This window comes from Anolis carolinensis, chromosome 2 (genome assembly GCF_035594765.1).
Source record: "Anolis carolinensis isolate JA03-04 chromosome 2, rAnoCar3.1.pri, whole genome shotgun sequence".
Lineage (NCBI taxonomy): Eukaryota > Metazoa > Chordata > Lepidosauria > Squamata > Dactyloidae > Anolis > Anolis carolinensis.
This window is the reverse complement of record NC_085842.1, coordinates 274,187,896-274,259,984: the sequence shown is the minus strand read 5'-3', so window position 1 is coordinate 274,259,984 and position 72,089 is coordinate 274,187,896.

Genomic DNA, 72,089 nt, shown 5'->3' with positions numbered 1-72,089 from the left:
GCAGCAGTTTGAAGCTAAATGGTAAGTGTAGATGTAGCCATAGTGATAAAGGAACCAAAGTTATTATTATGAATTTATGTGATAGAAACTCTGGCCTAAATCCAGTTGCTAGTCTCAACTAGCACAGACCCACTGAACCAATATTTCAATGTTAATTTACCATTCAGCAATATATTCAATGAGTGTAACCTAACTGGAATTAGCAATTGGGTTTAGGTAAAAAAAATAATACAACAGTTAAACTGCATTCAGGGAATACTAAATATGTCTGTGCTTACAAGACTGCATTTTATCATAGAAATGGATCTTTTGACATTTTTGTTAGTGGTGAAAGTAATCATGATGATAATTTTATACAAAGAATCAAAGATGGCTATTCTGTAAACCCAAAAGAAAGAACAAAATCACTCAGTAATTTCACCTTTCTGTTCAGAAGCCTGGGACAGTAATGATTTATGACATTTTATGACATTTAACATGACATTTAACAAAAAAATGAAGTGTCATTTCATGCACTACACAGTTTCCTATATGTAAATGTAAGTTTCTTAGTTATATATCAGACTACACATTTTAAAAAGATGTAATCCATTTCTAAAGCTTTCTTTCTTTGAAGCTTCACAATGTATATCTGATTTGTCCTCAGATGAAAAGGCAATCTTTGTCTCACTGTAGCCATTCAATCTGCAGATGAGGTTCATGTATTGTTCCTTTTTTATTTTAAAAATATCATGAGTCATTGGTATTCACTTGGTATTTTTTGTGGGTTTGGTTCCAGGACCTCCCTGTGGATTCTAAAATCTCTGAGTTCTCAGTTAACCATTATATACAATGGTGTAGTAAAATGTGTCTTTATATAAAATGACAACTCAAGATTTGGTTTTTGTGTTTTTTTAAAAGTATTTTCAAGTCGTGGATTGTTGAATCCATGAATGCAGAAATCATCAATGCAGAGGGGAAAGTGTATTTTTAATATATATTTTCATTAATACCAAAGACAGTATGTTTTAATATGTAGCTCTTTCAGCAATACATTTTAATATGTGTATTTGTAGTATTTTTACAATATTTATTCTGTAACTTTATTATTATTATTATTGACACAACGACGTTGTATGACACAGCAAACAAGATAGATATGCTGGATTTCGTTTCACAAAATCACAAGTCGAACACTTCCCAAGTGTCTAGGACTGTGTGATGTATTTTCGGATGATGCGTGCAGATCCCAGCAGGGTGGCCTTTTGCAGTTGGCAGATCGTAATTTTGTCAATGTCTATTGTTTCCAAATGCCGGCTGAGATCTTTTGGCACGGCACCCAGTGTGCCCATCACCACTGGGACCACCTGCACTGGTTTCTGCCAGAGTCTTTGAAGTTCAATCTTGAGGTCCTGATAGCGGCTGAGTTTTTCCTGTTGTTTTTCTTCAATGCGACTGTCACCTGGGATGGCAACATCAATGATCCAAACCTTGTTCTTTTCCACAACTGTGATGTCTGGTGTGTTGTGTTCCAGAACTTTGTCAGTCTGGATTCGGAAGTCCCACAGTATCTTTGCGTGCTCATTTTCCACAACCTTTGCAGGTTTGTGATCCCACCAGTTCTTAACTGCAGGGAGGTGATACTTGAGGCATAAGTTCCAATGAATCATTTGGGCCACATAGTTGTGCCTCTGTTTGTAGTCTGTCTGTGCAATTTTCTTACAGCAGCTGAGGATATGATCAATGGTTTCATCGGTTTCCTTGCACAGTCTGCACTTTGGGTCATCAGCTGATTTTTCGATCTTGGCCTTGATTGCATTTGTTCTGATGGCTTGCTCCTGGGCTGCAAGGATCAGGCCTTCTGTCTCCTTCTTCAGGGTCCCATTCGTGAGCCAGAGCCAGGTCTTCTCTTTATCAGCTTTTCCTTCAATTTTGTCAAGGAACTTTCCATGCAGTGTTTTGTTGTGCCAGCTGTCAGCTCTAGTTTGTAGTGCAGTTTTCTTGTACTGGTTTTTTGTCTGCTGTGCTTTGAGGAGTTTCTGATTTTTGACTTCAATCAAAGCAGGTTCTTCACTTTGCTTTACATATTCTGCCAGGGCATGTTCTTCTTCTTTGACTGCTTGTTTTACTTGTAAGAGTCCTCTGCCCCCTGATCTTCTAGGCAGATACAGCCGGTCAACATCACTGCGAGGGTGCAGTGAATGATGAATGGTCATGAGTTTTCTTGTTTTTCTGTCCAAATTGTCCAGTTCCACCTGTGTCCAATTTATAATGCCAGCAGTATATCTTATGACAGGTATGGCCCAGGTGTTTATGGCCTTGATGGTGTTGCCTCCATTGAGCTTGCTTTTGAGAATTTTTCTGACCCTTTGTGTGTATTCTTTACTGACCACAGTTTTCACATGTTCATGCTTGATGTTGTCCAGCTGTAATATGCCCAGATATTTATAGGCCTCTGGCTGGTGACACCTTATTGTTTGGCCATTGGGCATATTGATGCCCTCACTTTCAATTATTTTTCCCTTCTTCAATGCCACTGTCGAACATTTGTCCAAACCAAACTCCATGCTGATATCAGTGCTAAAAATTCGGACAGTGTTGGTCAGAGATTGGATTTCAGTTTCCGTTTTCCCATATAGCTTCAGGTCATCCATGTACATCAAATGTGAAATTTTGTGAGAATTCTTAGATGTTTGGTAGCCGAGATTTGTTTTTTGTAAGATTGTTGACAGAGGGATCATGGCAATAATGAAAAGCAGAGGGGACAATGAGTCTCCTTGGAAAATTCCTCTCCTGATGTTGACAAGTCCATAACTTTCATTTCCAACAAACAGTTCAGTTTTCCAGTGCTCCATCATGTTTTCAATGAAGGTGCCAACGTTTTTACTAATCCCGATGGCGTCCAGGCACTTGATGATCCAGCTGTGTGGGAGTGAGTCAAAGGCCTTTTTGTAGTCAATCCACGTCATGTGAAGATTAGCTTTTCGGCTCTTACAGTTCTCCAGAATCATTTTGTCAATCAATAACTGGTCTTTTGTGCCCCTGCTTTTCCGTTTGTTGCCTTTCTGTTCATCTGGCAAGATGTTTTTTTCTTCAAGATAGTCTTGAATTCTGTCAGCTATGATGCCAGTCAGTAGTTTAAACATAGTGGGCAGACACGTTATTGGCCTGTAGTTTCCTGGTGCTGCTCCTTTTGCTGGATCCTTTTGTATCAGGTATGTTCTTCCAGTTGTTAGCCATTCACTGATACTTCCTTTCTGCAGCATCTCATTGAATTGTTGGGCCATTTTTCCATGTAAACTAATCAGATGTTTGAGCCAAAATCCATGGAGTTGATCACTACCAGGCGATGTCCAGTTCTTGACTTTTTGCACTCGTTTGCTGATCATTTCAGTTGTTATTTCCATCAGTTCCATTTTGTTCTGTGAGAATTTTCCTTCAAACTCCTTTATCCACCCAGCGTTTTTGTTGTAGTTCTTATTGTTTTCCCAAAGCTCTTTCCAGAACTTCGTTGTTGCAGTTTTCTCTGGCTTTATGGTTACTGTGTCTGTTTTTTGGTTCAGGCTCTGATAGAACCGTCTTTGGTCTGATTGAAACAGTTGATTTTGTCTGTACTGGATGATTCTGGCTTCATACCTTTCAATTTTTCTGGCTGTTGCTGTAATTTGTTCTTTCACAATTTACAAAGCTTCTTCAATTTTTCTGGTGTTCAGCCAGTACTTTCGGATCAGGTATTGCTTGATTTTGTCATTCTTCAGTTTCTTCTCTTTCATATTTTTCAGGTTACTTGCATCTGATCTAAGCTTTTTGATTTTCAACTCTAGCCTGACCTTCCACTTTGGTTTTCCAGTTGATTTTCTTTGGGGCTGCCTTGGTTGTAGAAGCCCAAGCTCTTCTGTTACTATCACTGCTGCACTGTAGGCAAACTGGTTTGTTTGTTCAATTGATGTTATTTGGACAGTGGAGAGTACTGCATTCACATCTTTCATGAGAGGCGCCAGGTGTCTCTTGGGCACTGTTTTTAGAGTTGGGAGCCGCTTTCTTATTGCATTTGCTGCAGCATGAGCCACGATCTTATCCTTGAGCTCTTGTTGTCTTGCTGTCAAGGTTCCTGGTGGTTCAGCAGATGTTTCAAGTGCTGGTTCATGAAATTCTTGCAAAAGCTCCACACTTTCTTCTGGTTCAATCTGTTCCACCATTCCAAGTGTTGCTGGAGTCTCTGCTGCTGTCTGTGCTGTGGTCTGATGGTAATTTACTTTGCAAATTTTCTGGATTTCTTCAAGTTCAACTTCACTGAATACTTTGTTTCTGATTATGAATCTTCGTTGGTCAGCCAGTCGGGGTTCTGTTATCTGTGAGTCAGGATACTCTTGTTTCCACAGTTGATGCATCCTTTTTTGGTAGCCACGCCTTTGAGGTTCAGATTTGTAGTAGCATTTCATAATTGTGCGGTTTTCTGGCATTGTGTATTTCTGCCGCTTCTGTGACTGTTCATTTGGGTTTTGATGATTCCGTAGCCCACTTGTCAATGGATGTCCAGAATCAGCAGCATCCACCGCGGTCCTTTTTATCCTGGGCGACGACCGAGCCAGTATAGACTTCGTTTGGGTTTGATTCTCCATAATGCTAATGGGTTAGGTGCTCTTAGTTCTGCTCCTCAGCTGAGGCCTCTCTGGCTTGGTTGGACCTGCCGGTAGTTACACTACCACCAGCACAGCCCTCAGTCATCATTGGAGCAGCTAAGCCCCCCCACCACGTCAAGGTGGCACCTGCGGGGGGGTTATTATTATTATTATTATTATTATTATTATTATTATTATTATTAGTAGTAGTAGTAGTAATAATAGTAGTATGTACCCGTCAATTATGACCTTATCTTTTATGAATTTGATTAACTTCCTTTAAAAACCATTCTTATGGCAGCCATCACCACAAGTTGTGGCGATAAATTGCATAGCATAATTGTGTTGAAGTACATATTTTTATCTGTCCTAGCTTTCCACCACTCTGTTTCACTGGATGACCATGATTTTAGTACACTTTCTCACCACTGCATGTCATTTTATGCATCTCTATTATATTTCTCTCCTTCCTTGCTCCCTTCCTCCTTCCCTCCCTCCCTCCCTCCCTCCCTCCCGAGAAGACGCAAAGACCACTAGCATTGAAGCAATGTTTCTACATCATCGACTCTGCTGGACTAGCCACATTGTCCGAATAACCAATCACCATCTCCCAAAGCAGTTACTGTACTCCCAACTCAAGAATAGAAAATGAAATGTTGGTGGACAGGAAAAGAAATTTTAAAATGGGATTAAATTTAAAAACTGTGGCATAGACATTGAGAACTGGGAAGCCCTGAACCTTGAGCGCTCTAGCTGGAGGTCAGCTGTGACCAGCAGTGCCATTGAATTTGAAGAAGCGTAAATGGAGGGCAAAAGAGAAAAATGTTCCAAGAAGGTGCATCAAGCTAACCCTGACCGGGTTCGCCTTCCACCTGGAATGTCCTCACTATGGAAGAACATGCTGGTCAAGAATAGAGCTGTACAGTCACCTACGTATCCAACACCGAGACCCTGCACTTGAACGGCCATCATACTCAGACAATGAGGGATCGCCTAAGTAAGTAACTAAAGTACTTATGATACTGTATGTGAGTACAACTACATCTATTGCTTCAGTACTTTTCAAATTCGAAGCATACCAAGTTTTCATTAAATATTGTTTTACAATAAAATATCCCCACATAAATGAAAAACAATGTTGTCCTTGTTCTTATAAATATCTGGAAATTTTGTTTATTGACTGTACCATGTCAGATACAGTGAAGCCACACGTGACAGCAGGAAGAACTTCCTGATGGTAACAGCTGTTCAGCAGTGAAATATATAGCTTAGGAGCGTGGTGGTGGTTTCTTCCAGTTCTAGGATACTATGATACTATGATTTTATGATGATGCTTCTCTGCTAAAAGAAAACAAAGATTTTTGAACTATCAAAAAGAAAAAAAAGTTTAGAAATTAACACATCAACAGAGATCTAACATCATGCTTCCATGGTGTAAATCTACATTCACATAATTGTGTGGTTGTTCATGACACTAACCTTTCACTGAATACTGACACTGTATAACCAAATGTGCATTGGCTAATGTGCATACCTGTAGTCCCATTATGCAATGGGGAATGTCCAGTAGCTGTTTTTACAATGAATCTTAATGAATAAAGTGGTATTTTGAAGGTCTGATAATTAGTTACACACCATCCAAGAATATGCACTATTGTGCACTAGAGTAAATACATTGAATCAATAGTTGAATAGCAAGACAATACATTGGTAAATCCAATTCTTTCAGAGGTTATGCTCTAGTCAGGACTAACAGTAGGATTTAGTCAAAATGCAATGACTAGATTTGTATAATTCAGCTTACACAATTGTGAACTGAAAACATATGTTTCATGATGGTCAAAAAAGTACATCCACAACAGAATTCCAACCATGATGTCTAAACCAGGCATATCCTCCACTTTATTATATTGCATTTTTCTATATCTAAGTGTTTTATCTGATTTTTTTAAATGCTCATCAGGAAGACATATAATTCAGACTTAGGTTGGCCATCTTATGTGGGTGGGTGGCGGTTTCCATTTCTGCTTTGGGTTTTAAGTGTGATGTTTAAAGATTCTGTCCAATATGCTGATCCTTTGTGGGGGGGGGGGGGCAAATTCTGCAACTTGGGTGGCTTTTTAAAGGGTTTGGATCCTGATAGTGATAGGAAAGCCACCAGATGTCACTAGAGAGAACTAGGGCACTTTGAAATTGAAGTATCTCCCCTTGCCACAAGCCCATATGCTGCCTAGAAGGAATCCTAGAAACATTCCTAGGCTTTCTTTTCTTTTACAAATAGTCCTATGACTGGTTTTCTTAAATGCATGTAGTGATGGAAGTATAAATTAGTGCAACTGCTTTGACCTAAAGTAAAATTCATTAGTTCTCTGGCGGAAAAAATATTCATAGGCAAAAGAATACAATACCTTTATCAGAGGTTATTTCAAAGAATGGTTTATAAAATTATTTTTTTCTGTTTTTTATTTTTTTAATTATTATTTGTGATAAAGTTACAGTTATATAAACATATTCTATACATTTCCCCCTCTTTTATTTACATTCACCCCTGTGCTACAGTTTAATATCATCCTCAGTAAGATTGTATGTATCACCTTCATGTCTAAGTTTTTGCTGTGTCCCAACTGCAACGGCGCTCCATGCAGTCATGCCGGCACATGAACTTGGAGGTGTCTACAGACAACGCCGGATCTTCGGCTTAGAAATGGAGATGAGCACCAACCCCCAGAGTCAGGCATGACTGGACTTAACGTCAGGGGAAACCTTTACCTTTACTTAACTGTGAAGAACTTAAGCTTAAACCCTGAAGAGTTTGGCTCAGGTCAATTACAGCTTCATAAATTATGAAGGGCATAAGGAAATATATTCTAGCATATTATGTTGAGTGCAAGGAGCCAAGTCAAGCCCCATAATGCCAAAAGGCAGGTGCCCCCTTAATTCACTCACTCAAGCAAGTAAACTAAGGGTGCTACTATTATGTGAGGAATTCTAAAATGCCAAATTTGCCTCCCCGAAAATGGGTGTGTGATTATTATGTGATGACTACTATTATGTGATAAAATACGGTAGCTGATACGTACTAGTGTCCATCAACTCATGGAGAGCTAATGTTTTTATAGCTTCATGTTTAAATGATTTAAATATCAAGATATAAAAACTTGGTTGTGGGGCCAGGCTTTCGAATAAGAATCAGCAGCATTAATTACTATTATGTATACTGGAACTCAATTGACAGACCCAGTCTTTTAAACTTGTACACGCCTATCTATATTTTATAAATGCATTTTATGAATGTTATATGTAAGTTAATTTTTTAACTAATTTATAGTGTATTGTACTGTTTTTATATGTCTGTTTTATTGTAAGCCGCCCTGAGTCCCCTGTTGGGTGAGAAGGGCGGGATATAAATATTGTAATAAATAAATAATAATAAATATATTGTAGTAGTAGGATCACCTGAAGTAGACTAATCAAATTATTTGGGTGAATAATTAGAATGGAAAACATAACCAAAGGTTTCCCCTTCTCCATTCACATTTTATGTTTTCTTATGTTAGTTCTTTGAAGTATGGCTGGAGTTTTGCTCCTCTGAATCCCATTGCAGAAGGCATGGATGAAAATTTCCTCCAGACAGCAATGGAACCAATCTACTTTTGCTAGTCATATTGAAAGGGATTTGTGGAAATTTTAAATTCAATAGTATGTTTTGTTTTGTAATTTTCACTGAGTTATTCCTATTGTTCTTATATTACAATCTCTAATCAAACTGTTACACAGAAGGTCAACATAAATGTGTTTATTTTGTTGAGTCATTTCCATACTAGTTCTTCCTGTTTAATTTCTAGACATTAAAAGTGCATATTGCAAAATTTTACTTCACCTGCTTGGAAACATGTAGCTGGAAATCTAGTAGTATATGATTATGTTGTCTGAGGAGGTCAAGAAAGCCAAATAATATTATTTCCTTCCTTTTACAAATTGACCTTCTTCCCTGGGAAGGTGAACTGCAAAAGTCTCGGCTTGCATGGTATTTTCTTACTAAATAATAGTCCAAAAAAGAAAACACAGCTTTGGCCAATTAGCTTTGGCTTTGTTGGTGTGGACTGCTTTAGCACATGTGCACGTGTTTAAATCCCCAAACAGCTGACAAGGGCTGTAAACAAATGGAGTCAAGGACACGCAGGTGGCTAAATGGAAGCACAGTTGGAAAGCAATTCCCATGAGAACTCTCTGCAAGCATTCCTTTGTGATCCCAAAGGAAAACAGGGTTCAAGGCAGAAAACATAAAGCAGTAGGAGGGTGAGGAGAGATAATGACAAGAAATCTGCTTTTGTGTACATTCATCAGCACTTATGAGGTCCAGCACATCTCAGAGAGTTAATAAAAAAACTTCCAGCAGTTGTCCCATGTCTATCTTGTATATTTTTAAAATCTGCTACAACTTGACCTGTTAGGGCCCCAGGAATCATTTACCGGGACCTACAGCTCTGTGTCTGAACTCTCCTTAAAGTACTGCGACTTTTAAACTCACTTATTTGTCCAACATTATGATGCTGTCTGGAAGAACCCTAAGTCTTCCAATCTTTCTGTTCATCATAATTCCCCTTTCCTCTCTCAGTGCCTCCCTTTTCATTTTTTTTTCTCCCCAGCCCTACCCTCTCATTCCTTCCAATTACATAGCTGATTGTTATCAAATTCTCCTAAGCCTCAGCATTTTTGGAGACTCCCATGGTCTTCCTTCAATGTAAGAGTGGATGGTTTAGTTTCCTTAAGAGTAGTACCTTCTTTGCTCTCCACTCTGTTACATTTCCTAAGACCAGCCAATACACATTAAGATCCCTTAAATGTTAAACCTGTTTATGAGTATAGTTGATCTGCTGATTCTAAAAATGGCACTAGTTTTCCTCAAGGAGCTGTGTTGGCACAATGGATTAAACCTTTGTGCTGGCAGAACTGTTGACATAAAGGTTGGGTTGCTGATCTGAAGGTTACCAGTTGGAATCTGTGAGATGGGGTGAGCTCCCATCTGTCAGCTCTAGCTTGCAGGGATATGAGAGAAGCTTCTCAGCATCCCTTGGGCAACGTCTCTGTAGATGGCCAATTCTCTCACACCTGAAGTGACTTGCAGCATGTTCTCAAGTAACTTCTGACTTTACCCTTATTAGCTCTAGTTTTTGAGATACAACGCATATGCCATCTACCACTCTTCATCTGCTCTCTCATAGAATATCATGATAACCATATCTAAGGAACTTGAGCTCCTATCCAATGCAGTTTGATGGGATGCATAATCTTTCATTAGGTCATTTTTATTAGGTAATTAAAGCACAGTTCACTCTGATGAAATCCTGGGATTTGCAGTTTAGGAAGGGGTGTTTTGAATTTTCAGACTGAAAGAGATAGCGTCTCATCAAACTGCCAATCCCAGAAATCCATAGGATTTGAATATGCCAGTTAAAATGAAATCATAGGGCCATAAATGTGTAGTATGAAAGGGATTCAGACTGTCATCATATAAACAGTTACAATTGCTTACTATTTTTTTTACTTCACAATATATGTAATTCATATAGGGATTTCTTCATGTGCCAGCTGATTGTAAATCATGACAATTATTTTCAGACATTTTATCATAACAGCAGATTTTGTAATATAACAAAATGCAAAGAAACTAAAATATTGAAGCGAAAGTACCATAAAAATCAAGTAAGTAAATAAGTAAATATATGAAAAATAAGCTGCAACAGGGAAACTATATTCTGAAAGAAGAGTACCGCTGTTTACTCATGAAGTTACTCCAGATAAATATTTTCAGTTGAGCTGAAAAATAGTTCATGGGCAATCTGTCTCTGAAATAAATATTTTATGTCTTAGATCAGGAGATGTGCTTATTTAATCAATAGTTCTTCTTGAGCAAAGAATGAGAATTGACTTAAGAATGAATTGTAAGGTAAGCAGTTTGCCTTTTAAAATATCTTCCTGCCCAAACTAATCTTCATATTTGACTTTGCTAAATTTTTGCTTTTTGCTGACTTCAGGTGCTAGATGTTCTCTATAGAACATGGTTGCAGAATTGTTATTGTCCACCCATTATATTTTTAAGAGCTTAGTTACAGTGAATGAGTGCATGTGACAAGACTTTTGTCTACTGATACACAAGATAATATAGAATGTATAGATACTTTCGTTAATTTTTAAATATATATATATTTTCTACTGATATGGTAATTCCAAGGGCATTCCTGGATATAGCTTCTGTCTTGTTTAATGTCTAATTGGTAGGGACCAATTTGGCGCCAGCATTGGTCTCATTTTGGAGGCTCATTAAAATTGTTCATCCAAATATTTAAGGTTTCCTTGAAGATTCAAAACTTTGCAGGTATCAAGGCAGTGGAGGCAGACACTTGATATTACCACCCGCAATCTCACAGCTGTCTTGTGCTCCCAATCCTTGGGCAGCACAGGGAGATTGAATGGCAGTGCCACCCTTTCCTCCCTGCCTCTCCTACTTTATCCCAAAACAAACGGAAAGGCTCCAAGTTGTTCTATCACACTCATGATGACATGACAGAGCTCTGGAGGGGAAAGCCCCCTTCCTCTTTCCAAAGCTTCATTGCATCATCCTAGATCAAAACAAAGCAACAGGGAAGCCTCTGGCAATTATAAAGAAGCTTTTCCTTTTTTTGTGGGCAAAATGGGGGGCAGAGAGGGAAGGGTGGCACTGGCCATGCCGAGCTGTACTGATCCGATACTGGCATAGATGGCTGTCATGAGGCAGGGGTTTACACATGCATTTTCGCCAGAGTAGAAGCACCCTCTGTGGTCTACTTCTGCCCTGGAAGATGACGAGATGCCTACAGAGATCATATTAATCAAGTCCATAAATAATCAAATCTGCAAAGATTAAACCCAAAGATGTGGAGAGCCAACTGTATTTTAACCAAATAAACTTGGAATCCATGAACTGAATTCTGGCTATTCCTCTCCTCTCCATCTTTCTGGATGCAAACTACTTCTGCACGTTCAACTTAGTTTGCAGCAATTGGTGCAGGCCAAGAATGAAGAGGAAACATGCGGGGAGGAGAGGAGTGAGGAATTGAGATATTTCAAAAGCAGCTGAAACATTGAATGGGTATCCCAGGGCTTTTCTTAGCCAAACAAGGACAGTTTGATCCCTTCCATTTCTTCATTCACATAGTCGTTTCCAACTCTTTGTGACCTCATGGACCAGTCCATGCCAGAGCTCCCTGTCGGCTGTCGCTGCCCCCAGTTCCTTCAAGTTCATGCCAGTCACTTCAAGGATACCAACCATCCATCTTGCCCTTGGTCAGCCTCTCTTCCTTTTTCCTTCCATTTTCCCCAGCATCATGATCTTTTCCAAGCTTTCCTGTCTTATGACGTGGCCAAAATACTTCATCTTTGCCTCAAGTATTCTTTCCTCCAGTGAGCAGTTGGGCATTATTTCCTGGAGAATGGACTGGTTGGATCTTCTTGCGGTCCAAGGCACTCTCCGGATTTTGCTCCAGCACCAAAGTTCAAAAGCATCTATTTTTCTTCGCTCAGCCTTCCTTATGGTCCAGCTCTCGCATCTCGCATCCTTCCACACAACTGTAAAAAATCCACATTGAACTGGATTATATGGCAGTGTGGACTCAGATAATCAAATTCAAAACAAATTGTGGATTATCTGCCTTGATATTCTGGGTTATATGCCTGTGTGGAAGGGCTCTAGGTGTGCAGTGTGGCGTATAGAACAATTAACTCAATACACTAAGAGCTGTGAGTGCTGATGTGGAAAGAGAAGTAAAAAAATTATCTATTCCTATTCACAGACCTGTTTGCACATGATCACTGCATACCTTACTTACTATATTTCCATGCCACTACACTAAGGCTGTGACTAAAGCAACTCACATATCAAACAAACAGAAACAAACAGCAAAGAAAAATGGAAACAATTACAAATAGCCATCATATCAGTTTGTCAATATTTAATAAAAATATCAATCAAGTTATCCAAATTTGTATAAAATATTTCTCATCCAACAGCTAGAACTAGTTAGAACTAAACAGATTTCAGAATGAAACCTAACATCACGATTTGATTAAAGGGGATTGATTCTATAATTCTTATGCTCTGGTGCTCTGGTTCTCTTTATCTCCTATAGAGAAACATTTCAAACTTTTGAGTTCATTCTAATCAAATTTAGATGCATTTCTTCAGGCTCTGATTAGACTAGATAACTAACACAGAGAGATTCTCCCACTAGATCCATAGGGTATTTTACTGTAATTACCACCTAGTCTTATCTAGTGTAGTCTCAGTTACATAAGATTCCTTTTCCCCTTGAATGAGTGCCCTTGGTGAATTGTTATGTGTGCCTACCTTTTTCTGTCCATACTTTTAATTTAGTTCAAAGTACAATTCAAGGTTAAAAATGTGAGACAATTCATACCAATGAACACAGCAGCTGTATTGCATTCCAATGAATTACCGTATTCATTTAATAGGTATGTATTGTATTTTTCAATGGCCGTTTGGAATTCCGGGTTCACAGGAGTGTTAAAATAGCAAACAGGAGGGAGGCCAGAGGCCAAAGAAAAAGTAGTTGTTCTCCAGATGTTTTTGGCCTACAAATCCCAGAAATCCCAGCCCATTTACCAGCTGCTAGGATTTATGGGAGTTGAATGCCAAAAACATCTGGGGACCCCTGATTGAGAACCACTGCCCTAAAGAAACCCATGGTATTTGTAAGAAAGTATATATACATCAAACCTTACATTTTAACTAAGAAGGACCTTCCATATGTAGAGTATTTAGCCCCAGTGAACTTTTTGATGAAGGAATGGGATGAAGAAACAATTCTTAGGAGCAAGACTGCTTCCTTTTCTTTCCATGTTTTGTCTCAGATTACATTGGTCTTGCACAGATATATGCTTTATTTCTTAATGCAACCCACTATCAATTCCATGCATCCTTTCTATTTCTATATTGATAGAAACTAACTCATTGCTTCTAAACTCTTTCTAATGGTGCTCCATGCAGTCATGGCAGCAACATGACCTTGAAGGTGTCTACGGACAACAACGGTTCTTTGGCTTAGAAATGGAGATGAGCACCAACCTGTAGAGTCAGACACAACTGGACTTAATGTGAGGGGAAAACCTTTACCTTTACCAAAACTCTTTCTGCTCTTATTGATAACACCTCATTCCCTGAATATCATGAGAAAGAGTTTCCTGTCATGAACCTTATGTGATGAGATGCATGGAGCTGAAGAGGTGCTTACAAATCATGTGTTGTCCCAGATAAGCTATATGTTATTTTGCCAATAAGAAGCAAGAACTGCAACATCCATATCACACATTATTGCTGCTACTTTAACTGACATAACTCTATCCTATGGAGCTTTGGAATTTGTAGTTTGGGGAGGTATTTAGAATTTTCTGCAAGACAGTTTAAGTGTTATAGTTCAAGGTACTGCACAAGGAAATTCTGTGTACCTCACAAACACCATTCCCAGGTTTCCATGATAGTTAAAGTGTTATCAAATTTCTATAATTATAGGGTAGATATAGACAATTACAGTTTCAGATAAGGCATACCTATGAGTAACCTCTCTTGATGTGGATGTCTCTGGAGAAAGCCCACAATCATGGACATCCTTTCTTTCTCACCTTCACCATTGTTGCAATGTTGTTCCTTTCTTTGGTCACCCCCCACCCATCCCCTACCTTCTGGTGCATATGTTTTAAAATTATTTATAATATTCCAGTACTTGGCTGTATTGACATTATCTTTAATAGTGTTTTGCATGTATTTGAAGGGTACATAATTTTCTGCACCATTTGAAAGGTATCTCATAGTATTTGAAAAGAGGGACGGAAGTTTAGTCTCCTGGCATTTATATTATGTCTGACCAATCCAGAGATAAAGAATAATAGAATCGTGGAATCCTAGAATTCGAAGAGACCACATGGGGCATTCATTTCAATCCTTGCCATACAGGAACAAACATCAAAGCATCCCCAACAAATGGCCATCCAGCCTCTGGTTAAAAACCTCCAGAGAAGGAGACTCCACCACACTCTGAGGCAGCATATGCCACTGTTGAACAGTTCTTTGTAATGTTTAGAAGGACTCTCTTTTTCTACAATTTGAATCCATTGCTCTATGTACTAGTCTCCAGGGCAGCAGAAAGCAATCCTGAACCCTCTTCCTTATGACATGCTTTCAGATGATTAAACATGGCAATCTTCTCTTCTGCAGGCTAAACATACCTAGCTCTTTAAGCTGCTCCTCATAGGGCATGGTTTCCAGACCTTTAATCATTCTTGAATTGTGGTGCCCAGAATTGGACACAGTATTTCAGGTGAGGTCTGACCAAAGCAGAATAGAGTGGGACTATGACTTCCCTTGATCTAGACCAGTGGGTCCCAACCTTTGGTCCTCCAGTTGTTTTGGACTTCAACTCCCAGAAATCTCAGCCAACTTACCAGCTGTTACGTAGGAACTGTTGGAGCTGAAGTCCAAAACACCTGGAGGACCAACAGTTGAGAACCACTGATCTATACACAACACTCCTATTGATGCAGCCTAAAAATTGCATTGACTTTTTTAGCTGCTGCATCACACGTTGCTTCATATTCAGCTTGTGATCTACTAAGACTCCTAGATCTCTCTCACGTGGATTATTTTCAAGCCAGGTGTCACCCATTCTATATCTGTGCATTTGATTTTTATTCAAATGTACATATATAGAATATGGGATATTTGCTCGCCAACCACACAGGATCCATCTCTGTGTTATCTGTTCATGTGAGGAGTACCAGATGTAAATTCTTGAAACCATCATTCTTAAAATCATGTGGGATGAAGCCGGTTTTACTCTGATGTCCATAATTGTACTCACTACAAAAAGTTTGACGTTCACAAAAAATACACAGTAATATTTCCAAGTGTTACTAATCACTTCATCCTACTTACATAGAGCCTTAGATCAATGCCGGTAGATATGAATTAATAAGGAAAACAATGTCCTTGAGCTGCAGGACTACAGAATGATTCTGAAAATAGTAAAAATATAATAGACAGTGTGTATATATATATGTGTGTGTGTGTGTGTGTGTGTGTGTGTGTGTGCGCGTGTGTGTGTTATATACAGCCTGAGCATCCATGATCAGAAAATCAAATAGTCCAAAATCTGAAATTGTCCATATGGGTGTCTGAGGGCCTTCCACACTGCCATATAACCTAGAATATCGAGGCAGATAATCTACAATATCTACTTTGAACTGAAATATCTGAGTACACACTGCCATATAATCTAGTTCAATGTGGATTTTATACAGCTAAGTAGAAGGGGCCTGAGATAGGGACAACTTTGCTTACTGATGGTTCATTCCTTTAAGCACAAAAATATTTTTTAAAATTGTATAAAAATATTAAGTTATGTGTATAAGGCAACTATGAAACATAAATGAATTTCATGTTCAGACTTAGGCTCAATTTTCACTATATTTCATTTTTTACATATATAAAAATAGAGGTATTACAAAATATATTTTAAAAAAATCAAAATACCTCTGGTGCCAAGCAGTTCAGTTAATGGATATTCAATCTGTTTATGTATTCATGCCTTACTGCTAAGCTCATCTGCAGATCATCAAACTAACCAGAGGTGATGCAAATTTGCTCCATCTTTCTTTCTCTTTTTTTCAGCTACAAAGATTGCTTTTGTGCAATGAGGAATTCCATCTCTCACAGTTAAAACAGGCTACCCGTTGTTGTGTCAGGGTCTTAGGTTATAGCCTTCAAATTGCCTTCTGAGTGTTAGTACAGAATTAGGGCTATTCAAAAGCAATTTGTAACAAATCATATTGATTGGATTCATTTGGCGCAGAATAATTGCACCTGTTGAGGGAGGCATCATGACAGGGAAATGTTAGAGTTCCTGTCCGAACAGAATGGAAATTGTAATCATAACCTGTCAATGAGAACAGAACAACCTGTCCAAGTGAAATTCCATCACTGAATTTGTCTCTGCAGTATTATAGCCATTGTAGCATCAAGAGCAGAAACAGGCAGCAGCATATTTTAAATACGTAACTTTTTTGATGTCAAGATGAAAATAATAAAACTATATTCAAATGCATAGAGCAGTAAACCATGGAATACAATTAAAAGAGGTCTGCAGTGTGCTAAATTAGATTATGTGCCAAAGGTTCTGGTCAGGACACAATAACCTGCTTCATATCATGTCAGATCAAGTATCATCTACCGCAATGATTGGCACCACATATCAAACCATTAGACAGGCGTCTTTGCTCAGCCTGACCAGAGACCTATTCAGACATTCTACTTTGGGTGAACAAAATGCTGTCCTCTTCAACATTGCTTTGTTTCAGCAACAAGATTCGGGGGTGGGGGAAGCCTCTTCTATCCATGTTGTTTGCCCACATGTACCAAAATCCTGGGAAATCATAACCAGATGAAAATTCTTCATAGATTCAGGATGTTCTTTCTTTCAGAGCATTGTTCATATGAGCAAAGTAACAATGGTGAAGATGGGGCTAGCATGTTCTCCTCTCATGTTTAATTACATCTAAAGAGAACATCAGAAGAAAAAAAAAATCTGCCAATACAATACTGAGATGTTCTGGATGCAAATAAGGAGATTTTTTCACTGAAAATAAAGTTAACAATTTTTTGAGTTAATATTCTTCTTACTCTCATATTATTCAAACATGAAGGACACCACTTCAATCTATCAGGGTAAGTCCCACTTCCATAGAATGCAAATGTTACCAAATCCAGACAAGACAGAGGTACACCTGCTCAGTTGGAAAACAGATCAGGCTGTGGAATTACATCCTGTGTTGGATGTGGTCACAGTCCCCCTGAAGACACAGGCCTGCAGTCTGGGAGTGATCCTGGATTCATTGTTGACCTTGGAACCTCAGGTGTTAGCGGTGGCCAAGAGCGCCTTCGCACAGTTAAAACTTGTGTGCCAACTGCACCCGTCCCTTGAGACTCCTGATTTGGCCATGGTAGTCCACACTTTGGTCACATCCCATTTGGACTACTGCAACACTCTCTATATGGGGCTGCCTTTGAAGATAGTTCGGAAGCTGCAATTGGTGCAGAGATCAGTGGCCAGATTGGTAACTGAAGCACCGTATCGTGAGAGGACGACTCCCATGCTGCGATACCTCCACTGGTTGCTGGTCTGCTTCTGGGCTAAATACAAAGTACTGGTCATTACCTATAAAGCCCTAAATGGTTTGTGTCCAGGCTATTTGTCTAATTGCATCTCCCTATACAGGCCATCCCATGCACTGCGGTCAATGGAGAAAGCCCTGCTCTCGATCCCATCCCCATCACAAGCATGGTTGGTGGGAACAAGAGAGAAGGCCTTCTCCGTGATTGCTCCCCGTCTCTGAAACTCCCTTCCTAAAGGAATAAAAGTGCCCCCCACCCTCCTCTTCTTCAAAGAAACTCTTGAAAACGCACGTAGGCACTTTAGCGTATGGAGAGGAGGAGGACAAGGACATTTTTACTCCAGTCAGAACGCTGGCTAACCTATTTGTTGCTATGGTATATGAGAAAGAACAACCATGATAGTAATTTTTATGTATTTTAATTGTCTTCTCAGGGTTTATGTCTTAATTTTTAATTATGTTATTAGTATAATTATGCTTATTTGACTATTCGTATTCTGTTTTTCATTTTGATGTTAATTTCTTTTTTTGTCACAAGTTTATGGTTATTATTATTTTGAGATGTTTGTATTTGCGTGGGGGCATTAAATGTTTGCCGTGTGTGTGTGTGTGTGTGTGTGTGTGTGTGTGTGTGTGTGTGTAAACTGCCCTGAGTCCCCTTGGGGAGAGAGGGCGGTCTATAAATAAAGTATTTATTTATTTATTTATTTATTTGTTATGTCACTTTCATTAACCTTTAATTGTTCTGGATGCTTACATTCTGTAATCTCTCAGGGGCTTCTAGAATTTGGCCCACAACGGCCCTTCGTTCTTTAATTAAACAGAGACTACCACACTGGAAATATGGAGAAGGGTAAATACCTATTATATCTCATAACACTTCTGTTATGTGATATGAGATGACTATTTTCCATGCTCCATAACTCCAGTGTGCTAATCTCATGATACCTTGAAAGCTTTCAGTGTGTGTGTGTTTGTGTGTGTGAGAGTGACAGAAAGAGAGAAAGAGAAACTATGTGTATGAGAGAATTTGAATACTGCAACATTTTCAAGGTAATTTTTACACAAAAGAACTTAATGAAAATGTTTGGTTCTAAGGTTGAAGTAATTGCCCATCCGTTTTTATGGAAAGCAGCATATTGGATACAAATGCTTGAAAAACAATTGTATAGTCTGGAGACTCATAATGTACAAGCTATTCTGTTCCTTCATTTGTTTGTTTTAATTGTCCCGACACTCGTGTAATTTTCTACTGCCTGTTGCAGTCTTGGTTCTTTGCCAGCTATGGTTCATCTGAGACTACTGTTGTTGTTCCAGATGACCCTGGGCCTAAATGAATTACAGATGTTTCCATTAATTTGTCTTATATTATTTCTTATTTGAGATTATCTGTTCACTATCAGCAAGCTATATACCAGACATTAACAAACAAAATGTCCACTAAGTGATCTAGACTAGAGAAAAGTAGCCACTGTTCTCTCCTTCTCAGTTGATATCAACAGCATAGTCATAGTAAGAAACATACTCTATTGATTAATATACAAGCGGACACAGTGAATGCTATGACCATTTTTGTGGCAGAACAATGTCTTCAAGACAGCAGCAACTACAAGTTCTAATATTTGCTGGATTGATTGAGTCACCAAGCAGAATGTATTGTTTTTAATAGGTTGCTTATTCTGAAAAAATCCCAATCTTACAACAGTGGCATATACTTCTGTCTATAGCATGGAAATAATTTGTTCCCAATTAATTTGTTACTGCTAATTTAACATTAGAAATTTTAAATTAGCAGTAACAATGTTAAAATCTGTTATTTTAACTTCTACATGCCAATGACAACAATGCATGTTTGTGTTTCATTAGTTACTCGATGTTTTTAATAATCTTAATTCTGTTAATGATCTAACAATTTAATTATTGAATTAAATTTTGAATTGCAGTACGACACCCCCCCCCCCCTCCGCGATATGTTCCTGTCTGAACCATGATTACATGAAACCAAGGATGTGATCAAAAACCATTTAAATACTATGGTTTTGATTCCAGCATACCACAGAGTTGTATTGGAGGACCCAAAGATTTCCTGGGGAAGTCTACCTAGCAAGTTCTCTGAGAGACCAATTTCCCCAGAAGCTGATAAGTGGCTTTGCAGCCTCAAGTGGCAGAAAATATTTTGTTGGCTTTCCTTTTTCCTCCTGAATTGAAGGTCCACAATTGGGCATTGAGGGGGTCCATACTTTCGACTTAAAAAGTTCCAGGTTGCAGAGGGAGTCATCTGCCTGAAATGGACCCATAATTATGCCACTCTTGCAGGAATACCCATTTCAAGCCCTGGCCATCCAGCCTCTAAATTATAGAATCCTAGAGTTAGAGATATCCCAAAGGCCATCCAGTTCATCCTCATTACTTTCTTACTGTCTCGCCTGTCTTGCTTTTACCTGAGGCAAACGACCTCAGGTAAAAGTGAATTAATACAGAAAAAACTGGGTTCTCCCAGGTTACTCTTTATAATAATAATAATAATAATAATAATAATAATAATAATAATAATACTTTATTTATACCCTGCTCCATCTCCCGAAGGACTCGGGGCAGCTTACAGTGGGACAAGCCCAAAGCAGTATTACATCAATAGAAACAGTAACACAATAAAACCACAATATAATAACACATCTTACAAAAGTTAAAATAAATTAAAACATAGACAGTAATCCCAATCCATGGTCAAGCACCATAGGCCATGGGCCATTTTAAGGGGAATGAAATCTGAAAATGCATATTATTAATGAAATACCTGGAAAGATCTGGACCTTAAGCGAAGGTCCCGATGTTTCCAGGTGTGTACCCTGTGGGAATCGCCACAGCCGTCCAGGTCCTTCAGGCTCCTAGAGCCCAAAGGAGCAAGAGGGCACCCACCCCCTCCCTCCAACCCACCATTTGTCCTCCAAAACATGCTGGAAACATTAACTGGTATTAGGACCTCATCACATGGTGGTAGAGAAAAATGGGGGACAGCAGGGGACAGTGGGGGAAACTGTGGGCCAGCATAATACTATATTCTCTTATTATTGTGGGTTGTGCGATCCTTTACCACAACATTTTCCCACTGTCCCTGATTCCTCCCTGACTTCTTCTATGAGACTCCATTCTGGGCTCCGTTTCTCTGTGCTGCCAGTATGTTGCAGGCATGGAGCCTAACAGAGCCCCACCGGAAGTAGCCCTAAGTAATCTCATTGGCTCTGTGGGATGCTGTGCTGAAAGTGTACCAGCAGCACAGAGAAGTGCAGAGAGGACACTTCTCAACCTCCATGTGATGATGTCATCAGTGGCAGGAATACTGAGTTACCAGCTGCACACTCCTCCTCTTCCTCTTCCTCTGAGCACCATGGAGCCATGAGACGACAGCCACTATCAGAAAGAGCCTTTCTGCACACCCCGTCTCATGTCCAGCCTCTAGGGTTCTGTGTTCCTCCATGCCTTTTCATGCAGGTGGATTTATGTGTTCATGTTACACCTCAAGGCTGTGTGAGCACCCTGCAAACCACAGAGGAGCCAGTATCACACGCAAAGCAGTTTATTATGGAATATATATATCTATGTGCAGTTAGCATATAAAGTCAGTATAAGAAATAGTCCTTAATGTAAAGTCTTTAACAGTTCAAAAGAAGTTCAGTAATGTCCCAATTGTAATTCACCACTGAAACTCATTAGTTCCACCAAGAAATCGAAGTTAGTCCATAAACCAAAAAACAGGAACAAAACGCTGCAAATCTGCAAACTGTAATCCACCTGGAGAGTCCCGTCACAGTCAAAATGAAAGCAAGGTAAACAAAGCAAGGTCTACTCTAGGGTCACGGAACGTGGCACGGCTTGGATGGAACTGGAAACCAGGCATGGGAACAAGGCAGGAAACAAGGCTAGGAGCTGGATACTGGAACCTCTTCCAAGGAAAGTAAAGTTGACACCACAACGAGAAACACAAAGGAGGACACCTTTAAAAATATCCCAAGGTTGCAAGAATATGGGAGTGCATGATGCCCAAAACTTCACACGGGAAAGTTATTCATTATCGAGTCTGAGAGCTAGCCTTTTGCTTCTTCTCACACCCTCCCTTCTGCTTCTATCTCTCGTGAAAGATTCCCACCTATTAAAAGACACATTTTTGCCCAAAAGCAACCTTGAGGAGTCATCGGAATGCTCTCCAGTTAGTGGATCTTCTGGCACCACAACTTAAGGCAACTGCAAGAGCAATGGGCCTCGTTCCAAGTCCAGAAAGGCCCCTAAATCCGAAGTAGAATCTGTTTCCAAATCCATCTCTGGATGAAGTATAGGCCTTGATGGCTGAGCCACAACAGTGCATTTCTAATGTCCCATTGAATCTAATACACACCTCAATTTTGGCAATGTAATTCAGCATTAGACTTGAGTAACTATGTAATGCCACTACATTTTGTGAAAGTTTAAGATAGCACTGAGTAATGCTTATTATGTACAGTAGCAGAAAGGATTTTGACCCAATTTTTTCCAAGCATTTTAAGACACCAAAATGTGTATAAGTTGAAATGTTGTTTCTAAGAACTTGCTGTGATTTTTTATATTTTCTTTTTTAAAATCCATGTGTGAATAACTATAGTATTATCAAAGCCTGTTTCTGACAATGCTAATGTATTTTTCCTTTCAAAGAGCACTTTTTAAACATCTCAAATGTAATTTGATTTTTTTCACTCATCTATCCCCTGGGTATGAATGGAAATTGAAGTGTCATTTTATATCTAGGTGAAAATGACAAAGTAACTGAACGCAAGATCTCAGTATTTTTCTTAGTCTAATTTTTGTGTGAAAGTGAGCTGGGTATTTTTGAAAAGTGTCAGACAGCCCCAAAGTATGTAAACAGGTGTCATCGGAGAGAGAAAAATAACCAATAATGTTGGAAGAAAGAGAAATAAGAAATATTTGCCTTTTAATTTACATCAATAATCTTCTGTTTGAACTGACATTTTATTCTCACATGGGCTGAAATCAACCAAACATCTAATTGATTTCTAGTGAAAAAACAGAGAGTACTGCAGGAGATAAGCAAATCACCAACCCTAACTTTTCTTTTCTAATTTCAATGAACATACGCACACAGAAAAAAGAAATCAGAAAAGAAAGAGGGACAGGTCAATTGTAATTTCACACACAAAATATTAAATAACAGAAATTCCCCAAGTAAGTACTTTCCCCTAAAGTAAGACAGGGTCTTATATTAATTTTAGCTCCAAAAGATGTGTTAGGGCTTGTTTTCAGGGGCAGTCGTATTTTTCCAAATTGACGTTTTAAATGAATTATAACTAAGGCTTATTTTTGAAATAGGGCTTATATTTCGAGCATCATCAGAAATGCTGAAAAATCATGATAGGTCTTATTTTCAGGGTAGATCTTCTTTTGGGGAAAACAGGGTATGTTTCTTTCACACAGGGTAATGTACAATCTGAGCATTAGTTTACCAACATCACAAATAGGAAGGCCACATAATGAAATTCATTACAATTATATAGTTATTACATTGATTAAGGGCAACAATAGTATGGAAAAATTGGTTTCATGGAATGTTAATTTAGAGGAAAAGTGGCAATATGTGGCAAAGTAAGGTGCATGTGCAGCATCCTCTTCTAGGCATGTGCAATTGATAAAAAAAGTTTCAAAAATCATTACAAAACTGGGGGTGGTGGCATTTATTTTCTAAAGTGTTTCTAAAGTATTGTTAGTAAAAATTCCATAAGAGTAATGAAATTCCATCACTTTTTGTTATAGTAATTGTACAAGTGGGGAACTTCAGAGCTTACTGCTCCTTTATTTTTACAGCTATTAGGGTGAAATTTGCAACAATGGTAGAACATGGTTATCGCCGTTAGCCCACCAAATTTCAGAACATCTCACTAATCCACAGATTTTTGGGGAATTTCCAAACATTTTATAACTATTTTCTTTTTTAAAAAAACTACAAAAGCCTTCTCCTTGAATTTTCTATACAGTGACATAATATGCTTCCCCTATTGAGTTGGAAGGGACCCCCAAGGGCCATCGATTTAGTGATTTCTTTCCAGCCCAGCACATAGATTTACTCAGCAGAAGTATCAGTCAGACCTCCTTTTTGCATATTCAACAATTTATTGAAACTCTGGCTGGCTGCTGCTACATCTCTCCCCTATCCTGATTGGGGCTTTCTGATGTGAATAGAATTCTGGGAAATATAGTTTAGGGCAGGGCCTTTTGAATTCTCTGACATAGGGCTCCTCGCTTTCCCAAACTACATTTCCCAGAGTGCAGTGCTTTCCCAGTCTTTTTCACAGTGAACTCTGCTCCCTGCTTTCCCTCTCCTAATGGTGAGAGACCATTAATTTAAAGAGGAATGGGAGCCTTTTGGATGCTTGCCATGAAACTGACTTTGAGAGGCTACTGAGCATTACAAAATTAAAACAAAAAAGGATTGGGTAAGTTTTGATACTTAAGTTTTAGGTACGGGCCACACCTATGTGTCAAATATCACTTCAGAAGTACAGATTTAACAATTTTAATGCAATTTGGAGAACTTTCAAAAATTTTGCACAAGTCTATCCCCTTCTCAAATATTTTGATTTAAACCTTGTCTTTTTAAAGAATGGGATGAAACCTGGGCAATTTTGGTAGAGCATAAGACATTGGTGGAAAAACCATTAGTGTTTTTAGAAGTAAGTAATTTTGATAGACCATCAACCATTTCCCTCTTCACATGGTTTAAGTAATTATACAAGCATTATGTGTTCGCTCAGCAGCTCAATTTCAATTGATTCCCCCCCAACTCTCACCCAAACAAGCATTTGGAGAATTTTCCTGAAATGTTTCTCTGATCTCAAATCACTCTACAAGCAGTTTGCCTTCTAAATAGATATCTAAAAAGGAGGAACTGGGAAGACTTGGTTTGAAGGCAGACAATTAAAGAAGCTAGTGAAAGGGGATTGTGCTGGATTAGAAATATATTATTTAAAAGAGAATATATTTTTCTACTGAGTTTAATAAACTTATTATTACTGGGTTTTTTTTAAAATCATTCTCTGGCTTTCTATTAAGTCTGAATTGGAATCAGGCTACACTTCCAGAACTCCCACACATCCATAGGTTCACATTAAAGTGGCCTCTTAAATGGAAAAAATGAGGGAACAAGGGCAGGATAAGTAGCAAGATTTCTAGGAGATCTGAGTTTTGCATAGGCAAATATGTCATATTTGGAATCGTCTGTTAAGAAATAGTTTCAGGGAGTAAATTGGTGTGGGAAGATTACGTTCAAAGTGGAAAGCATTAAGACTAGATCTACACTGATATATAATGCATTTTCAGAATGAAGATTATCTGAATTAAACTGATTATATGAATCTACATTGCCATATAATGCAGTGCAATGCATTATCAAACTGCAGTATATGGCAGTGTAGATCCAGCCTCACTCATCTCTTTCATATTCCCTTATTGATTCACTGGCAGAAGGTTTGTTGTTGTTGTTGTTTTAAAGGATCTTGGGAGTAACATACATTTTGTGTATGTGTACATGAGTGGCACTGTCTAGAAGGAAGATCGTTTCAGCACTGTTTTGAGAGCAAAAACCTGATGGATTTGGGTTTTGTGTTGAAGATGGGACTGTTAGGTTTTATTGTTTTTTGAAATAGTTAGCTCAGAATCAAAATGTGGAAAGGCAAAGAAAGGCATGCCAGTGGACAGTGCTTTTGAGAGGCGGCCTTACCATTTGGCTGAGAAAGGTGGCTGAAGAACTAGATTTATGTTGCAATTCATCAGCCACTTGTTTGCAGTTATATCTTCTAAATCTTTACAAAAATGGAAGGACCATCCAAAAATACACATTTTCTGCCTCTTCTATAAAACAAGAGTGCCTGTTGTAGATGAGACTTGATATATGAACTTTAGACTGAAATTATGCAAGCATGCTTCTTAGTTAAAAAATAGTATTTTACTACACATAACTTTAACTGATTGATTAATTGATAGGCCCTTTCCAAAATTCTGCCAATCAGACACGGGCCCTTTATGAGTGAGAAGGAGTGACAAGATCTAATCTGTACTTGTTGCTTGTCTATTATGTCAATAAAAATTCACAGGATAGAAATGTTAGTGATATAAATGCAGCAAGAAAACTTGCAGAAAAAATAGCATGTTGCAGCTACACACATATATATGGCATAAAAATGTTTTTGGCTTAAGTAAACTGTCATGCCACAGATATTAGCTACAAGATTATTGCCGTAAATCAGGAGAGAAAGAAAGAGCAAAAAAAAAAAAAAAAAAAACCACATCGTAAATTCAAATACTCTAGCTCCTTCTCTTCCCCTTTTAACAAAAGAATGGTGTCATTTCAAGCTTCTCACTAAAGACAGAAATTGAATTTAATACAGCAAAGGCATCATTCTACTATTCCTGGAATATGATAAATTGTTGTGTAAAACAAATCTTTTGTTATGATCTCTGAAAAAATACAATTGATGTTTTACCATGCTGTGACTGAAAATGCACCAATTGCACACACCCCAAGTGTTTGCAAGGAGACTACTGTTTCAAAATTAGGGATGGGAAATATTTTAACATAAATATTCTTAAGTTTCTTAAGTTTCAGAAACTCTGGTGAGAAAAATGCTGGCTTCATCAGAATCTTCATAGTTTAAGACATTTTCAGCACAAAATTGCTTGTGGTGTTTATTTGTGCAGACAACAGGATTTTCTGCACAGAAAATGATATTTCAGTGCTGTTTCCTGTGCAGGAAATGCTGTTCATTGTGCAAAAAAAAAAAAAAAAAACCCAAACAAAAACCAAAAGTCTTTAGCAGAATAAATCCCCAACTATAGCAGAAAATAATGTTACTGCAGATAATTATTACTCACTGCTTTTTTGTTTCTGTGCAAATGTTTGAAAACATGTGTAAATATTGTATAACATAAGTCTCAAACTGTGAATAACTTTTGAAAAGGAGTCTAGATGGTCTAACTGAAAATTAGTCTATATATTTGCAGACAGTATTCCTTCACACAGTAATTTAGATTTATGTATGAATGATTAAATTCTGTAATTAATTATAGTGACACTGGGGAACAATGTATCTTTTAATGGTTCTTTTATTCTTATCAATTCTTTTATTTTTTTAAAATCAGTATTTGATTACCAAGTCCCACTCCTGCAGCTATTGTTTAGAAAACAGTGAAAAATTCTGAAATTAGAAACGGAAGTAATTTTTTTTACATAAATCCATCAGAGGCTGAATGTGAGGTACATTAAAGAGCTATATGAAGAGTCACACACATACAGTGCAAGATAGGAAAGAAGAAAATGTTTGAGTTTATATTCTCCATCTCTACCCCATTTGTTTTTGATTTTGTCTAAAGTTTCCTCATGAGAGTTTTTGCAAAGTTTAATTTGTGACATCTGCCACTTCACTGCTACTGCTGCAATAAAAACGTTATGCAAAGGGGAAGAAGCATTTAGGGAAAAAAATAGTCATATGTGGAATTAATTTGACATCCCTTTGTCTTAAAATGCACTGATCCAACATCATAAATCAGTTTTGGCTAATTTTTTACCCTGACCAACCAACCACTGGTTAAAAAGTCATAGAAGCATACAATCATAGAATCATAGAGATGGAAAAGATCTCGTGGGCCATCTAGTCCAACACCTTGCTGAGAAGCAGGAAAATTGCATTCAAAGCACTCCTGACAGATGGCCATCCAGCCTCTGCTGTAAGTCACTAAGAGGTTATCTTCAAAGAATGGGATAGAGGAAGTAATTTGATATCCAGGCCTGGAATCCTGTTGGTGTCCTGTGCCAATAAGAAATAAAGTGATGCTTGTAGATATAGCTTTCACTCTGCAGAAGGAGGTATCTCATATCTCCTTGTGCATCCATTCCCACTAGTACACAGCTTACTTGACAGCTCCTGGAGTCACATCCCTTGGTTATTTGAGGATGAGAGGTGTCCAAGAAAGGTCCAACTGCATTTCTTCACCTCTTGGAATGGATGTCCAGATGATGAAGAAATATAACCAGGTGCTGACTGTATTCAAGCCTTTCACATCCACTAAATGATTATGGGTGAAAATCCAACAACTGATAAGTTGGTTGTACAGAGGGAAGAGGCAAATGAAGGTATGTTCCACTGTTCCACTAAGCCAATATAGGATTGCACCTTATATGTCCTTCTGGAATGTGTAACATCAGCATCCTGTTTTGTGGACAACATTAGAAATAAAGGAAAACTGGGGGGGGGGTGTTGAAGAGTTTGCATTTGTCAGTTCTTGATGTGGAAAATGAAACAACAGCACCTCCCCATGGCCAGGTCAAGCACAGTTGGATGCTGAAGATGAAAAGAGGGAAGCCTTGCCTCTGTTTATGTACTGTCTGTATTTGTCAAGTGTATAACAGCATTAAATGTTTGCCATATATGTACCTGTAATTCACTTGGAGTCCCCTTAGGGAGATAAAGTGGAATATAAAGTATATTATTATTATTAGCCTGGGGAGGGATTGGATCTCTGAGCTATTTTTGTGGTGTAAGAATAATGATTATTCTAAGGAGTTTTAAAATTATTTATTTCAGTTCATTCAATATGGAATGAAAGAATGTACATAGAGGCTTAGTAAAACTGCAGGTGCTGTTCTCAACTTCCATGCATTTTATGTGTACTCAAGTTTACATGAATAGGAATAGCTTTCTTTCAGGATTTCTTGTTGCATGAAGAGATCCTTATAATTGTCGTACCCCTTCTTTTGATTTCAAAAATTAGCTTCCAGCCTTTATTTGCATAATTGTCATAGAAACCAAAGAATCAAAGGCAGATTTGACCAAACTAAATTTGAGGTTTAGTGATAATTGCTCTGGCTCGTAGTATCATCATTTGCTATTCCTATTGCTATTTATTATTTATTAATAATAATCACTCCCCTCTTTTGCAGTGAAGTTTTGTGGTGTCAGTAACCTTCATTAGCACAGCAGCGGTCACAACTTATATAAACAAAGAGATCTGTCATGCTTAATAGACGAAAGAAACCTTTTAAAATGAGAGATTCATAAGTACTATTAAATGATAAAACCCTAGGATCTTTTTCTTCTTCTTCCTATGGTGAGCTGAAGCTTGTAAAAATAGATTTTACACCATCATTGTCCATCTTGGGGGTTGTTTGCTTTCTTTGGTTTATAAGGGATGACTATTGTGGTGAAAGATTCCCCTGATGGCATTTAATAGCAAAGGCTTGATGCACTCTGGGAATCTAACTCTTTCTCTGATGGGAACAAGCAGGGGGTCTAATACAATAATTTCAGCTGCACAATAATTTAGAAGCCTTGGAACATATTTGTTTTCTCTCTTTCCCCAGTACTTCATGCAGAGAGAATTTTCCTTCACTAGATAATTTTAATTTTGTAGTTGATAATCTTAAATAATAAATGTTGCTTGTTGCAATTTTTGGTAACAGTTTTTCTATGCATGAATTTCATATTGTAACTGCAGGAAGAGAGATTTTCAAATTTATTGCAAATAAAATACAATTTGGGGATGTTTTCACCTAGATCTTCATTGTTCAATTAGTGAAAAATTGAATCAGGCCATAATAAAAGCTTAGAATTATTTCCTGCCTTCCTTCCACACACACATTTCTTTCACTATAAAGAGCGCAACTCAATAGGATTGTATTTTTAGATTCCACAGGCTGTAATAGCACTGGTCAAAACTGACAGAATTGGTCAAGCTACATACCTGTGGGGAATCCCTTTGCATATTGCTTTTCTTCTGAGAAATCTCTGAGCATTACTGGTGTTTTTGAGATATCCTGTCACTGCACTATTAGGGACATAGGCAGCTGCCTTTTATTGAATCAGAGCATCAGAGCACATGGCCCATCTACTTCAAGTGTGACCCCCCCCCCCAGGATATTTTGTGTCCTATGTCTTTCTGGAACTACTTTGAATTTTTTTAAAAAATATTACCACAAGATTACAGCAGCAGTGTGTTTGTGTTGGAGCTGGATCCAGGGCTTGCCAGTTTCCTTAAACCCTTCAGATGTAGGGGAGAGAAGTAGAAACAAACAAACAAAACCCTTTCTACAACACCCAGAATGCCCCATCTCCGACTTTGTATACATCTACATGAAACTTCTACTTCACCTTGGCCAAGTTGACTAGCTTTTCAAGATCTCAGGATTTGGATCTTCTTCTCCAGATCTCAGCGTGATGGTGGTGATGAGGAGGAATCCTAAGTCAAAAACAGTGCCTTAGAAATTATGTGCATTATTTATTAGTCAGGCTTGTTTATTTAATTTCCATCACATAGTCTGTGCAATTGTCATTGATACTTAGTGTAGCACATTTAAAGACATCTTCAGGAGCTGTCCTTTATGCCACCAGCAGAGTCCACCAACTGTGATATCACTGGTAGGGCAGAACTTGGGAGACCTGACCTTGGAATCCTAACGGTTACTCAAGATATTTTGTTATTGTGAGACCTTATCACATTAGGAAATACTCAATTTCAATCATTATGGCCCACGCTCTTGTTACATCTCATTTGACTATTGCAACGCACTCCACGTGGGGTTGCCTTTGAAGACTGTTCAGAAGCTAGAACTAGTCCAACGTTCCGCAGCCAGGTTACTAACTGGAGAGCCATTCAGGGAGCATGCAACTCCTCTGTTGAAGCAGCTCCACTGGCTGCCTGTTAGTTTTCGGGCACAATTCAAAGTACTGGCTTTGGCCTACAAAAACTTAAATGGCTCTGGTCCAACTTACCTCTCAGAATGTATCTCTCCTTATGGGCCATCCCACAGATTAAGATCTTCGAGTGAAGCCCTGCTCTCAGTCCCGCTGCCGTCACAGGTGCAGTTGGTGGGGACGAGAGACAGGGCTTTTTTGGTGGTGGCTCTGCAACTGTAGAACTCCTTGCCAAGGGAGATTAGGGAAGCCCCCTCACTCATGTCTTTTAGGAAGCTGCTGAAGACCTGGATGTGGGACCAAGCTTTTGACCCATCCTAGGATGTGAGGTGATAGGACCTGATGGATTCTGTGGATTAATATGAAGTCGAACACGGACTGGCTCTGACTTTGGCTCAATTCTACTGCCCCTGTTGTAATGGTCACATGGTTTTTATTGTTTTAATTTGATTTGGATACGGCTTTTAATTGTGTTTTATGTGCGGTTTTACTCTATTTGTACCATATGTGGCATTTAATTCTGCCATTGTGTAAGACCGCTCTGGGTCCCTCTGGGGGAGAAGAGCGGTATATAAAATAAATAAATAAATAAATAAATAAATATTTTTATGACTGAGTGCATATTGTATTTAGATGGGATGCATACTGACTCCATCACATCCAATTACTACGACTCTTACATTTAGAAAACACTGAGCTTTGACTAATCATGCCATAGAAGGCTGGCTCCTCCCAATCTGTTCAAAAGACTATGTCACTTTGTGATTTTTTTTTAAAAAAACTTAAGATTGTACAATGACGTGGCCTTGAAGTCCCAAACCACAATTCTCACGAGATTTGAAAAGGATATTGTATCTGCCCAGTAATAAGTTTTCCTGATCACTACTTTTTGGCATGGAACAAAAAATTGTGTGGTTTCTTCTTTTCCTTAATCTGCAAATTAACTTTTTAAAGCTAGTTATTATAGGAGATATGGCTCCATTGCTGCAATTATTGCTGATGTTGCTTTCGGTTAGTAATTCAGGTCTGTGAAGCTGAATTTGAGGCAACGCAAAAGCAAAGAAGCCTTCGGTCAGCATTGCTTCTCCTTTTGAGAAGGAATGACAGATATTACTTTGACATCTTTGCTGATTGTCTTGTTAGAACAGACTTTAGCCTTACATGGGAAGGAGCCATCCCAGAATCAAGGTGATAAATGAATTTTTGAGATTTTTGTAATAGTATAGCTAATTAAGAAAAAGAAGCCATTAAATCTTTATCAAAAATGTCTTATTATATTGCCAAGTTTTTTGTTATATAAAAAACAATTGAAATACAATGGAGGAAAGAAATTGTGCAGATTCCAGTTTTTAAAAATTAGATAAAGTAGCAATTGCCGATTTCAGTAATCCCAGAGATCTTTCCTTAAATATCCAAAACAGAAATGGTGGTTGCTTCATGAGAAGTCCAGTGTCAGGAACTCCACCCCGAGAACACTCCCCCCCCCCCCCGGCCACAAATGGCAAGTTGTGTAATTGCTGATGGGCTGCATACTGATTTTCTGATTGCATGTAAAAACATCACGTCAGCATCAGAAGAAACAGTAGTATTTCCAAAAAAACACAATGAGTTTCTGTGATGCTTCACAGATGGATTCTGATGGAATACTGACAGAATGGGGCAAATGTCATGTTCTAGGACCTGTTTGAAATCATTCTCAAACAGCCTCAGAAATGGAATATTTCCTAAGGTGACAAGCTCTAAGAAATAGAAAATCAGTCAATCAGTTAGTTAATCATGTTGTTTATACAGTCTGTCCCAAGAATGAGATTCAAGGTAGGTTTCAGCATTTTTTTTTACATGTCAGGAGCAACCTCAGAAACTGCAAGTCACTTCTAGCATGCAAGACTTAACTGTCCTTGCACACGTTGCTCAGTGGACACCTGGATGTCTGATGTTTTACCATCCTGTGGGAGGCTTCTCTCATGTCCCCACATGGGGAGCTAGAGCTGACAGATGGGAGCTCCCCAAATTCGAACCACCAATCTTTCAGTCAGCAGTCCTGCCGACACAAGGGTTTAACTTATTGCGCCACAAGGGGCTCTGAGGTTTCAGGATAAAAAAAAAACACATGTAACTTAAATACTGTATATAAAACATTCAGATTAAACTAAATTTATGTTTTTAAAATTAAATCCATTAAATAAATCAAAAGTATGGAATAAAGTAGCACCATAGGTTAAAAGAGGAATCACTTTAAAAGGAAAACAAGTTCTCACACACCTGCTGGAATAGAAAGACCTACTAATGAAAAGACAGCAAAGAGAGAATTCGCCTGGCCTCCCTAGGGAGGAAATTTCCAAATATGGCGGCAACTTTCAGATGGCTTTCTCTCACATTCCCACCCCGTCCATGTCAATGATCACCTTCTTTTCAATTCAATACAACACACAAAAGCAAACAGGGCTTGCAACTCAATTATCCTTGTGATGGGAAATTGTCCTTATCATACACAAATGCAGTAGTTTAGCTTAGGAGACTCAAGGCCGGCTATATAGAGCATGACCCTCTCCTTCAGCATCTTGCTACTGTGGCTCTGCATCTGCCACCTAAAAAAGGTGCCTCATTCTGTCTCATAACAGAGTGTGTTTCAAAAACGGGTAGAGATGATCAGGTCCATCTGTGCCCAAGGCTGTGAATTTATCAGTGAGCTGCACTGCTTGAGGGATTCTAGGAATTGTAGTGTAAACATAATTTTTCTAAGTGCTCACCCGCTTTGACAGATCTCCAACTAGATTATATGGATTTCAATTGTAAGCTTCTTTGGGAGCCTATCTTGAACAGCAGGAATAATATATAAATAAGTAAAATGTCATTTAAAATCACATTTTATACATAAAACCACAATGATATTGTCTTTTTTTAAGTCTCTCATTAAAGCCACATTGAATTTAGCAATCATTACCTTACATCCATTTACAGACTAGATTCTAATGAGTGTTATGCCAGGCAAGAATGAATAATTCATTGACAGTTTTAGCAAAGAATAAACAAGCTTTTAAATTTGCTTTTAAAAAACCCCTTTAACATAGCACACATGCTTAATCATCGGTCTTATATGTGCACTTTTTGATGCATTTAAAAATCATAGGTGAACTGTGTCCTTCACAGCACATTAATGACACCCCTGGAAGTCATTTACTGGAACTCTAAAAATTCCATTTTCTGTGCAGGAAAAGCCATTTGCAGGTATTCAAGGAAAGAGTTTTCCGCTTTACTTCCCATCAGGAAATTATGTCAAAATTTTTCATCTGTGAGCAATGACAAAAACCAGCCATGGAAGAGAGTGAGATGACACCACCAATTCCATGTATGAGAGTGACACAAGGAAGTAAAGTTTCTGTCAGCAATTCAATTTCAAACCTTCCTTCTACCAAGTATTTTAAAGTAGCAATAAACAATTCATTCCCAACTAAGCGTATCTACAATGCCTAAAGCTTGAAGTGATTTTTCCCCCAGTTTAATTTCCAGAGAAGCCCATTAGACTGTCTCTGTGTAACAGGATTTTTTAAAAAAGGTCCTTGAGGTGCTTCTTTGCCTTCATTTTACTGAGGAAAAACTTTATTTATTTACAGTGAAAAATTACAGACTGACTATCTCGCTTTTAATAGAAAGTGCACCAGTTTGTCAAGGAAACAAGAGATTATCTATGCCTTTTAGGCATCAAGTTGTCAGAACTAGGGGAGTACTTGGTGATAATGTGCATAAAACACATAAACCATGAACATGTCACTGCTATTCAAGACTTATTCAGCCCCTGGGATTTAACAGTAAGTCTGTTATTAGAATATGTAGCTACATGAAAATGAAAGGTTAGGTTTCTTAGTCACCTGACACCAACCTTTTGATATGACCATATTGGTTTAAGAAACACTAAAGTGAGATTCTTTTCCAGGCATGTGGGAAAATACCATGCTGTGGCTGTTTTCTATACAGCCTCAGTTCTCTTGGAGATTGGGACTTTATCACACAAACTTCTATTCATCTACAGTTGTGTTATCGCTGAGACATACCACATTGAGCACCCTCGATATTGCACCTCTCTTCATTAATGCTATTGGACCAATTTGCTAAACCTGCAATCATATTAACATGGATTTTGTAACTCTTCCTTTCTGCATTACTATAGTAATTTTTATTTTTAGTGCACAATTTCAAAATGTTTTTAAATAGAAAATAAAAGGAAAACAATCCTCCTGGGAATAGTGCAGGTTAATGGGAAGAGGAGGGAGAAGAAAAATCCTGTCCCCTGCATGCTGGTAAAGATGATGACAATGTTTATTTATTTATTTATTTACAGTATTTATATTCTGCCCTTCTCACCCCGAAAGGGACTCAGGGCGGATCACATTATAACACACATAGGGCAAACATTCAATGCCCATAAACACATCAAACAGAGACTGAGAGACACACGCAGAGGCAAGTTAACGTTCTTCTGAGGGGATGTTCGATTCTGGCCACAGGGGGGAGCAGCTGCTTCATCATCCACACTGACGGCACTTCCTCATTCCAGGTCGTAAATTAGTTAATCTTGCCTCCCCACTTATAAGTGGTACCTTATCTCCTACTTGATAGATGCAACTATCTTTCGGGTTGCTAGGTCAGCAACGAGCAGGGGCTATTTTTTTTATTTTTAATTGACGGGTGCTCACCCCGCCACGGGCTGGCCTCGAACTCATGACCTCATGGTCAGAGTGATTTAAGGCAGCTGCTCTACAGCTGCGCCACAGCCCGGCCCCCCTGTTGTGAGATTGGGAGCTATTGGCGGATGTTACCCATTAATAGCTGGGGTAGGAGAATTACGGGCAGTGGAGAGGAAGACCAGCAGCTGGATGAACACAGTATCATGTGATAGAAATCATCACCAATACCTGTTTACCTGCCTTGTGTAATAAAGTCCTAAGTCATTATTTGTGTTGAGAAAAAGCCACACCAAGGGACCTATGGCTTTTTGTTTTTCATTTAAGGTGCTGTAAGGTTCCCACAGTAATGCTCTTAAAGATCATATCTTAAAGATGATATGAAGAATGACAATGCAGGGAAAAAAAGATAAGGAGTCAAATTATTTCTCTCTGCCTGACATTCCAGAAAGACATCACTAATCATTGTCATCTTGAACAAACCAACAATCTAACTCAAAACTTGGCATCTTGCTATAAGAACACAAATGATGTTTGGGATTTGTTGAAATATCATCCAGTGATCATAATGGGCAGGAAATGTGTGGTTCTTCAGGTAATAGAACTTGCAGTTTTCATCAGTTTGATTTGCCATAGCTAGTGATGAAGAATGGGTGTATGCGGTAATTCATCATCAAGCTGGCTACTAGTCACCATAATTATCTCAGTGGCTGTCTACCCTGCACATACATAAAATATGGATATGGCTTAAAATTACATAAATTAAGATACAAAACCCACCATGGATACCAATGTCCAATTATATACAATGGCATAGTAAAATAGTCTCCCTTAACACAAAATGGCAAAATCATAGTTCACCTTTTGGATTTTTAAAAAAACATTTTCAAACTGTGGACAGTTGAATCTGTGGATGGAGAATCCATTGATATGGAGGGCTGACTATCATTACATAGCCAATTATTTCATAGCTGTTCTCCATTCTTCACCAGCCACTAAATAACCACACGGTAGGAGCGAAACACCATAAACAAGATATGATTTCAAGTGGAGTGGGTCATTGCCCAAATGAGAGGGAGCCTTGTGAGCTGCACAAAGATATACACACTAGCACCTACACACATCATGAATAGAATCACAGCCTGTATATTATAACAGTAATAAATAGTAGGTTACTATAATAAAGTAGATGGTAAATCTACCAATTAAAGGCTGCATCTTGTTAGAGTGATTGATAAATCTGTGAATATAAATCATAATCTCTTTCCTGCAATAGTCCCCCACACATAGCTTGAGCACAACAGCACTATGAAAATGGGAATGGTTAGATAAGTCTTTCTGCTGAAAACTGTATATGGTTTAATCAATCATTTCCCATTTCTCTGATTGCAAATCCATTGTCCTTTATTACACTGGAAATCACTAGAGAAATAAAAAAGGGACAGAGACTGCAGCTACAATCCAGCACATATTTAAGCAGGTTTAAATCCAATGGTTCCGTGGGAGTTAGCAACATCAAACTGTCTGCTGGACTGTGGCCATTCTAAAAGACTAATCTGATATCCTACAGGGCAGCCCAGCAGTGGGGAGATAATCAGAAGCTGAACAGAATGGGAAGGAAAAGAAATTGCCTGACCATTAATACTAAACAATGTACTGTGAGAAAGCTTTAATTCAATAGATAAGAAAAAATGCTAGAGGTTATGGCTTGAAAAGACTTTGCCAGCTAAATAAAAACATGCAAATCAGTAAGCCAGTGATTTTTATTTTTTTAAAAAAGAGGAATGCAACTTGACAAACAAAGGAAAATCAGAAAACACATTTGGGTGGCAAAATGTGCTATTCGGTGAGAAGGCCTACCTCTGCTGTCTGTTCCCTTTCCTCGTTCATACTGCTGTGATGTCCACTTAGTTACCTCATTTATCTGTCTCTAATCTCTCCAGACCTTAGTTGTTCTTACATGCTGCTGAACCTTTTTCTCCATACCTCCTTACCCAATGAAACTGCATCATCACCTGGCCTTCTATCTTCTGCCCCTGTTCACTCACTCACTCAATAGTTGCAGCTGCTTCTGCTCCTCCTTGCAGCTACACCTGCCTGCTGCCTTTTCCATCTCCAATTCAAAGATATGTAGAATCATAGAGACATAAGGTACTGCAAGATCCATCTAGTCCAGAGGTCCTCAACCTGTGGGTCTCCAGATGTTTTAGCCTTCAACTCCTAGAAATCCTAACAGTTGGTAAACTAGCTGGGATTTCTGGGAGTTGTAGGCCAAAACACCTGAGGACCCACAGGTTGAAACCCACTGATGTAGTTGAACCACCCGTTAAGCAGTAATACACAACTAAAGCACTCCTGAGAGAGGGACATCCAAACTTTGTTTAAATATTTTGAGAGATAAAGAGAGCCCCACACTCTCTGGCAGTCTATTACATTATTGAACGTAAAGAATTTCTTCTCAATGTTCAGGAAAGAAACTAATTTCTTGCAATTTTAATTCATTGGATTGCTTTATTATCTGAAACAGCAAAAACCAAGCTCATCCATGACATTTCTCAAGATATTTGAAGATAGCTGTCATGTCAGTGCTCAGTTTTCTCTTCTCCAATCTAAACATAATGAACTCTCTAAACTGGCACTCATATGGGTTTGGTTTCTAGACCTCCAAGGTTTTATACAGCAGTGCAAGCAAATGCCCCAATTTTAAGGTCCATCCCTTATCTCTTTACTTATGTGGCAGCTATTACTTCTTGCCACTGCTATCTGCACAGAACCGGCAGGATGAGATTGTCAAAATGGAAAAATAACAATAAAGTTTCATTACAGTGTCCTTTTTCACCAAATAACATTTCACATTTACAATCAACAACAAGGACTAGAACACACAACACTATAAATATGCGTGAAATGTGATCCCTAACACTGCCTATTTTAGCAACTTCAGGCAAAATTCAGCAGCTTAAATCTGACAAAGCAAAAGATTTAAAATTCCTTATGAAAACAAGTGAGATCCTGCCCCACACCAGTCAGAGGTCTAAAGCAGAGCTTCCCAAATGTTTCATGGTGGTGACATTATTTTTAGACATGCATCATTTCATGACACAGTACTTCAGTTTCACTAGCAAATCGGTTAAATCAACCCCTTGTAAGAGATACAGACACATACAAAATTGCAATAACGAAATGTATGTGGATCCAGCATATTTCATGAACACCTTTAATTATTATATTTTAAATATATGATTTTTTTGCTTATTTCACAGAGACCCAGAGATCTCTTATTACATACCTATGCACTGCAGCCGGAACACTAATGTATCATAGCACACAGTTTGGAAAGATCTGATCTAAAGGGAAGAGTATTCCACAGATGCTGAGTCAGGTCTTGAAAGGCTGGCAGTCTTGTGCATATTGATGGAACAGACGACAATCCTTTGCCTGAAGAACTTGGATTCTTATAAGATGCCAGGTACTTGGAGAGATTAGAGCCCAGAGCCTTAAATACAAAAGACAAAAGTTTGAGACAGGTTCTGGTCTGAACTGATAACTAGTGAAAGGATCTATGGAGAGAAGAGATACATGAATATTTAGAGAGATTTTTTAAATAGCAGGAAGGTTTGGGGGTGAGTAGGGGCAGTGGTAGCATCTCTCTTTCTGTGTCAAGAAGTGGAAGAGCTTAGACTGATGCTATAAGTTACAACTAATATCAAATAACACTTGTTAACACAAGACTGTTTTGTTGTTTTTTCTTGTAGCAGATGTGCCTGCCTATCCAAAAAGTGTTCTTTAATATAATAATGTGTATGCTTTAAAGCAAGTAACAAGGCCAAGTGGTGGATTTTGTTTTATCATTAACACTGCCATATTTTATTTCAATGTCCCAAGATAAATCCCTCCTACAACACACCCACATCATAGATGCTGTTTTGTTTCCCTGCTATGGGTCACATTATAATAGGGAATTGGGGGGGGGGGGGGACCAGCTATTGGCATATAAATCTCCAGTGCATATTGATTTTTGCTAAGACCAATTTAATATAAATCATTTGTCTGAATAAAGGGTTCAAAGGGTTATAGGTTATGTACCCAAAACAATGTAATGTGGAATTATTTTCCTCCTCTGTAAGAAGTCACCTGTGCTTTTTTCTTGAGCTTAAAGAAAAACATTTCTCCAGGAATGGATCAATTTGCTTCTCAATGACAATGTGATGCTTCACTCTTACAATAACACTGAAAGGCAATGTAAAACTCTTTCCTCATAAAACAATGGAGATGTACTCTTTGCTGTTCATCTTCCCTTCCTCAAGCTATAGACATTTACCTATTTTTAGAGTGAAAGCATTGAAATTTGAGCCATAACTGAAAAGATAGCTTCCAGGTAGAATACCAGAATTCAGATAAAATTCACCTATTATGGTCCTTATGGATCAATTTTAAAGAAATTGGTATGCCACAGCATTTGATTGTCCTGATACATAACTTGTACTCAGGACACTGTTAGGATAGAATACAGAGAAGCAGAATGCTTTCCAATTTGCAAGGTGGTCATATAAGATTGTATCATCGAATCTGAACATATTATATGTAAAGATTGATTAGATTTGGCAGAAGGATGTGTGAAAATTGGAAAGAACATCAACAATTTATAATATGCAAATAACATACTACTAGCACAAAATAGCAAATCTGAAATCATGGAGAAAAATACAAAACATTAAGAATATAGAAAATTTACATAAATTTAAAGTGGACAATTAAAACATTGAAATAATCTACACTAACTATTTAGGGCCTCAGATCAGTTCTGTGATGGCCAAACACTGCATGGAGCTGATCCAAAGTCATGCTGGGCAAGGCCTCACCTAGTGTTAACCAAAGTCAGAGGTAGTCTGAATTCTGGTCCAGAATTTGGGCTATCCCTTGACTTTGGGTCAATCTGAACAGTTGGGCTGGTTCAGAAACAATACTGGCTGCAACTATTCCCATTGTCATTCTGTGTTTCCTGGGCTTGGGTGGTCTGGGAACATGAAATGGCAGTTATTGTTTCTTCCCATCCTCCATGTTCCAGTGGTTTCCAGCCATGATATGGGCCCTACATGTTGGCTGGCACCTTCAGTCACATCAGCCAAGACAAAATGATGACCATGGAGGAGAGGAGGGGGATTCCTCCTCTCCCCAGTCATCCCAGCAACAGCTCACAGGTAGAGACCATATCACAGCAGTAGGCTGTCATTGCACAGATGATAGAAGGAGATCGTAAATGTGGCTATCAAGTTAAGCTGTGAAACAATTAGACAAGATCCTGAAGTGCAAAAATATATAATTGAATACTAAAACTAGTATTGTCCATATCATTATATTTCCCATTTCCATATATAGTTGTGAAAGTGAAGAAATCTGGTAGTAAGAATATCAACTCATTTGAAATTTGGTTATGGAGAAGAGTTCTGCTAATACCATGGACTGCTAAAGAGAGCAGTGAATATATCCTAGAGAAAATCAAGCCTGAACTCTCCCTAAAAGTCCAGATGAGTAAACTGAGGTTGCCATACTTTGGCCATATTCTGAGAAGACATGAAAAGGTAGAAGGCAGCAAGAAAAGAGGAAAGCTGCAATGCAGGTAGATAGACTCAACCAAGGAAGCCATGGCCCTGAGTCTGCAAAACCTGAACAGGGCTGTTGAAGGTAGTGTAACTTGGAAGTCTCTCATTCATGCAATTGCCATAAGTCAATACCAACTTGATGGTTATTACCAACAACAGCATTGTAGTCATATGGACTTTCTCTCCCAGTACATGTATCTCTCACACTGAATAGAGTTAAGATATAGAGATATGAGTTTATATCTGCCAATGTTTTAAATTTTTAGCCTTAGGAAAGGTGAAAGACACAAAAGCTCTTGATAGGGCAGGCCTAACCCTGAAAGTTTAAAGTTCTAGGAATCCTGGCTTCTGATTAGCCGAGTGGTCTGGTGGGGATTTCAATAAACTGCCATTGGTTGAATTGGAAATTGTCTGTTGCCTGGTGTGTTCATCTCTTGGGGTGGGGGAGGGGTGACTGGGAGTGGAATAAGGGCAAAGTTGGGAAATAATGGGTGCTTGACAGGATTATTCTGAGTTCCCAGGTTAGGGATAATGGAGTTCTTGATGAGTGCAGGGATCAGTGACAATGAGTGTTTGGGTGTCCTGCTGGGTTTTGCAAAGGTGAAAAAGGGCGAAAAATGTGGGTTGATGGGTTTCTGGTTTTTGCATAGGGGGTCCTTTGTGAGGCAGGGCAAACCAGAGAGAGGGGTGGTCCTTGCTTATTATGATGGTGCAAGTAAGAGAAAATATGTTGTGCTTTTGCAACTTGGACCAGACTCTGGAGGGATGGCTTTCGGAACTTGGGAGAGATGGCCAAAGGAGACCACATGAGGCAATTCATTCATTCCTCATTTCTGGAGTCCCCTGTTTGATAACAATGGCAGCACATTATGGAATCTTGACTCTTGTGAGTTGATGAAGTACTATATCTCTAGCTGAGTCTTCCAGGTACTCTTCCCTAAGCTGCAAATCTCAGGATTCCATAGTATGGACCCATGGTTGTTAAACCTGAACCATAGTGCTAAAATTATTACATAGTGTGAAAATAATCGTGTAACAATAGAAATTTACCTAGCTTTCTTGATCTTCTCATGTTGTATGAAGGGGACGAAGGTTATATCATAGTGAGTGTAACAAAATGTAGTCAATTTTAATGCAAACTAGAAACAAATAAATATTCCTATTGGTAAATGGTTGACAATTATGATAGATGAATGAATATGCATAATCATTGTAATGAATACCATTCTCAGCTAAAGTTTGTTAGTGCCACACTTTTGCATTAGACATGTGCCATATTCATGGAATTGTCAGTGTACGATTGTCCTGACTCATCTTTTTGGACAGCTACTATAATATATTAATCCTAAATACAAAGACTAAACATAGAACATGCATGGTAATAAGAGAGACCAACATTATTGTCAAGGAAAGAAATGATGTGTTAAGTTCAGTTGCCATTGGATAAACTGCATGAATAAGCTATAGAGTAGAGTTATTGTAAGTGCTTCCAATAACACCTTGAAAGTGCACCAGGATATATTTATTTTATAGATAGCGCAACACTTATTTTAACATGGTTTGTTGATCAAAGGAGAGGGAGACATTGAGGCACTTGAATTTTATTTTGATCCCTTTACTTTGACTTTCATAACTCCTCATTTTAAATGAAGGTCTTACAGAAAGGGAAAAAAAGAAAAGAAAATAACCCAGCAGGTACCACCTTCCTTTTAATGATTCACTTGCTGTTAAGGCTGTAGAACTGCTCATAATACTGTCAGCGTCAGTTGCTGTCCCATGGGCAATGAAACAAAATGTATCCCTGAATCAGAAAATGAGACTCTACAAATCAAATATTACAAGCATTATTCCATTACCAAATGTTATGCCGTAATTCTCGTTACATTATGAGGCAACGTCATGACCCGGCAGCAAAATGCAGTAGGGTAATCACTTTTACAGTGCCACAGCAGCCAGATATTTTTGAAATAGTAAAAGATTACCAGCTCTTCTTGAAATAAATTTATAGCTTTAAAATCCTCTAGTACTCACCCTTTCACAATCTCCCTTTTGTGATTTTGGAGACGCCTTCAGAGACCTAGCCCTGTAATGTAACAAAATCACATCCATTGGCTTTCTCTTTCTCATTTTTTGTGAAACATGCAAACAATGGCTACTTGATAAATATCAGACTACTGGAACAAGAACAGCTGACAGACATGCAATACTGTGTCATATCTTGAAAGGCTGCCCAAACCAGATGGGTTGTAGCCAGAAAAAATGGGGTGGGGTGAACAATACAATATAACAGAATATAAAAGAACAACACATCATAACACATTGAACAATACAATAGATAATAATATACATTACAACGTAAAATCAGGGGAACAATAAAAACAAGGGCGGGCCACATGAACACTAAGAAGGATCTGACATCTCCTCTAAAACACTGTAGAAAATGGCACCTCCTGTGGCAGCAAAGCAAACACCCTTTTCCAGGAAGGGCCCAACATACAGCCTAGCATGAGGTTAAAATATAGGCCTGAAGGTCACAGCCAGGATTCCCACCCCAAACCAGGCAGTTGGCCACATAATGGAGATTTATACTTCCAATAGTGTGTCCATAACTTGCTCTGAGGCCAAGAGAGCACGACTGCACAGCTTCCAGAACAGACCGGATCTGATGTCTTCTAGTTTGTTAGGCCATGTGTCTGAGCAGGCAGAACCTGGAGGGCCTCTCAGATACAGGCAAAGACCATATGGTCCCCTCCAGAATGGTCCCAGTCTGAAGCAACAACAGTCTAAAGGCATGAAGCCCAACATGAGGTCTGAACAAAATGGAGACCTCCAAATGAAGGCTTCCTAATATACTGGCAAATGCTATATGTTAAGGATTCCTCTTCTTTAGAAGAGGAAGGGGAGCAGGAACATGTTCATGAATCTGAGGGGGAGTTGGAATCTGAGGAGGAGATTTTGCAAGTACCCACATTTCAGGAGAGGCAAAAGGAAACAGAGCAGAGACATCGTTCAGCTAGAATAGCTGCCAGAAATGCAGCCGAGTAATTGGGAACCATCCTAGCAGCTGTGGGGGAACTCAGGGCTATAAATCAGAAGCAGGTGCAGTCAGTTTTGGCTGGTAACAAACTGACTCTAAAGCCTAAGCCTTCACTCCTCTTGTACCTGCTTCGAGTCTGCATCTGGGAAACTGCTCCTAAGGATTTTTTTTGCTGTTTCTTTGTCTGAAATAAGACTGCTAGTTGATTTGGAAATTGATCAGAGACTTAAGAACCGTGTTTTCCCTAAGACTTCTTTGCTTTCTTTCTTGCATTATACCATTGAGTGTGCTGTTCTTTATGTTTTGCTGAAGTAAAGCAGTTTTCATTTACTTACCACATTGTTTTAAAGTTGTTCTTGAAATACAAGAAACAACACCATAATGCTGAACATGAAGCCTAAAACAAGATGGACACCTCTCAATATAATGGCAAGATTTAAAGCCTAACATGAGGCCTGAAACAAAAGAGACCCCCCCCCCAATATAATTGCAAAAGCTTGAGGGCAAAGCTTAACTCCTAACATGAAGCATGCAATAAAATGTTGGCCTCAGTATGTGATGACATTGTTAATTAGTATATTGCCTGTACCTTCCAGGGGCTGAGAGAGGGTAACTCCCTCTAGGCAACAATACATTAAGCATTCTTTTGAAGGAATGAGTTGTCTGGAACCTTCCTCTGTGGCCTTTATTCTAAAGGGGAAGGGAGCAAACCTCCTCTACTACAGAATGTGCCTTCCTTGAGGCAGCCCAGGAGGGAGCCGATGGTGTCACGCCCAGGCAATGAGAGCACTAAGAACCGACACACGGAGGCCAAAAACTATTTAATATCTTTATTAAGGAAATATGTAAGAATAATAAAAACAAGTAGGAAATATAGTCCAATATAAGACCTTTCAGGAAAGGTCAGAAATAGTCCAAAATTATATTGTCCAATATTTTATATTAGAGTCCAAAGTTGTAAATCCAAACCGAAACATACTCTATTTACAAGCAATAGAGTGGGGAAACGTCCAAATTCTTTCCAAAGTTCAGAATAAGTCCACAGCAAAGTTAGAAACAAGGCTTGATTCTAAGAGCAAGCTCCAAGGCTGGAAACAAGGCAAGATAGTTCTTGAACAATTGGCTAGGCAAGGCAAGGCAAGGAACTGGAGTTGCGGACTTTGCGAAGTCCACACTTGGCTGGAACCACGAAATCACTCCCGAAGTAGATCTGTTGACTCCGCATGGAATTGTTCGTGTCGGGCACTTTTATCCCGGTTTCATTTCTCTGCAAAGCAGGTGTCCAGCTTCCTTTCCCAAGGGAAAGGAGAACGAAACACATCTCCCTCCAGATGCGTTCCTCCCTAGAGTTTCCCAGGGGAACATGGCTAATTAGCGTCTTGTTTAGCTGCTATTCTCAAGCTCCTCCGAACCTGCTCTTTCTTGCTCCTGCCCGCCGCATAGGACTGTCTCCTGGGAAAAGGAAGGGAGGCAGAGGGAAAGGCCTGGTCAAGGTCTTCCGTAATGGGCTCTCGGGAAGAAACATCAACATCAGGCATCTGGAAAGATTGCGGCTCTTGGTGAGCCGGCAAAAATCCTCTGTTTTCCTCCTCATCAGCCACAATGGCACTGGGATCAAGACTCCATGGCCCATGGGGCATCACAGATGGTCCCTGCCGCTGCCGCCGCTGAAGATATGTGCGGGGCCTTGGGGGGGGGGCACAATTTCGGGGGGGGGCAGCCACTAGGTTCGCCTACAAGACAAAATTACCTAGGGCCGTCTCTGGGGCTGGGCTGGAGGTTTGGGTGGCTGTACTAAAAAGAGTTAACCTCTGGAAAAGGGGAGAGTAAGGAGGGAAAGGCCTAATCCCCCAGGGATTAGGGGGGTGGAGCAACCTCAAATAGCCTGCACTTCTGCCTCTGTCAACCACCCCCACCAAGTCCGGCCTCCTTCATGAGGGCCTTCTGATCTCTCCCCATGCCTTAGGTTATGCCTGGCAGTTATGGGTGGGCCAACTTGGTTGCTTCCTCTATATCAGCTATTGCTGCAAGTAATGACAATGTGAATAAATTGTCAAAATTTGTTTGAGGTAGTGCTTGCAGTTCTGGAGGGATTCGTTTAGTTTTTGCTTCTCATAGACTTAGCATGGGGATTTGATTAATCAGTTAAAATTCATGAGTAAACCAGGTTTTTTACCCTGAAAAATGGGATGGGGGTGGGAGGTTGAACCCCTAACCTCCCCCATTGGCTACATCCCTGTGGCCAGCCATGTACTTTCTTCTTGTTACTCAAATATTAGCTGTTCCAATGTGTTGTAAACATGTTCCCAGACATTTATGTTTTACCATTTATGTAATATAAAAATATACCTTAAGAAATGTATGAGGGATATGCACTGTGACTATGCAAGGATAATAATTTTAAAAACAAGACCATGCTGTTTTGCCTTGAGCTGAAAACAGCTTTTCAATATTGAAAAGGACCTACCAAAGAAAAATACAATCTGTTATCCAACTGTACAGCACCAGTTTAGTCACTGTTATTGAGACTCAAATCCAAAGCTTTAAACTACCATGTCATGTCATAGAGACCATATTTTGGGTTCTGGATGCATGGATGCTTTTGTGTACCAAGTTAGTAATGGTAGTAGTTACAATGATTTATACTCTGCCTCTTTTCCAATCTGAGATTCAATGTGGCTTACAGGAGAAAAAAATATAGCTAATGAGTATACTAAAACAAAATTTATAAATAACATTAAACTATCCATAATATTAAAACAATTTTTCTCAATAACTTTTAAAGTAGATCCTGAAGAAGACTGAACAGCAATAACTGGTGAAACCAACAGTGTTATGCCAGTGTTTCATCATCACAACCTTGGTAGCCAAAAAGGTTTGTTTCTACTAAATAGTAGGAAGTATGTGTGGACAAGATATTTCACAAAAGAAATGACTGCTATGGAAAATGGCTGATTCTGCTCAGCTATCAAGAATGAAGTATTAATGGGTTTTCCAAATTTCAGGGAGATTGCTGGGTAGCGTGGTTATTGAAAACTGGTACCCCCAAAATTATGAAAAGTGGCTCCATTGAAACAAATAGCAAGCTTGTATTGCCTTTTCTGTTTGTCCTGTAGTGACCTCCATAAATTTTCCTTGGAATGTTCCTCCACTGCACCTAGGACTTTAGGTATAATTACCATAATCCCCTCAAAATGTCCTGGGAAGACTCAAGAAACACACAATGAGCTTGTTTCTCCCAGAAATGATCTGATTCCTAGGAGCACTTTCTTGCTTTTGTCACCAAACCAGACTTCTTCCCAGGGGCTCCATTGATAAGACCAACACTCTAAGCACCCCTTTATCTCTTTGGGCTGACACCCATTGTATTTTGTGGAGCTGAGATATCAATACCCATTCCAGTCCATTATAGCTTGCCGTACTGCATTTCTGCCTGGTTACACTCCTCTCAGGGCAGATCAATAAATGGACACAAGGTTCATATCATCAACTGACAATCATCAAAGTTTCCAGCCATAGCAGAGACCAACCAGCAATTCAAATGGAGCTTTGGATCAACCAGGAAATGTATTGTAACCAAACCATTTCTGAACCAATGAAAAGCTGGAGTGGGAGTCTTGAATAGCTGTCAAAATGTAATAAATATGCCATGTATTTGCAATTGCAGTATGTCAGTTCTTTGGAATGCTGTCTCTGCTGCCATCATCTCTGTCCATTGTGAATAAAGCCTCTGATTTTGCCTTCAACCTATCGGTGTCTCATTTGATCTTTTGAAGGCAGTCACTCTGGGCCCCGAACCTGCTATTTAGCAAAGTTGAAATCACATAACAGAGCATCTTTTATTAACAATTAATTGCAAAATATATTACTGTTGCCTCAGCTGTAATATAACAGGTACTCCTGTATGACACACACATTGAACTATTCTTCCTCTTACTTTGGGTAGAACAGTCCTTTGTGTGTGTTTGTGCATTGAGATTTGTGTACCATACGGCAACTGGGCAGTTACCATCAAGTCTTCTTGGGTCTTTTCAGCCAAAGAACAAAGGACCTGGGTATTGTTACTTTCCTTTAATTTATTTTTGTTTGTTTTTAAACTCTCCCAGTGGTGGAAATCAATTGGGGGGGGGGGGGAATGTCAAACATCACTTCCAGTGGGTAATCCCAGTGCAGAAGACTCTTCTGGAGGTGAGGGGATTTTAACTAAGCAGATCTAAAGTCATCCTGATCTACTCCAAACCTCCCTTCTGAACATCTTGTTTTGTGATCCACTACTGATGGAAAAACCACCAACAGTAGTTTTATGCTTGTGGTGCTTTCCATGGGAATCTGGAAGCCTCCAATGTAAACAAGGAACAGCTTTGGCAGCAGGGTCTTCTCTTTCATTGCAGAACCCCTTGGCCAAATTCTAGGTTTTCTCAATATTACAGATACAAAAATTGTTATATTTCATTGGGAAATGTTCAAAGCTTCTAATATTTTTGTACCATTTGATGATACTATAAGAGTGTTCACTTTGTTTGGTTATTTTGCATTTCAGGAATTTTATGCAAAACCCCACTTACATAAATAAAGCAAAACCCACTATATTTTGTGCAAATGCAGCATACAAGGGGCCCTTAGTATGTGTTGGGATTTGGTTGTAGTCTTAGTGGACAACAAGTTGAACATGAGCCAACAGCATGATACAGCAACTAAAAAAGCCAATGGGATTTTGGGCTGCATCAAAAGGAGCATAGTTTCTAGATCAAAGGAAGTCAGGGTCCCACTTTATTCTGCTTTGGTCAGACCTCAACTGGAATAATGTATGGAATTCTGGTCACCACAATTTAAGAGAGATGCTGCTAAGCTGCACTATTCTTGGACTAATAAAGATGCCCTGAATGCATTAGAAAAACACATCATCTACTTTCATCACAAGCGTAAATTTACTTTACTCTACAAGACAAGCCCAGACATTTTAAAAATACTATTAGTTATTGAGATCATATTAGCTATTATTATAGCTTTTCTGAGAACAAAGATGGTAGATGTTTTTATAACTGCTGGCTTTTTTTCTTTTAAAAAGGAGATCTTTGAATATCAACTAAAATAATTCTTCTTTGCTCTTTCTTTAGTTTACTGCCTCCCTAGAGAGCTTTTCTCTGGGGCACATCACTATGATACAGGACCATTTCATTTACTGAAAAATGGTGAATATTTTATCCTAATTGCTTGGTAATATCTAAACGTTCAGTTCCAGTCATGCTCCTAACAAACAAGGTATTTGAGAAAACAGAGTCCTATCTCTCATCTACCCATCCAGTGCACTTATATTATGAAATCTAATGGCAAATTAAGACTAAAAACTCAAATACTGGTAGTAGAGTTGTGCATAATTAGAGCAGACCACTAATAACAGTGGGAGCTTCTAAGCAGGTGTGGCCCAGACATGAAATTTAGTGCCCATTTTGCCTTCTCATGTTTTTCCATGTGATCCCAAAATTACATGAGGAGGCAGTTATGCCCAAATTAATGAAAGGAATATTCATTTTGTCACAATGCCATTCAGGAGAGCAGAAGACTTTGCCTGTCAATTTGTTGAGACATATGATGGCCAATATAAATCTAAATTATATCAGCATAAGTTTTTAAGTGGGAGATATGCATTAATTCCTTCATGAAGTAACACTCCATCCACTTAATTCACCTGTGCCCTGAACCACACAGGCCATTTGTGTCTGGGAATGGTTGGGGAGACATATGCCTATGTTTCCACAGCTGGGCATTTGACAGCAATATCATTCTCCAAATCACCTTGAAGGTTTTCCAGAGTTCCCAGAGGATGCTGTTGCTCCACTACTTTTTACCTGTGGAAGTAATTTGTCTTTAAATACCCCCAAAGATAAAGCAATGAGCAATTTTAATTACTTTCTTTCTACTCTGAGAAAGTATTTGAAAACCACAGTTTTGAAGCTTATTTATAGTTTGAGATTTATATGTACATTGGTGTTTTGCACAGAAAACAACATTTTCTATTCTGAAGTATTATGTTATGTGCATAAAATGTTGTTTTCTGTGCAAATCAATCATAAAAATCCTAAGCAATTTTCTTCTATATATGCCCATGGGGGCATTCTGAATGAGCCCTAACAAAGGGCAGACAAACCACTCTGAAATCCATTTTCTCTTTCACCCACTTCTTCCTTCCTATAGTCTTATCAAAGAAGGTACACAGATTAATCTGCTTAACAACAGAACCATGTAAGAGATTCTTTCCAATATTTCTTATTTTAGGGACAGCAGACTTTCCTGTGCTGCTGAGTATAATGAGAAGAGGGTGCACCCATACTAATAAATTCTGAAGCTTTATTTTATTAAGCATGTTTTAAATATCAGTGTTAATGAGAAAACCATAAACATAGATGAAACCACGAGGAATAAATAATTATTACCACAATAAGATGATTTATTAATATGATTTCTCTCTCTTACCCCTACAATTCTCTTTGTCACCCAAAAGCCTTTAGCTTGCTCATCCCTTTTTTAGAAAATGAATAATTTATTTACGCACCTGCATTCTGTACCCAAATCTTTGATTTTAGTTGAAATCTTCCATAAAAAATTTCTATACAGATGCCCAGAAGAGCACTACTAACATTTAGCAAGTGCACAAGGTTGGGAAAGGCTGGTACAGCAAAGATATGCATAAAGCAGGTAGAAGAAAATAACAGAATTATAACTATAAAAGTCTCAACAAGTTTACATTTTTAATGCAGTGCTTAGATAGCATATTCTCCCTCACTTACTATACAACCTTGACATATTAATTTTAACCTTTGCTTACAACTCCTTACATCCACATCTGAGAACATTTGTCACTGTGGCAACATTTATCTACCTTGAAATGATAATTCTAATTTTCATTCCCAGGTTTACAGACACAAAGAACTGAGAATCATCTGGAGGGAAACAAGGTCTTGAGAACTCTATTTTGCAATTTTATCCAATTAGCCCCTATGGAATGCTATCTCTTTTTACACCATGCCAGTCCATTAATGGCTCTGCAGACATCAAAAGAAGGTATAGTCAAGGACAACCCCCTCACTACACAGTGAGCCTGTTTCATGAACACACATTGGTGATAGATGGGGAGAAACCAGGGTATACTTATTTATTGCTATAATATTGAGAATCTAGATTTCCAGCTGTTTCACACAAAGTGAGTGCCCTATTGCACACTTGGTGAGTGTTAAACTTTTTCTTTAGCACCAGGTTAATTGAGTAATATACCAGATAACCTGGAATAATAAGCATATAAAATGTGGAAGACTGAAACATTTATCCAGTCAAAAAGGTTATAACTGCTATTAAGCAAAGGTACGTGAAAGAAGATTTGCAAATATATACTTGTACAAAGGAGAAAATAAAATTGGCTTTCTCTTCTTTGACCAAACTATTATATCAATTTGTAATTATTCAAGTTTACTTCTCTCCTTCCTTGTCATATTCCTGCAAATCTCAAATCAAGCTGCTGTGTTAGATCATGCATGCAAGTGCGCCCACACACACTGTATACAAAAATGGAACATTTTACTTTAACAAGTAGACAGGCAGATAAGAAGGTATACTTCAAATAGGCTGAGCTAGTCCATTAAGAGAATATGAGTACTAGGGATGAACATATTTTTCTTAGTCGTCATAAGTTGCATCATATTAGTTAAATTCATATTTATGATGTGCTATCAGATATGTGGGCATGGCCCGCACCAAAATATTAAAAATTGAAACTTATCTAATACTTTTTTTTGCATTTTGTAGATTGTGAAAGCCTCCTAAAGACTGTTTTATTTTCAGTGCAAGAAAGCAAAGCAATGCCAAAAAAGCTGTTTTTTCCTCTTTAAATTCATGGCCTCTTGTCATTAGGAAAGGGAAGCAGCAGAGAGAAAGCACAAAATTCTAGGAGATGTAGTTTGGGAAGGCAAGGAGTCCTATATCACAGAATTCAAAAGGCCCTGCCCTAAATTACATTTCCCAGAATTCTGCTCAGCAATAGAAAGCCCCAGTCAGGATAGGGGAGAGATTTGTTCCTCCATAGCAGCAGCCAGCCAGAGTTTCAATATATTATTGAATCTGCAAAGAGGAGGACTGACTGATACCTAGTAATTAAATCTCTGTGCTGGGCTGGGAAGAAATCCCTAAATGGACATTCTTCTTGGTTAATATGAGCTAATTCAATGATATAGCTGTTATGGCATTAAAAAGTTTTTTTCAAAACTTTAAAAAATTCCTAAAATCAGTAGATGTATGAATATTTCTGAAAGTTGAAGGGAATGATCCTCTGTTGTTGTGTGGCATTGTATAGAAAATTCAAGGGCATAGCTCTTGTAGGTTTTTAAAAATGTTGTTTATAAAAAAATTGAAAATTTCCCAAAAACCAATGGATAGGTGAAACATTCTGAAATTTGATGGATTGACAGTGGTAAATGTGTTCTACCATTGTAACAAGTTTCACCCCAATAGCCATAAAATTAGGGAGAAAAGAGCCCCTGAAGTTTCCCCACTTGCACAATTACTACAGCAAAAAAGGAACAAAATTTTGTTACTCTTGATATAGTAACAAAATTTTCACTAATTACAAGTTTAGTGCACTGAAAAATACAGCCCTGTAGTAGGGTTGTGCATTTTGGTTAAACCCTGATCGACTTTTGGTGTCCCAAATTTCAGCGCAGCCCCTGATCTGTTTTTGGGAGCTTCTAGAATTTGGCAGGGTGAGAATATGTTTTCCCTTATGGTAATTGAAAGATCTGTTTTCAATCCAGACAATTGGTGGCAATGGGGAACTTACGGAGCACCCCTTTCTGTCATTTTTAGGGCAAGGGCTTAAGAAACCCTGCTTCCTGTGATCCTTTCCCTTTTTTCTTTCAAGGAGACTTGAGTTTAAGGCAAGGGCTTAAGAAATCCCCCTTTCTGTGATCATTTCCCTTCTGTATTTAGAGGAGACCTGAGTTTCAGGTAACAGGATTAAGAAACAACTAGGCTTTTTGGATCATATGCTTTATTAAAGCTATTTCTACTATATAGAAGACAAGAGCCACTGGTACATGCTGCTCTCTCCTTGCAGGAGGCAATTTTCCAAAGCATTTTAAGGGGGCTTCTCAGGGAAGGAAGAGGAATTAACCTGGAGGTATCCTTCCCTGGGCTTCCTTTAAAAAGCCCTCTCTTCTCCCTTGATTTGGAGGCACTAGACAGGAGAACTGGCACCTTGCTTAGAATGCCTTTCCTGTCAGTATATGGTTTTATATAAGGTGAAACATTGCTTATAGTTTAAACCATGTGGTTAAGTAATGCATGAGTTAATTCATAGAGCTGTGATGTATTGCTAGAGTGTAACTTTAGGAGCTTCCTGTGGGAGCCAGATGAAGAAAGAGTGATAAGATTGGAATGTGCTCCTTGTGGCATGCTCTGAGGTGAACGGACGTGTTTCATGATTTCTCCTTTGTACATAGTTTATATTTTACAATAAATTTAAGAGCCGCTTTGAAAGCTGAACCAAGGAGTCTAGTGTATTCGTGTTTTTCAGGCAAGTCACTTGGAAGGTCAAAGGAGGAATGAGATAAGAGAAGTGATTTATCTCAATTTAAACTGATATTTCCCCCCTCATGCTTTGATTTTTGCATCCAAATCAAGAGAGAAGGAAGGGCTTAAGAAACCCTGCTTCCTGCGATTCTTTCCCTTCTGGCAGCTGCCTTCCTCCCTGCACTCCACGTGTAATCGAAAAAAACTGAAAGCAACTGATTTTCGACAGCTGCTGTTTTGTTGCGACTGAAAAACATTTTGTGGTAGATCTCATACCGTTACAGGCATCCAAACCAGTTGAACCAGCTGAACCAGCCGAAGACCGTTTTTGAAAAGGAATTCACACACAAGCCTACTCTGTAGCTGTTATTCAGGTATACCAGGGCTTGGGAACTTGCACCTCTCCAAATCTTGGATTGCAGCTTTCCTCACCGCTATTCAGCATAACCAATGGCAAAAAAATAAAAAAAATACTGGAAGCACTGGATGACCTCCTGGAAGTAGAATTAGTAGATAGATTACTATATCTTAGGGAATCCTGGAGTTTGTAGCTTGTTGCTTCATTAAAGCCCTCTGGATGTAATCTATATCTATATCTCTCTATATAATAAAAGTCAGTGTTTGTATGCGGGTATGTATGTTTGTATGTGGGTATGCGGGTATGTGCCAGCTTTCTGATTGGCCGCCACTATCACAGGCCACTGTGACCACCAGGAACGATGGACCTGGCCCAAACTTGACATGCTTAACCCCCATGACATTCTTTACGTCCTCGTGCTGTTTGCAAGACGATGGACCATGGGTGATGGGATTTTGTAGTACTTTCAATCGCTACGAATCCCACCAGTGACGAAACTGGACCAAACTTGGCACACAGAACCCCATGACCCCCTTTACCCTAGTGCAGTTTGCAAGAGGACATACCATGGATGATGGGATTTTCAGTATCTTCCCTCACTTCCTGAGACTACTGCAACTACCAGGAATGACAGAATTGGACCAAACTTGGCACACATATCCCTAATGACACGCTTTACATGCTGCACCACTTTGGGGGAGAATGGACCAAGGATTATGGAATTTGCAGTACTTTCAAACACTGTGCCTCTGACTTACCACTGTTACTCTAACTAATGACGGATCAGGACCAAACTTGGCACACATACCCCCCATGACCCAATTTACACCCTGGTACAGTTTGAGGGAGGACATGCCAAGGATGACGGGACTTTCAGTACCTTCACTCACTTCCTGAGATCACTGCAACTGCCACAAATGACTCATCAAGACCAAATTTGGAACACAGAGCACCCATGACCCACTCTATACCCTGCTGAAGTTTGGAGTACAATGGACCGTGAGTGAAGGTTTACATGCTGCAGCACTTTCGGGGAGAATGGACCAAGGATTATGGGATTTGCAGTACTTTCAAACACATTGTCTCTGACAGATCACTGTTACTCTAACTAATGATGGATCAGGACCAAACTTCACACACATACCCCCCATGACCCATTTTACAGCCTGGAGCCATTTTGGGGATGATGGACCAAGGATTATGGGATTAGCAGTTCTTTCAAACATATGGTCTCCGACAGACTGTTACTATAACTAATGATGGATCAGGGTCAATGTTAGCACACATAACCCGCATGACCCACTTTACTTCCTGGTGCAGTTTGGGGGAAGGCATACCAAGGATCATGGGACTTGCAGTACCTCCACTAAATTCCTGAGACCACTGCAACTGCTACAAATGACTGATCAAGACCAAACTTGGAACACAGAGCACCCATGACCCACTCTATACCCTGGTGAAGTTTGGACTACGATGGACCATGGATGATGGGGATTGCAATGCATTCACTCACTTCCTGAGAACATTACGACTCCCACCAATGCCTGAACAAGACCAAACTTGGCACATAGAGCCCCCATGTCCTACTCTACACCTGGGTGCTGTTTGGAGGGGGATGGACCATGGACGATGGGACTTGCAATACCTTCACTGGCTTCCTGACACCACTGCAACTCCCACCAATGACAAATCAGTAACAAACGTGGTACACAGAGGCCCCATTACCAACTCCACATCCTGGTGTGGTTTGGAAGAGTTTGGATCATGGATGATTGGACTTGCAGTATCTTCACTCACTTCCAGAGACCACTGCAAATGCTACAAATGACAGAACTGAACCAAACTTGGCACACATATCCCAAATGACACACTTTGCACCCTGCAGCAGTTTGGGGGAGGATGGACCAAGGATTATGGTATTAGCAGTACTTTTACCCAAATCGCCTCCCACTGCAAAACCCATCGGCCACAGATCTGCAGCAATGGGCCCATTCATAATATCCAAAACAGCTCAATGCCCTCTACTAATAACCCGGGCACCGCCGGGTCCCCAAGCTAGTTCTAAATATTCCTCCATCAACTGAGTGAATAAGATGGAACCATGGCAGTTGAAGTGCAAACATAGTAAAAGAATTTGGAAATTGCACAGAAATATAACTCTTCACAAAGTTTCCTCTTTAAACAAATGTCTTCCTGCTGCACGAAAGTATTTGAAAACCATACAGTTTATGAAGGTTATTTACAATTTGACACTTACTCTACACAAACTTCACATTTTTGTACCCTTTTTTTGCACAGAAAACAACATTGTTGGATTTCAACTCAGGAATGTTAATTCCTATGCAAAAAGTACTTTCTACTTAGAATATGCTGGTTTCTATGCACGTTATCCAGGTGAACCTTTTACATAAATTAAATTCCCCAATTGGAACATTTTGTGTGCAGAAATGAATATTTCTGCTTTGAAATATTATTTTCTATGGAGTAAATACTATTTTCTGTACAAAACAACCACATGTGAATTTTGTGCAGAATAAATCTTAAAAATGCAAATATTATTGTCAGTTCAGGTTTTTCTCATCAAGGTTTGTCAGCACTCAGAAAGCATGGTTTTCAATGATTTTCTGAATATTATTTAACATTATTTCCATCGCTAGAGATGCAGCATAGTAACATTTAGAGTATGTATTGATGATGATGATGAATATTAAATTAACAGTACAACCCTATAGATTCAATAGGCCAGTGGAACTTTTACCCAGAGAAGCGAATATAGGACAAAAGAAAGAAAAGGGAGACCAACTGTTTAGATCTAAAGAAAGCTTACGAAGCAAAAAATATACTTCCTGGCTAGAGTTCCTCTTTTTCTTCCAGCTATTGCTCAAACATAACTATTGGCAGGCTGCTTTACAACCTAGTAGTAAACATAGTCAGATGGTGTCACCAAAGGCTACTGCAGGAGCTTGAGTTGGGTTAATGAGCTTTTAAGTAGTGCTCGCTTTGAAACCAAATACAATATCCATCTCCTGGTCAATGAGCATGTACACTATTAAGTAAAGCATTTAAAAGAAATCGCCTTACCTTGTGATTTTACCCACTAAGTGTTTAATTGAAACACCAGCAAACCTCATGGGACATTTCTGTCAATCTTTGTATGTGTCATGTGTAGCTGGAACTTCATTTGGACTAAAGGTCATAATCAGCACTTTGAATAGTGTCTCACTTGCTTAATCAGCGCCAACTCCTTGGAAAACCAAGGTGCTAGTTTGGCTCTGCCCTGCCATATAATCAAGATTATCAAAGCAAATAATCCACATTATCTGCTTTGAACTATATTATATGAGTCCACACTGCCATATAACCCAGTTTAAAGCAGATAATCTGGATTTTACATGGCAATGTAGAAGAGGCTTGAAAGACGATGTTCGAGAATGATTGTATCCACCACCCAGCCTTTTCCCCATTCCAGAGGTCAGTCTGAGCTTCGACAGAATCCCCTGCCAAGGTGACAGGAAAATCCCAAAGAGCCATCAGGAATCCATCTGGATCCATATGTTGTAGTTCAGCAGATGATTGTGCTGAAGTCAATCATGGGATTTCTGGGACTGCGAGCCAGATTTTAAGTCCTGAAACTGAGCAGTCTGTATCTCCAGCAGCTAGTGAAGGCCACATTCCAGAAAGGGGCCCAGATGCTGCTGAGAAATAAATGGTTTAAAATAAACACCCATATTACTTGTCACAGGTTAAGGTCATTCCAATTAATTATATATAAAATACAGTTGAAACAATATGGAAAGTACAGCAGGACCCGGTTATCCACAGACTTGATATCCATGGTTTCCCTTATTCATGATGCAAAAAAGATCTCTCCAGGAAGTGATGGTTGGTCTCTCTAGGTTCTCTGGGCTGATTTTTTGGTTTGTTTCTGGCTCAAGTATAGTCAAAATTATAGAATTTCTAGATCCACCAGTGCAATTCTGTGGTATGTTTCTGCCAGGTTATTTCAATAAGGCTCACCATTATCTCTGGTTTCATGTATCGACAAGGATCTTGGAAAGTTTCCCCATGGGATATGGAGATTGTACTTTATTAAAAATATTTCTAATAGATAAACTAAGGAAAAGAATGGAAATGAATGTCATTGGAGCCATATTCTTGGTGAAGGTATCCATTATGCACTTCTTGAGGCTCATAATGGTTCTGCTACAAATAGATCAATGCAACACAGAGATTTTAAAAAGCAGGGATTTGAAAACAGGCACAGACACTTCTAAAGGGATTTAAGGTTGCAGCCCAAGAACATAGAAATTACAAAGAAAGATTATGTTGCACCTCAGGTTAGCTTCACCTTGCTAAAGACACCAGGCTGTACACAGAATGTAGTCTTTTGTAGTTTATTAGGAAATAGGGAAAAGATAGTTCATAAAAAGTAAAAGTTCAGTTCCAAAAGGTAGTTACAAAAACAAGGCTGTAAGAAACAAATACATGGAAACATTAGGCATGAAATAAGGTCCTTTCAAAAGAAGCCAAAGTCCCACTAACGAGAATACATCCAGGCTACAAGATAATACAGGATAGCAGACTTGGTTCTTGATTCAAGCGAGGAAATTGCTTTGATGAAGATTTCCCTCTCAGCAGACTGTTTTAATAGCATGACATGAAGGCATTTCTTTGCCCTTTGACCTCCCTCTTATTTGCTATTCTGAGACTTCTACGCAACCCCCAAAATTTCAAACTACTAGCCCAATCGAGGGAAGCGGCCTCATCATCAAGGCCACAGGGCTCATTAGTGTTATCAGGCTGAGGCTGGGAGCTGCTCTCCCTTTCTGCTTCTTGCACCTGAAAACCATCATCATTAACAACATCATTTCTTCCTGTGGGAAAGCCTCCCTGCTCCTCATCTCCCACAGCAGGAACACTCTGCACCTGAATCCCATAATTCCCATCAGAATCATCTTGAAACTCATCCTGAACCTGAATCCCATCATTATGCACTTGCATCCCAGCATCCTCATCAGAGTCACACAAAGGCTGAGTCACAACAGATTAGAACAAGAAACTACTGAATTTACACATTAGCAGAGGTATAACCAAAGATAAAGACTTCATGGCAGTCTACATATCTTAATGCAAGATTCCTCATTATTGCATATATAACAAAATGAATGTTTACAGGAAAAACCCAGAATACTTCCATAAATCCCTTTTATCTCTACTTGAAAATTAGGTGACAGAGGTGAACTGGAACTCTTCAGGTTTATGAATCTGTAATTTTTGTTGCTAATTCCTAATCCATAGGATGAAATCTAACTGCTAGTCCCAACTAGAATAGATTTATTAAATTAATGGAATTTACATCATTGTTCATTAGACTACTCTACTTGGAACTAGCAACTGGATTCAGGCAAGAGTTTCCACAAGAATAGTGCTATGTGGTTGTGAAATGCACCCTTGGCTCAAGATATGCTGATTCCTAAAATGGAAGAAATAGTGATGCTGCTACCATAAGAACTCTTTTTATTGTTGTGACTACTACCACCTTCTTTCTTGCTCTAGGAGTGAGCCAGAAAACAGATGGATTCTGTGGGTCATAGCACAAAATGACCAACTGCTCTCCACAGAACTGCCTAGGCCCATATGGTGTTTCTGAGGATTCCTTGGAGAGTTATAGTTGTGGTCTAGCCAAATTTGTAATAGCAGAAAGAGGGGATTTCTAAGATGGGATCAAGTAAGATGCTCTGTACCCTGAAGAAGGTGCCTTGATTACTCTAATGGGGGCAATGGCCTTAATTAGATGAAACTACTTAAACTGACTAGTACAATTGAAAGATATTTCCATGTCAGAAGATCTAATTGGAATCCAGACATGTAAAAATTTGATTTTCTTACCTGGTCTTGTGGCCTCACTTTTGCTGTCCCATTGCTGAAAATGCTATAAAATCCCTAACTATTTTCTCATCTTAACTTGAGAGCACATACCTTATATAAGTCAGACTAGTGATCTACTAAGTCATTTTATTTCTTCATCCTGACTGCAAAGATATATCCAGACTGCAGAGTTTCCAGTTCTTTGACAGGAATTGTCCTTAGGCTCATAGGAAGAGCAGGAGAAAATAATTCTATATACTGTAGTAAATCCAGTTCTCTAGCTGTAGACACTTTTTATTGTGTAACAGTACAGTTATATGAAGAGAGATTTTCAGGAACTTCAGAAACTTCTGGTGTTATTAGATTGCATGTGTAGGCCCTGAAGAAAGCCAATCAATAATATAGAGGTTGAAGCACATTGGGCTTTTTATAAAACAGGATACAAAAAGAAGAAGAAGAAAACAAACATCAACAAGCATGTGAGGATGTCTTTCTTTTTTTGCTTGTTAGTTCCATGACAGGCAAATTGTGGGCACCAGTGCATCTCTGCTATATTTTTTGAACCTTTTGGGTTATTTCAGGAAGTGACACTTGATCACCTCCAATTTTTTAAAAAAATATCTTCTTCACATAAAATGACATAGAAGAGGGCAAAAGTGTCATAAAAATGCTTCCAACAGCAGCTTTGGGACATTTTAGGGCCATGTTTTTCATTTTTCTTTTGCAAGTGGTTGTGGTAGGAGGGTGGACCCATTGGTCTTCTACGGGTGTCACTGCAGCCCCTGCCATACAACAATTGACCACCCTTGTTTCTGTAGTGGATAGAAAGAGTAGCTTCTGTTCAACATTTGTGAAATGTAATGCTCTGCAGGGAACTTAGCATACAAAAGAAGGACTTTTGGAAGTTCTATAACTGGTAGTTTCTCATGTGTTCTGGTGTTCATTCCAGAGCTGTTTCAGTGCCCTTTCTGCTTCAGTGATGCAGAGATGATGTAATGAGTAATTGTTTATGTAAGAATATTTAGATACATCTTTATGCAAGTTTCTATATAATACTGTCATATAGATAGGAAGTGCTGGCTGATAATTAGAGTATCTTGAAAGAATTATTTCTGGCTCGAAGTCTGGATAGAAAATTGCAATATTTTGTTGCAGACCATTTGTATCACATTCCTTGGCTTTAGCTTCTTTTTAATACAGATCACTCTATGTTGACTTATACACAAGTGAATTTCTTCATGTTGTATCACATAATCACAGTGTATGTATGTGTGTGTGTGTGTGTATATATATATATATATATACCTACTTTATTTATTTCCATTATTTTTATCCCACCTTTCTCCCAATTCATTTAAAGCAGAATAATATTGTCAGAGACAGAATGCCAGCAAGTAAAACAAAACTCAGTTTATTGAGGTTACAGAACTAAAAACGCCCGTAGGAAACAAAGAACAGGGCAAACACTTGACTTCAGTGTGCTAAATAACAAAAAGCAGCTCAGTTCGAGCTTAAACAGTTCAAAGGAACAAACTGGGTTAAACAGCAGTATAATCCGGATTAAATCAAAGAGCTTACTTCAGCTTGGCAAACAATGCAAACAAAAGAGGATCAACAGGAGTTAGAATGTAAACAAAAGACTGGTGGCAGATTCCTCTCTGCTACTCAGGAACAGCAGGGGAGAAAACCAGGCTTGTTTATTCCTTCCGATAGCCAGCAGAAGGGTTAATCCGGAATCGTAGTCAGTCAGTCCAGCGTCAATCCAGTGAACGTAGGTATTGCCCGTCAAAAAGATGACGGAGGTCCAAGCTATCAAGATTAAACACAAGTTGCACAGAGAAAAACCCCGCACAGTTCCTCCCGCCGTCAATGCCCAGTGTCCTTGGTAAACTTACGTATCCAGTAATGAATCACACCCGTCTTCAGGAAATTCCCCAGCAAGAGCCCAAGCGTCCGTCCAGATTACCTTGCCCAACGCAATTAGACATTGGTCCCAAACCCCATTTTATCACAGTTCAAGCTCATCATCGATGTCAGCTGCCATCCCAATTCCAGACGCCCCAACATCATCATCCTCATCAGAGCTTAAGCACCTTCGACTACGCCCCACAGCATCCCCAGCTGTGGATCCTGCCCCATCCCTCCAACCAGTCCATGGGTCTGATCCTGCAACCCGCCAATCACCTCCCATGCTCTCATTGCCTGTTTCCCCAACACCCAAATCCTCCCTCACACGAGTCCATTCCATATCATCCTCCTCCGAGCTGGCCATCTCTTCCTCCAAACCCTGAGAAAAACCCTCAAATGAGTCCTCATCTGTCGGCTCTGCAAACAAATCCCGGAGCCGTTTCCTTTCACGCTCCTCGAGAGTGTCTGACTCTCGAGGAGTCTTACGACCCCTTCTTTCATTACCGGAGCCCGAAGGCTCAATCATAACACTATCCCCCCTCACAAAGGCCTCATCCTCCGAAGGTGGAGTCACAGCAGAGACCTCCGCGGCTACAGTAGCTCGTTGCCCAGAAGTGTCCAATTTTAACAAAGAACGATGGAATACAGGATGGACCTTAAGAGAGGACGGCAAACGTAATCTAAACGCCACAGAAGAGATTTTCTTAACAATAGGGAATGGCCCTAAATACCGTGGTCCAAACTTTCCCCCAGAATGTTTGATATACTTAGATAACCAAACCAAATCCCCCTCTTCTAACTCCTCCCCTGCCTGCCGATGTCTATCTGCTTGAGTTTTCTGAGCTGCCTTGGCTTCTAACAACAACTTACGAGCGATATCATGTAAGGCAGCCATTTCAGATGAGCGATATACAGGGTCAGAGGAAACCACATTGGTCGACGGTGCCACTCCCCCCCGCGGATGGAAACCATAAGTCAACTCAAATGGCGTGTGTCGACTGGACGTATGCGTAGCGTTATTATAAGCAAACTCGGCTACCGACAACCACTTCACCCAATCACCAGGTTGTTCTAGGCAAAAGCAGCGCAAATACTGCTCCAACAGCCCATTAACTCTCTCAGATTGTCCATCCGTTTGCGGATGAAAAGCAGAGGACACATTCAACTTGGTTCCTAAACACTCATGGAAATGCTTCCAAAAACGAGATACGAACTGAGGAGCCCTATCAGATACAATAATCTCAGGAGCCCCATGCAAACGGAAAATATGCTTAGTAAAAAGTAAAGCCAACGTAGGAGCCGCCGGAACCGTTGAACATGGTATAAAATGAGCCATTTTAGAAAACAAATCCACCACCACCCAGATACATGTGTAACCCCCAGACCTAGGTAAATCAGAAATGAAATCCATAGAAATAATCTGCCAGGGTCTGTCAGGAACAGGCAGGGAAGACAGTAATCCCCTAGGGCGCCCGACAGGCGTCTTGCTCTGTTGACATACTGCACAACTATCACAATAACGAAGAATGTCCTGTCACATTTTAGGCCACCAATAATTCCTGGTAATGAGTTGCACAGTCTTAAATCTACCAAAATGCCCAGCCATCGGCTCATCATGATGTGCCCTAATTACTTCCAACCTGAGTGAACCAGCCGGTACATAAACTTGCCCATTACGCACCAAAACCCCCTCTAGGTCCTGTAAATGAGGTAGCACAGTACGAGTTCCTACCGAAAGCAATATGAGTTGTTCTTGAGTCCAGTTATCATTCTTTTGAGCCTCTAGAATCTGAGTGTGTAGCCCAGACTCATTTTCTACCACACATAAAGAAGCAGTTGGTAATATTGTCTGACGCACAGTTTGCTCACAAGTTTTAAACTCCGGCTTACGAGACAAAGCATCCACCCTTAAATTAACCTTCCCCTCCACAAACTGAACCTTAAAGTTGAACCTAGAGAAAAACAAGGCCCATCGAATCTGGCGTTGATTTAATTTCTTGGCAGTCTGTAAATGTTCTAAGTTCTTGTGGTCAGATCTGACCACAATTTGATGACGTGCGCCTTCTAACCAGTGCCGCCACACCTCAAAAGCCACCTTTATTGCCAGCAATTCCTTTTCCCAGATGGTATAATTTTGTTCAAATGGTGTTAGTTGTCTGGAATAGAATCCACAGGGACGCAAAGTCCCTGATGAATCCCTTTGAGATAACACAGCCCCCAACGCATAGCTAGAAGCATCTGCTTCTACTATGAATGGTTTATCAATGTCTGGATGTATTAGTACATTATCATCTTGGAAACTAGATTTCAACTGTTCAAACGCATCTTGAGCCTCCCTTCCCAACACAAACGGTTGCTTCTTGCGTAATAGCTGTGTTAAAGGTACAGTAAGTTTAGCAAAGTTTGGAATAAACTCACGATAGTAATTAGCAAAACCCAAAAAACGCTGTACATCTTTTTTAGACTTAAGCTCCTGCCATGAGTTGACAGCGTCAACTTTGTGCGGGTCCATTTTTAGTTCTTTTCCGGAAACTACATGTCCCAAGAATTCCACCTCTGACACGTGAAACACACATTTGGAGGCCTTAGCAAAGAGCCCATTATCCCGTAAACGTTGCAACACCTGCCTCACATGTTGCTGATGTTCCTTCACATCTTTTGAAAAAATCAATATATCATCCAAATAAACCACCAAAAACTGATCAATCAAATCTCTAAACACATCATTTATGAACCTTTGGAAGACGGCAGGCGCATTACACAGTCCGAAAGGCATCACACAAAATTCGTGACATCCAAAGCACGTATTGAATGCCGTCTTCCATTCGTCACCTTCCCGTATCCTAATCAAATTATATGCCCCCGTAGATCAAGTTTAGAAAAGATCTTAGCCCCTTGAACCCTTGAGAGAAGCTCCGAAATCAAAGGTAGCGGATACCTATCATGAATGGTATGCTTATTAAGAACCCGATAATCACATACTAGCCTAAGCTCCCCTGTCTTTTTAGCCACAAAAAACACAGGTGCAGCAGTTGGAGAGCTAGATGGACGGATAAACCCTTTGGCTAAATTTTCATCAAGGAATTCTCTCAAGGCTTGTCTTTCAGGTACCGTTAGAGCGTACAACCTTCCTGCTGGTAACTTAGCGCCTTCCACCAGTCTAATTACACAATCGTATGGTCTATGAGGCGGTAACTTATCTGCTTCCTTCTTACAGAAAACATCTTGAAATTCCCTGTATTCAGTAGGCACACCCTCCATATCAATCTGGGAAGAATTTAAAATAAAACATCCCTGCCTTTTAAAAGCTATAGTACGCTTCACCCAATCCACTTGAGGATTCACCAAAGTTAACCAATCCATACCCAGAATTACATTGTATCTTGGTAACCGTGTGATGTCCCATACAAATTCTCCAGTTACCCCTTGCACCTCCCATGTTATCCCTGAGGTTTCACGATTAACCACCCCAGATTCCAGTAATCTCCCATCCGCTCCTTCCACCCATATATCACACGCTTTGCGTTTTGTAGGGAGCCTATATTTTCTTGCAAACCCAACATCCACATACGAGACCGTAGCCCCTGAGTCCAGCAGTGCCAGAGTTGAAACAAGTTCCTTTCCCCCAACAGATAGAGAAATGGGTACAAAAACATGTTTCTTTCCCTCTAATGACTGCCTTGTAAGCCCTAGTGCGTTGGACTCACATCGCACTAGGGCTGGCCTTTTCCCGAAAACTGAGAAGGCTTGATGTTACAGTTCCTAGCAAAGTGCCCAGCAGTCCCACAATACAGGCATAATCCTAATTGCCTTCTACGATCTTTTTCCGCCGTCGACAACTTTCTAAACACCCCGAGCTCCATAGGCTCCTCCCCCTTAGCCACAGGTGCCCTAGATACAGATACAGATGGCGCATACATAGCCCGAGATTGTTTACGAGATTCAAACCGGGCGTCCAAACGCAAAACCTTAGCCACCAAAGCGTCCCAATTATCTGCTGGCTCTAACCACGCCAGTTCATCTTGAAGATGGTCACTTAAACCAGCTATAAACAAAAGCATAAATGCGTTCTCCCCCCAGTCCAGTTGATGGCGAAGAGAATTAAACTTATTCAAATAGTCCGAAACAGACCCTTTTCCCTGTTTTAACCGGTAAAGAGCCCAGCTAGCATTCTCCTTACGGAGGGGATCCCCAAATGTGTCCGATAATAATTTTTTGAAATTAACCAAATTGTCCTTGACTGGGTCATTACCCAAAATTAAATTAGTTGCCCACTGTCCCGCTGAACCGGTCAATAAACTCAAAATAAATGCCACCTTGCTGGTGTCCGTAGGAAAAGCTTGTGGGCTAATCTGAGAAAAGTAAAGTTCAATTTGAGCCAAAAAAGTAGGCAACTTGTCCCGGGACTCATCAAAACGTTCAGGAGTCATTACATGTCCCTTAGCTGGCTGTGCTGCTTGTGCAGCATTAAAAGCAGCCTGCAGCTGATCCAAACGAGCCTTGAGTTCCTCCATCGTCTTCTTGACATTGGTACCTCACTGAAAAACTGTTTTTTAGGGCGTTGGGCAATCTGTCAGAGACAGAACGCCAGCAAGGAAAACAAAACTCAGTTTATTGAGGTTACAGAACTAAAAACGCCCGTAGGAAACAAAGAACAGGGCAAACACTTGACTTCAGTGTGCTAAATAACAAAAAGCAGCTCAGTTCGAGCTTAAACAGTTCAAAGGAACAAACCGGGTTAAACAGCAGTATAATCCGGATTAAATCAAAGAGCTTACTTCAGCTTGGCAAACAATGCAAACAAAAGAGGATCAACAGGAGTTAGAATGTAAACAAAAGACTGGTGGCAGATTCCTCTCTGCTACTCAGGAACAGCAGGGGAGAAAACCAGGCTTGTTTATTCCTTCCGATAGCCAGCAGAAGGGTTAATCTGGAATTGTAGTCAGTCAGTCCAGCATCAATCCAGTGAACGTAGGTATTGCCCGTCAAAAAGACGACGGAGGTCCAAGCTATCAAGATTAAACACAAGTTGCACAGAGAAAAACCCCGCACAGTTCCTCCCGCCGTCAATGCCCAGTGTCCTTGGTAAACTTACGTATCCAGTAATGAATCACACCCGTCTTCAGGAAATTCCCCAGCAAGAGCCCAAGCGTCCGTCCAGATTACCTTGCCCAACGCAATTAGACATTGGTCCCAAACCCCATTTTATCACAGTTCAAGCTCATCATCGATGTCAGCTGCCATCCCAATTCCAGACGCCCCAACATCATCATCCTCATCAGAGCTTAAGCACCTTCGACTACGCCCCACAGCATCCCCAGCTGTGGATCCCGCTCCATCCCTCCAACCAGTCCATGGGTCTGATCCTGCAACCCGCCAATCACCTCCCATGCTCTCATTGCCTGTTTCCCCAACACCCAAATCCTCCCTCACACGAGTCCATTCCATATCATCCTCCTCCGAGCTGGCCATCTCTTCCTCCAAACCCTGAGAAAAACCCTCAAATGAGTCCTCATCTGTCGGCTCTGCAAACAAATCCCGGAGCCATTTCCTTTCACGCTCCTCGAGAGTGTCTGACTCTCGAGGAGTCTTACGACCCCTTCTTTCATTACCGGAGCCCGAAGGCTCAACCATAACAAATATATTGTGATCTCAATTGAGAAAAACAAAAGAAGTGAATAGTTTTAATAGAGAAGGACACCAGTGAAGGCCTAATTTTCTAATGCAGTGCTTTGTGAATTCACTTGGAAGGGAGTTTCATTATATTCAAAAAGACATATTCCTCAGTGTGTGTGTTATTTACTTATGTTTATAAAGCATTGAGTTACAAATTTCCTCCTTCTTTCCATATTCCCATCTTTACAAGCATTTAGGGCATTTCTTCTCTCTACAATTTAGTTCATTATTATTTTCCTTTTACAGAGATTTACAGAAATAATATTATTTACATATTTTGATGCTACTTTTTTCAAAAAGGCTGCAATTCTTCTCACAGCTGGGCACCTTAAATCTTATTGGCTTCACTGATATGAAAGAAACCCATAAGCACAAGTGCCAGCAGAAACTGATTCCTACTGCCTTGTAAGATAGAAAACCTAACAATCTAAAACGTGTCAATAACTGTGATAAAGATAAGTTTATCCACAACTATGAAATAATAGAGGAACTGGAGGGGAAACATTAGTCAATCCTATCATTAAAAGTCTGCAGCTAAATTTTCAGCATTTTTATAAAAAAAAATCTAAAAATTAGTCACTTGAAGACAATTTTCACAGTGAACAAGCCATCAAAGTCAGCAATTAATCGAGAGGTGGCAGGGCTATATGCTGTCAGAATCCATGCAAGGGTGGGAAGAACCATCAAAATTATGACTGATGTCTCAGCTCTTTACCTCCACACATTCATTTGGTATGTGTATATGCTTAGAAATTCTTTCAATGGCATCATAATTATATCTAGAACTTTTAAAAGTTACTTGTTGGAATAAGACTTCCCAAATCCCTTAGTTAATACGGATAGTGCTAATCATATATTTCTCAACTTTTTGGCCACCATGCAATATTTTACTAGATAATTTCCTTTTCCTGCTCTGCTCCTCTTACTTCTACAGAACTTGCATGGGTTGAAGAGGGGATGTACTAACCACTGTTGATTATATCTTAAAAGGCTGCAATGCAAGGTCAGAATAAACAAATTCTAAAACCTTGTGAACAAGACTCTCTGTCCAGTCTAAGATGATATCTCTTCCCTCTGCAGCAGTCCTTTAAGATTTGTGACCTCATCAGATAGAGGTTTTTTTCCCCTGTTTTAGGACACTTTCACTCCAGTTCAATGACAGGGAGGCACTGATGCCATCACACGATGCACTCATATTCCCTGTCATCATTTCTGCCCCCCCCCCCGATTGTTGAACTGGAAAGCAACCATGGCAAAAGGGGTGACCTCTGAACACAAAGGAGCAATTGTTTTCAGAGCTCCAACTGCATGTTAGATCCACAGTACCAACTCAAAACCCCTTGTGATGGGAATAGTCACACTCTCCATCCAGTTTCAGCACACAAAGGAGGAGTATTCCCATGGATGGTCCTTCTAAGACCAGCAGTCTCTTTACCCTTTTAAAAATAATACATGAGATTTCTCTGCCCCCCCCCCCTTTTCTTTAAATGACTGATATAGTGCAATAGAAGCACTGGAAAACTCCATGATTTTGATTATTTATTTATTTATTTATTTATTGGAAAGGAAAGGAAAAAAACTAGTTCAGTTCAAATACCACATCACTTTGGCAGGTCCTGACTTCTTCCCCAGCCAGCCCTGATTCTATCTGAAAGATCACTAGATGGTGAAGCCACAGTCAGTCCCTTAAAATCACTGGAGAGAAGGAGTATAGCTTCTCAAGGAAACCTCACACCTCACTTCTATGCCATTAAGCCAGCCTTTTCCCAGAGCAATTAGATTTCCCAAGAAGGGATGGATGGCAGACTGGCTGTCTGGCCACTTGTCCCTTCCCAGCTGTTGAGGTGCAACCACACAGACATCAGGAGGAAGAGAATCCCACTGGTCACTGCACAGTTGGTTACAAGAGGAGTGCTTGCCATGAAGAGAGTTGTGGGCCAGGAATGAGTGGCAGGCAGCTGGCGAGTGTGGGTGGGTGGCAGGTGGGACTCTCCTCCTCTGCCTGGTGTTTGTGTGGTTGCGCCTTGCCAGCTGGTAGGTAACAAGGGACAAACTCATCCATGGAAAGGATGATGTGGGGTGGGGGGGGGGGAGATTAAATTTTGCTGTGTGATGTGGAAGAACATGGGCAAAAACAGGGGAAAGAGTCCAAAGTAAGACACACATGATGGGAAGAGGGGACAAAACGGGATGACTGACCACGTTAAGGTACAATTCTTTTCCATAATTGGACAAAATGCAACCCCCCATGTCTGATGAGGTTGTTAGTCTTCAATGATGGACAGGTCTCTGTAATCCTTAGCTTTGGTTAGAGGAGAAGATATTAGAGCTGTCCCTGTGTTTTATGCAACCTAACTGCACAAAGGGAGTCTACTTGCAGATAATATTTGTCTACATCTAAGTTCCATCCAGACCTTTGACTGAAGTAGGTATGGGTAAGCCTTATTTTTGTTGAGGGCTGAATTTCTGTGGGGTCATCTGGCAGCATGGCATCATCTGACAGGGCCAAGTACCAGTGGCATATGGTATTTTAGTCAATTGTGGCCAGAACTAAAAAAGGAAGCACACAATTTCTTCTACTGTTAATTTTTTTTCACTGCTGGTTCTTTCTCTTTCTTCTTTTAATCATCCTCTTCCTCACATGCTAATCAGTTGCACAGGACCTTTGAAATTATGATAAGAATCATATAGATGCCACAGGGTCCACAGGGCCACAGGTTGCCAACCGCTGAGCTAAAGGAATAGAAGGTGCAATCCTGATACCTTTCACTAAAATAAAGTCACTAAAAATGTAACCATACTCATTTTGCAGTCCAAGCATATCCATGTTTACTTATTGCCATTAAGTTATAGAATCATAGAGTGGAAAGGGGCCTTATGGGCATGCAATGTCTCCAGCTAAAACTTCATCTTTTTGTCTAAAGCTTTATGTCAAAGGTGATCTGCTAAAAGTTTTCTTCATGTGTCATTGTTACCCATATAAACAAGAAGGAAAGAACACTAATCTTGTTTGTGATTCATTTTGGCAAGTTGGTAGTGACATCTCTGATATGTGTGCCAAGAAGATAGAATGCTTTCTAATTCATTTTGTCAGACTGGCACAGAAATTCCTTTATACCCCTGAGCAATGAGTCCCCTATCACCAGCACCTTTCTTTCTTTTTCTTTTTTTCTTGCTCTCGTTGTCAGTTATCTTGATTCCTTCCTTGGCATGCAGTAACTCTTGTTGTTGGATTCCTGTCTGAACATCCACACTGCTGATGTCCTCATGAAGATATAAGAAACAGTTGTTTAGTTGGAGATGTTCTGAATCCCTTCTGTATGGTCTATTCCTGACAGTGAGTAAGGTGTTTACTCATTGTTTAGAGCAGTGGTTCTCAACCTGTGGGTCCCCAGATGCTTTTGCCTTCAGCTCCCAGAAATTCTAAGAGCTGGTAAACTGGCTGGGATTTCTGGGAGTTGTAGGCCAAACCACCTGGGGAGCCACAGGTTGAGAACTACTAGTTTAGAGGCTTCTTTCTTGGCATGTTCTCCCTGTTGGTTCTATGGGATCAATTCTCCCTGTGTTCTATCCTAGACATCTGACCATTTTAATCCCATACAGAAAGGAATTCCTCACATAGCTGTGGTGCACTAACCTTTTCTTACAAGAGATCTACTGATTTCTCTTTACTGCAGGTGTTGTAGCAGCCATTTATGGATCCTTCTGCCTCCATTTCTGCAGTTGTTTCTTTCCCCTTGCTCCCTTGTCTACAGAGTCACATTGCTTTTCAGTTTTCCCACATCCTTGAAACTTTCTTCTAAGGCAAGTCCGTCTTCCCATGGAGTTTAGCAGCACAAATGTTCCAGAGCTGCCCCAGCATCACTTCCAGGCTAGTCAGATTGCCATTTCCATGCAGGTAGAGATCTTTGTGGCAGTACTGAATTCTGTAGGATTCCTTCCCCATACATATAGTACAATTTGAATTGCTTGGAATTGCCAAGGCTCCATTTAAAAATATTTCAAAGCCAAGATGTTGAAAAATTAAAATGGGCAATGATAAGGAAGGTATGTTTTTGTTATGCTTTTATCTGAAGATGCTACATAAAGTCAGTCCTACTTTAGTTTCCTGAAGTACAGTACTTAACATTTTGAAAGAAGACTGCCAAGGAACAACAGAATCTATAGGCTATATTCTGAGGAAAGCAATAGCAAACCATTGCTGAGTATTCCATCTCCAAGAAAATCCTATGAAACTGTGGGGTTGCCATATGTCAACAGGTAACTTCACTTTTGTTTAATGTGAGGATGAACACCTCAACATCTATGTCTCTGACACAATGTCAGAGACTAATATCTGAAAGCTCCAAAGTAACCCATGATTCTTCTTGTGATGGATTAATGGTTAGAAGCAGTACTTTTGTTGTGGAATCAACAGTATATTGTGCGGCTGCTTGCAGCAAGTTTGAGGTTATTACGTTATTTGGTCCATATTGATATAGGATCAGAGCAACTAACTTTCTCAAATGTAAAAAATACCAAAGACAGAATTATTCATAACATAATTTCTATGCACAACCATGAGAGCTATATAGTACAGAAAGCTGATAGGGGGCAAAAATACTCATCTAAAATGTGGTGCTAGAAGACAGCTCTATAGATGTCATAGACTGATAAAAAGACAAATGGATCCAAGAAAAAAATCAGACCTGGACTCTCACTAGGAGTCAAAATGACTAAACGGAGACTACTATATTTGTACAAAATGTGGGTCATTACAGAAAGAAAAGATTATAAACTTGGTAAAGTTGAAGTCATTAGGAAAAAAGGAATAACATGTCATAGATAGATTGATTCTCAGTAAGCCACA